Here is a 67,597-nt window from a genome sequence, read left to right on the forward strand (position 1 = left end):
TCTTTTTCTTTCTTTATTTTAATCTCTCTCTTTTAATGGGACAGAGAAAAGTGTATGCACTTCAGCCAGGGGAGGGTGAGAAATGTCTCCTGGTTTTCTCAGACAAACACCAGCAAACAAGGGGCCTGCGGGAAGAGAGCGGATGGCACCATTCTACCCTCTCCCCCCCTGCTGCCGCCCCCAGAAAACCTGCCCCCTCTGCCTAGAAGGACCTGGGAGTGACCCACATTTTCAGGAACCTCCCGGTCCCCCCAGCATCCCTGGGTCTGAGAAGGAGCATGCTTCATGAGGACGGTCCTTTCCAAGACAGGCAGCCAGCTGTCCCCCTCCACCCCCAGGGTGTGGCACAGCTGGTCCCCTGTTTCTCTTTGCCGATATTGGAGACACCCAACATCTGCCATGTGCATCACGTGGGTGCTTCTGCAGCTTCGCGTTCTCTATTGCTACAAACAACTGCTTTTACGAGAAAACTGAAATGTCAGGAAAAGAGAGACAACCTACTTTAAGGTCGCGGCTGCCTCCCAGCAAGGGTGTTCAAAAATAAGCCCCAATCTGCCGTGCGCTGACAACTGTCCTCGGGCCAGCTCCATGGCGGGCCTCGTGCCAGCCAGGAAGGCAGCGCGGAAGGTTCTGGGCTGCACGTGTGTGACTGAGAAGGTGAGGGATGCCGTTCTCAGCAGCCGTGCTGACGCCTGGCCGGGCGTCACCCTGTGGACGTCCTCCTCAGGGCACGTGGTCCGCCCTCCGATTGATGGTTCTAGGATCCGCTGCCAGCCACGGTGAAGTGGCTTCGGGTCCAACTCAGAAGTGCTCCGCGGGAAAGAACACGCCGAGCAGCTGAGGTCACGGGGCCAAGAGGGGTGTGACTGTCAGGATGTGTGCCCTTCGGGGAGCACGGGGACCACCGTTACCTCCAGGATCTGCACCAGCGGCGCCCACAGGCCGAAGCCTGGCTGTCTGCAGTCGAGTCTTAGAGACGGGCGCTTGCAGTAATTTTCAGGGCGGCCCTTCGGCCCTTCGTTTACGCCGATGGCTTGCGTCCGTTTCTCCAGGTGTGGCCTTCCCCAGGGGTGGCCGCATTTTCCTCGAGAGCACATGCTTCTTAAACAGAGGGAGGGCGCTCGGTGTGGGCCCCCTGTAAGCCGACGGCCAGGGGCGGGCCTGAGGGTCACGGGGGCCGGCACCCGTGGACCACCACCTTGGACAGCTGCCCCACACGCCTGTGTCCGAAACTCAGCCTGGGCAGCACTGTCTGCGCTGCACAGACAGTGGACCTGGAGGCCAGCAGCGGGATAAACCAGATCTCTTTCCCGAGAGCTTCACGAAGGACTCCGGGGACGAGGGCTGGAGTCTCGCCAGGCAGGGACAGCGAACGTCACCCTTCTGTCTCTTTCTGAGGGGCCTATCTAAGGGCTAAGAAAGGGACCAGTGTCCCTCCAACCAAGGCCTTCACCCAGGACCCCCTCGTTCTGCTAATGATAGTATAAACAGAACGCGGGGCGCATTGCACCTGGGATCACTGTAAGGTACCCATAGTGACATGTGACAGGAAGAAGAACCTGGGAGGTCTGGAAGCACAGGAGCAAGCGAGTCCCTAAAAGGTGAAGAATCAAATGTTTCCTTCCGCGTACTGAGCACCCAATGCATGCCACAGACCGTGCTGAGCGACTCACGTACCCATGTCACTTAAACGTACCCCCCAGAGGTAGGTGTCCCCATCCCTCCTCCATTTTAGAGAAGTGAACACGAAGGCTCAGAAAGTGTAGGGTCTCGCCCCAGTCTAGGCTTTCGCAGGCCTCCCTGACTTCAAAGTCTGTCCTCTTAATCTTGGAAGTCGCACGGCAGTGGGCAAAACACAAAGCAGGTCACATTTGTCCTTACTGGCCTCCCTATGGGTCTGTTACATGTGACATCCTCCTTCCCCCGGCGGTGACCCCTCCAACACACACGCGTACGCACGCACCCTCCCTCCATTATCCCAATGCCCCGGTCATCAGCCAGCCCACCACAGGTTGTGTAAATGAGGTCACCCTGGACCAGCTCCCCTGCCCCATCCGACCTCCGGCTAACCAAAGAGGCAAGGAGGAGGTCAATCAGGATGGGCAAAGCTTGGTCGGGATTGGCAAAACTGCCCAGCTGACTCGCAGACTCATGAACGATAATGGCTGTTTCTGTTTTTTAAGCCGCTGAGTTTTGGGGTGATTTGCTCTGCAGCCATAGCTAACTGGTACAACCACAAACATAGCTAGCAAGTGTACCCTAGTCCACAAACATCGCAGAAAGCTTATTTCCTTGAACATCAGCCCTGTCGAAAGAAATGTACCATCTTAGCCACATCAAATCAGAACAGGCAGACACTGGATTAGTAAGTGATCTTTTTGCTGCCTACTGAAATGTCACTTGGATTTCGTGACAGCCAGAGTCATATTTCTTGTAATGTAGATCCTTTTACCTTGCATTTGACTTATTAAAGAGAAAGAGAAAAAGAAACAAAAATCGAGAGTCGCTTTGAGGTGGCCGGCTCACTAAAAACTGATTTTACTGTCAATGCAATTATTTTTAAATGTCAGGATCAACTTTTAAAAAGCGGTTCTGTGAAAGTCTTGAAGGAAAGCGTTCGCCCACAATTTCTGGGAAGAGGCTACATCCTGCATCTTAATGAGCCGTGGCGCATCGGGGCTCAGGGGTCACCTGACGAGCCAGAAAGGGAGTCCTCGCCAGAACACAACCACGCTGGTGACCTGATCTTGGACTTCCAGCCTCCAGGAGCTTGAGAAAGAAATTTCGGTTGTTTATAAGCTACCCGGTCTGCGGTCTTCTGTTATGGCAGCCCGTTGCTAGAGATTTTGGTCAACATCTTAAAATCCTGAGATACTGCGGTTGTAGCCATAATGACAGCAAAATAAACATAAAAACTAAACTACTATAATGCTCTAAGGGAACCCAAATTCATTCCTAATTATTCACCTTACCATCTTACAAATTCTATATTCACTGTATTCACAATATGTACTGTATTATAAGTTACATTATAGCGTGTCGTATTGAATATTTACTCTGTGCTGGACACCGAGCAAAGTGCTTCTCACATTTTCGTTTAATTCTCACAAAGATTCCTTGAGCTACATATTTTTATCCCCGGTCTACAGACAAAACTCAGCTTCAAAAATTTTCCCCGGATAGAGAACCGAAAAGATTCACACGCACGCGGTCCGTCTGACCTTTCAAAGCCTGTGCATTCTGTCCTACTCGGCTCTTTTGGTTTTTCCGGATTTTTAAATAAAGCTCAGCATGAGGCTAAGAGGCATCTGGTTTCAACACATGCTCTTTTAAACATCGGAATAATAGTCCCTGATTTTTTAAATTCCTGACTGCTAGCAGGCCTCCACATGCTCATGTATTCAGAGGAAGTGGCTCTTGGACCAATCTAGAAGCTGTAACTCAAACCAGCGAAAAACTTGCTCAGCTTTAAGATTCAGCTTCAACGTCACCTGGTCTGCAGGGGACGCTGAGCCCTTCCTCCCTGCCTGCCCCCTGCACCCCGCAGAGCCCCTCTCTGCTTCTGCCCAGCTGCCTGTCTCCGTACGTGTGTCCCCTGGGCCCTGGGCTCCCCTTGAAGGCAGCGATTGCCTTGTTCCCAGTTCGAGAAGGCGCACAGTACTTTATGTTTTTAAGCCTGACGAATGAGCGAATAAACGAGTGGACGCTGGCTTACCTGAAGCAGACAGCAGCTGAAGAAGCATCCAGCAGCAGGGCATGCTCAAAATAGCATAAAAAAACCCTCTGCCCCGAGCTTTGGGAAACAGGGTTCTGGTCGTCACGCTGCCACTTGAAGTCACTTGGGGGTAAATGCAGCCTCGGTGTCCTCATCTGGGAAAGGACGTGATGAGACATTTTTAAAGATTCCTTCTAGCTTCGGTGCCCTGTGAGCCTTAGGGACAGCACGTTGACGCGTCTCAGAGGCCAGCCTCCTCCTCCTCCGAGGATTCCGAGAGGCTGGGGCAGCAGTTAGAGTCCCGCTCGATGAAGGGGTGACGCAGCGAGTCGGGGAGACCGAGGGTGGCAGCGTGACACGACGTGGTGTCCACGCACCCCGAGCGCCAGGGAAAGCCCCGTCCTGTGTCTGCCGTCCCGGCCACCTCCGAGTCGTGTCCCCGTTCACTCTCCGTGTCCCCGGGCTTGGGCAATAAGCTCAAAGGTCACCCCCGGGTGAGGGTGTGCACGGCTGTGTCAGGCCCCGGCTGCGTTCAGAGAGACAGAAACAGCACCAGGCCACAGCGCATCCTCACGGGCCGGGTACTGAAGCGTCTAGAACTCTTGTCGAAAGCTCTTTGGGCGGGAAGTTTTGTGCGCATGCGACTTTTCTTGTTTTGTGCGCATGCGACTTTTCTTGTTTTGTGCGCATGCGACTTTTCTTGTGCGCATGCGAAAGTCGCAAGGGCCTCTGGGGAGAAGCGCGCATCTAGGCCTGAGGGAGATGTTGGGCGAACTGGAAGTCGCCCGTCCTCGAGGAGCTCGGGCCAAACACAGCGTGATCGTAACAATATCAAAAGCGTGAAGACGACCATGCAGGAGGTGCAGACAAGCCAGAGCTCCTCGTGGAGGGGAGATGAGGGTGGAGAATGCATACGGGTGTCCGAGAGCTCCGGGCAGACTTCCCGGAGGCGGCGGCATCATGCAAGCAGCCCAGCTTAGTGCGGTGCTGGCTTGCACTGCCGGCAGGGAGCAGCAGGTCCCCTGACCTCTAACGGGGTCCAGGTGCTACCTGGGTTCCTGTGTACTCTACATTGCCTCCCCACCCCCTCGCAGCAGGATGCGGGGGCCCCAGGCCCTTGGTAGGGAACGCAGAGAACCCAGGGCAGGAAGGGGCGCATCCGGCCGGCTGGGCGCGGGAGCACAGGCAGCCGGGCGGGAAACGGCATGGAGGGACCCATTTCCCTCCAGTGAACACACACACGGCCCCTCGCTCTGCACAGGGTGCTACGTGAGTGGCGGTGGTTGCCTGCAGCCACGGGCACAGACTGACATCCACCTGCGGGCTGCCCCGGGCACAGGACTCAGCCCCGCTCCGAGCCCCCACCCGATTCCCATCCACATACAGCATTGTAGGAAAAGGTCGCTGAAGATTTTTTAAGGGAGGCAGAGGAGGGAGTTACCTCGAATGTCCTAAAACCACATAAAGCTCCCCCAAAGGCATGTCCCACCCCCGCAGAGGCCCTGCCTGGCTGCACCGGACCAGGCAAGGCAGGAGGACAGGGGAGAGAAGGGAGGTCTCGGGCTCTCTCTCTGCCAGACTCACCCCGAATCCCACTCAAGACCGACACCGCCTGACGCTCCACGAAGCAGCTGGGCTTTCAGGGGACGAGACCCCGCTCCCTTTACAAGGCAGTTTCTTTGGGATTTATTTTTTGGTCTCACGCCAGAGCACAATGTGTTTCTTCCACACAAGTTCAATATGTCCTTTCCGAAAAGAATTTTGCCGAATACGATTTTCTCCATCTCGCCATAGGGGTCACCTGAGGCTCAGAGAGAGTTAATACTTTTCTCCAAGGTTTTACAAATGCAAATCGAATCGGACGTGAGCTCAGGTGCACGCACCTTGGTCTAAGTTTCCTGCATCCCAGGGGGAAACAGGTCCTGCCCGGCCCGCGGAGCGACTGGTCCCTGTGGTCACCCATCACAATAGCAGAATTATCCACGGCCTCCTGCGAAGGCGGTACTAAGGCGATGTGCCAAATCCACATCGGTAAAGCTGTTGATCTTTACTGTGCTCACGAGACCCTCCGAAGCGTCCCAGAGTCCCCAGGGTGGCCACGACTGCTGGGCTGGAGGATGCCAGCCTCCCTCCGCCCACGACCTCCCGTGGGGTGTTGAAAGCGCCTCCTCGCCTTAAAGGCATGCGGATGCGACACGAGGGTGTGGACAGGCTCGCGGCCTCCACACCACACTCTGACTGACTCGGCCTTGGAGACGCAGAGCCCAGGCCGGAAATTGCCATGGGAGGAGCAGTGTTGGCCCCTGGCTTCCTGTTTCCCACGCTTCCCTCCAGGGCCTGCGGGGACTCTGCCAGGCGTCCAGGCTTTACGGCTCTGTCCCAAGCATGTGCCTAGGAGGGGATCCCGAGGCCGCCCTCGTGTGATCCGACTACCCGTGGTAATGATATGATTATCCACTCGACGACCAGACTTCCATTAAGGAGAGCCATTTCATTTCCCGGACTGGAGCCCGGATGCAAAGTTCCTTGACCTGGTTCTAGCCTCCTATCTGTGCCTCCCTATTACCTAGTCTGCAAAGCCTCGGCCTTAAAACGGTCACTCTCTGTGTTTGAGAATCTTCGAGACTTGCCGTGAGAACTCCGCCACCATAGCAGGCATAAGGAAATAAGACAGGAAAAGGGTCTTTCGTGGGTCCGAGCCCCTGGCACGGGCTCTGGGCCTTCCTTCTTCACTCGCTGATTCATTTACAGAAGAACCCACTTCATAGGGCTGTTGAAAGGACATGGGGCCTGGCCTGGCTTCTGGTCCACCTCAAGGCTCATGGTTGGTTTATCCATCAGCAATTTCTTCTTAAGTACCTGCTGGACGACCACTCCGCGTTCCTTGACACCGGGCTTGAGTGTGACCCCGCAGCTGGGGTCCCCATCCCCCACCCCATTGCACATCTCACGGAGGCTGGCGTGTGGTTTCGTTCGTCCCCGATATCGGTGGTCCATGATAACGGGTCCCCTCCCAATTCTTCTCAAGACCTAGACACCCCCTCCACCACCTCCCTGGGGGAGAAACAAATGTCCGATACTTGCCCAGAATTTTCATCTACTCAACTTTCTTGGTTGGCCGCATTGCCGAGGTAGAAGTTCTCACCCTTCTGCTTGTAATCCGAGCCAAGGCTGGGCTGAATCCCTGAACCCCTGCTGGGCCTGCCTGACTCTGAAAGGCTGAGGACACCCTGTCCTCGGGCAGAAGGCACTCAGCCCAGCTCCCCAGACCAGGAAAACAGGACAAGGAAGGGAGAACGCCCCACTGGAGAAACAGCTTGGAGCCTCTGTTTGTCCCTCCTCCCTCATGACCCCCTTGAGATGCAGGCCAGAGAGCCTTTGGGATGATGCAGGCCACAGAGATGGTGGGGTGATGGGGGTGGCTGGCCTCACTCAGTAAATGTTTCGAGTTTGACTGAAATCGTCGTGGAAGGTTCATCGGGCTCAGAGGCGACAAAGCTGAAATTGTCCCAAAGCTTTGTCTTTGCACCCAAAAGGGAAACCCTGTGCCTATCCGCCCTCGCCCAGCTTCCTTCATTTCCATGTGGGTATCGGGCCTTTGTCTTTAAAAGTTTAGCTTCCAGAGGAGGCAGCTGCTGGAGGTTGTGTGGCGGAGGTGCCCACGGCAGGGCAGTAGAAGTTCCCAAGCCTGGGAGTTCAGGGACAGCAGGGGTCAGCATCCCCCTGGCAGGGACTGCCCCGAGGGCATGGGACACTAATTGTGAGCAAGCCCTCCTTCTTGGCACAAAGGTAGCGCAGACCCTGCCTTCGGAAGTACCCAAAGCCAAGGGCAAGAGGCACGGAAGGGGGACACAGACTTCTGCAAAGGACAGCACGTGTCCCACAGCCTCTCGTCTCCCTAGTGCGGGTCACGCTCCAAGGGAGAGGGGTTCGCTTTGCCACCACCCAGGGGAAGACAATGGGGTCATAATGCCCGAGAATAATGAAGGACTCTAACATTTCTCGTACCTCATGTGTCTTGGAAGAAACTTATACCCGTGATATTACTTTATAAACACAAAGTACCGTGAATACCGGAAAGCCAGTGGGCTTCTTGATTGAGATCTCGTTCTTTGGACTCGATTAAAATATTTGCTCGTTTATTTCTTAATTATCGAGACCTAGGCCTGGGCTCCCTTACGTGGTCATAGGCATTAGTCTCAAGGAAAAAAGAAACATGAAATGAAATAAAATGAAAAAGTAGAAAGGCTTCTGCAGGAATGCAACAAGACAGTTTGCCCCAATGGACGAGGGAAGACTCAGAGGTCAAAAGCCCAGGCGTGAGGTCAGGCGTGCCCCCGGCGTGAACGCCCTGGGAACAACCATAGCCACGGCCGCTGAGGCTGGAAGCCAGGATGGAGCCTTTTGCGGGAAGCTGGCTACACGCCGGATTTCACAAAACAGAAACTGAATCAGGCAGCGGGGAACATAGTTAGTAAATCAGCCCCACAGCCCTGAATATTTTTAGACCGAGCTATTTTAAAAGGCTCTATTTTTATAGGAATCAGTGAGACTTCTACCCATCTGCAGCTCCAGCTTCTTCTTCCTCTGACTGTCTTATAATCTCAGAAACCACATTTACACTCCAGCTGCCTCAGGCGACCACTGCTCATGCCGCAGCACGAGCTTATTTCTCAGAGGACAAAGACATTCGTTATGATTATTGTTATTATTTGTTTGAGCATAAGCCTCAGCGATGCTGTCTCCCTTCTCTGGATTTGCATTCATTTGCATACTGCATCTTTCTAAGAAGGATCTCACGTTTCATCCCATGTAAAACCACAGGGAGGGAGGGTCGTCGAAGGCTCCAGGAGCAGGGGCGGGTGAGGTTAGCCAGGGGCACCACTGCCACCCAAGCCCTCCTCCAGGCGGCTGTCATTGGGGAAAGCACCTCTCCGTGATGAGCGGTCACGTTCGCTTGTAGATTGCCTTGCCTGATTGTTTGAATCACATCTGCCTTCTCCAGTAGACTCGAAGCCCCCAGGAGGCTGGGTCCTCATCTTCATCTCAGACCTTTTCAGCGTCTGCCGCAACACTGATGCTCAACATACATTCTTTTAAAGAACAGGCGACTCCTCCTGCCCACGGGAGTGCAAGCTTGTTGATGATTTTCAAGGAAATGGAGAAAGCATTACTCGAGTCTAGTTTTCGCAACAGCCACCGTGTTGGGAACCTTGAGATTATATGTCCTTCCTTGTTCTTGCCTGATTATGCTATTGGCTAACTGACTCTCTGTGAGTCTTGAACTGAAACTTCCCAAGAGAGAGGATCCGAGCCGATGAGTTTGGCCTGGCGGCAAGTCTTATGTTCAGAGCATGGAAATGTACGCCCATGGGCCCCCAGCCCAGGCAGCTGTGCCCGCAGAATCTAAACGGGTCAGGACAGCCCATAACATTTCAGCAGAAACAGAGGCCCATTTGCATCCTCGTTGTTTCGATTAGTGATTAAAGCTTCATATGGTAAGAATATGAAGTTGCAGAGATCTTATTTGACCTATTCAAGTTATCGATTTAATCAGAATAGTTCTTATTTCCATCGTCTTGATTAGTAGATAAATCCTCACTAAATAAAGAGCTGGTTACATCCTGTTTTAAATTTTACGTGGGTCATGCTCACCAGAAGTCTGCTAACTTTCATGGTTTCCAGTTTTTAAAAGTTTAGGCAGATGTGACTGGTCAAGATAGTGTAGAAGGTAGATGCCGTGCACGCCACCTCTAGCAAGCACGCCAAAATGATTATAACAAAACTACAGCGCAACCATCACACAGAGTCTCCTGAGTTCTGGCTGGACGGAAGGAAGCCCTTCAACTAGGGACAAAAATAAAAAGTCACCTCAAACTAGTAGGAGGGGTGGAGATGTGAGATGGCCCAGTCCCAAGACCATGTATGACAATAGAGAATCAGGAAGGCTGTCTCGGCTGCAGAGCCCCTTCCCCCACCGGAGGAGCGAGGGGTCCCGGTCCCACCCTGGGATCCCCAGCCCAGAGTTCCAGCACTGGGAAGAGAAATCTCCACAATCTCTGGCTGTGAAAACCAGCGGAGATTGTGGCCGAGTGAGATGGAGGGCCACAGGAGTCGCAGATGTTCCTTTTACAGAGCCAGTGCCTAGAATCACTCACTTGCTGACGGATTCACTCACTCTAGCTCCAACACTAGGGTGACTGCTCGAGGAGCACCGAGGATACATGGGAAACACTGAGCTGTCAGGCTTCATGGGGAGGTCTGGAGGGGAGGCTTTCTCCCGGACAGAAGTGGTGGCAGTATCCATTGTCCCTTCGCTGAGCCCTCCCCGCTCCCAGTGGATGCAGCTGCCTCCATGTCTGAGTCACCATCAACCTGGATAACACCGGTCGTTCTCCCCTGAAATCCTCTGAGATCCCGCCTCTTCCAATTTGTAGTTTATTCCATATAAATTGCTTGTCTTGGCTCTTGCTGCAAACTTTTCTGAAGTCTCTCAAAGGCTTGCAAAATCCAAAGAAGCAGCATCTGGCCTTGGTGTGCCCCGTACCTCTTGCCGAGCAGCCCCAAGCCCCACACTAGTGGCAGCCAGTTTCGGTTTCTGACTTGGCCTCTTGAGGCACCTATAAGTACAGCACAGATGGCAGGCAGCCATCTGTGAGTTGATTGCTGAACAGGTGGCCCCGGAGGTACACAGGCTGTGGCTGAACTGGGCCTGCAACTGGACCCCTCCCAAGACTGTGCCACTAGCCCCCACAGAATGCCTACTACAAAAAGTCACTCTACTAAAAGCAGAAGACTTAGGAGCCCTACCTAATACATAGAAACAGACACGGGGAGGCAGCCAAAATAGGGAGACAAGAAACAGATCTCACATGAAAGAACACAGCAGAGCTTCAGAAGAAAAAAAACTAAACTAAATGGAGACAAGCACTTTATCGGATGCAGAGTTCAAAACACTGGTTATAAAGGACGCTCAAGGAACTTGGGGGAAGAGGAGATGAACTCAGTGAGAACTTTAACAAAGAGATAGAGAACATAAAAACGGAGGAGAAAAAGATAAAAGGGAACCAGTCAGAAATGGAGAATATGATATCTGAGATGAAGAGTTCAGTAGAGGGACTCTGCGGAGTGCATGCAGTGGAGGATCTACTCAGCGATTTATAGGATGGGGTAGCAGAAGACACTCAATCAGAACAGCAACAAGAAAAAATAATCCAAAAAAAATGAAGATAGTTTAAGGAGCTTCTGGGACACCGTCAAACATAACAACATTTGCGTCACTGAGGTACCGGAAGGAGAAGAGAGAGAGCAAGGAATTGAGAACCTGTTTGAAGAAATAATGACGGGAAACTTCCCTAACCTGGTGAAGGAAATAGACATACAAGCCCAGGAAGTTCAGAGAGTCCCCAACAAGATGAACCCAAAGAAGCCCATGCCAAGACACATAGTAATTAAAATGCCGAAGGTTAAAGACAAAGAGAGAATCTTAAAAGCAGCAAGAGAAAGACAACATGTTACCTAAAAGGGAGCTCCCAGAAGACTGTCAGCCGATTTGTCAGCGGAAACTTTGCAGACCAGAGGGCTTGGCACAAAAATATTCAAAGCGATGAAAAGCCAGGACCTACAGCCAAGATTGCTTTACCCAGCAAAACTTTTATTGAGAATCAAAGGACAGATAAAGAGCTTCCAGACAAGAAAAACCTAAAGGAGTTCATCACCACCAAGCTAGTAGTACAGGACATGTTTCAGGGACTTCTTTAAGAAGAAAACAATACGTATCCAAAATAGGAATGAAGAATGACAATAACTACCCATCCATCAACGAGTGCTTCAAATGAAAAAGAACGAAATGCTCCAATCAAAAGACAGGGTGGCCGAGTAGATAACAAAACGAGACCCTTACACAAGCTGCCTACAAGAGACTCACTTCAGATTAAAAGACACACACGCATGGAAAGCAAAGGGGTGGAAAAAGATATTTCGTGGCAGACCTAGAGAGTATGGTGCTGAGTGGACCGAGTCAGCTAGAGGAAGACAAATGCCGTAGGATTCCATGGACGTGTGGACCCTAAAGAACAAAATAAACAAATATAAAACAGAAACAGACTCATAGACACCTAGGACATTTTGAGGGTTACCAGATGGAGGGGGCTTGGGCAGGTTGGTAAAAAAAGGGTGAAGGGATTATGAAATACAAATCGATAGTTATGTAATAGTCATATAAAGTATAACATAAGGAATATAGTCGATAATACTGTAATAACTGTGTGATGTCGGACGGATTTATTGTGGTGACTGCTCTGTGAGTTATACAGACGTCTATCTAATCACTATGTTGCACACGTGAAATTAATATAATATTATATGCCAACTATAAGTGAAAAATAAAGTCTTATTTAAAAAATTTAAGTAGATTCTTTCTTTGGAGATTTTCTATTTTTTTAATCTTTTTTTTTTTTGAACTCCATTTCAGTATTACCTGTACCTGTCACGATCTCAACTGCTCTCATGCTCAGTGACTCCGAGGACTGAACGTATATATGTAATTGCATCCAAAGTGTATAAGATTTGAATATCTTTTCAAATTTGAGTGTAAACTAAAATTTTCTTGCATTTTCGAAACACTGTTTTCCTCCTGAAATACATTTACGAAATTTTAAAAGCAAACAGGTTGCAATCCATGACCGTCGAAAGGATGTCGGAATTAATTAAATGAAACTGCAGTCATCATTTACATTTTTGAAAAAGTGATTAGATCTTCTTCGATATTTTTGGGAAAAGAAAGCCAGTCACAGCGCTGGCATTCGACGTCCATGTGGTTGACGAGGGTGACGCGCAGTGTCGTTGCCTCGCAGGTCTGAGAGTCCCACAGGGTAAGATTTTCACCAGACTAGCCCCGGCCTGTGCCCCGCAGCCTGATGCAGCATCAGGCAAACGAGCCTTCGCCGTGCAAGGACGAGCGCCTCTCTGCAGAGGGGAACGATTCAACAGCTTAACTGTCTTTCTCGTATCTAGAAGCTTCCAGAGCTCAGACCCTGCCGGCAGGAGCATTGGGTCCTGTGGGACAGAGGTGCCTGCACACGGAAAGGCGCCGATGTTCTGTGTGTTCATGACGTGCAGTGTGGGTCCCGGGACAGGGGCGTCTCTGAGAGCAGCACCGGGCTAGGCTGCCGCCCAGAAGCAGGGAGAGCCGTGGTCCTTAATCCCAAGTGCAAGTACCTGCGGTGCTCGCGGGACTGTAGACCCAAGGCTGGGCCTGTGTGGGGCTGGCAGGCATGTTCTGCTCCGGCCCTGCCCCGCCGGCTTCGGCACCGAGGTATCGGAGGCCCACGGAGGCCGCTCGTCACCTCCGCCGCCGGGAACCCAAGCTGTGCTCCCACCATGGGATCAGCAGGCGGCATCCTGCGTGGGCGATGACAGGTCTGCGGTCCCGGACAGGTGTCTGAGGGATGCAGAGACTGTCCACAAACACGTGGGATCACAAGGAAGGCGGTGGTCAAAGGAAATTACACTTAACTCTGTTTGACTCGCGTGCCCGGTGGCCAGGCGGGCTCATATCATTAAAACCATCTTTAATTAGGCGTGCGGTGTATTTATTTGCTTAGCTGCTGATCGCCTGCCTTGTCCCGTCTCTCCAGACGCTGCTCAGCGGGGACAGGGAGGAGCAGGGGTTTATCTGCGCCTGCCTGTGGGGTTTCTCCAGGGAGGCCCTGGGCTTGGTCACGCTCGCGCTCACACCGCCCCGCCTCCCACCCCAGACACAGCGACGCTCCATAATAAACATCACCGGGACGCACGACCGACCGCGTTTATTCTCCCCGTGTGTGTGTCAGCAAACACTCACGGGGGCCAGAAACTCCACCCCTCCCAGCTCAGGCCTCCTGCGTTAATGATGCCGACTGCTGCCATTTCCTGAGGACCTACTGTGTGCGGGTCCCTTGCATGCATTCCCTTCAGCAAAACCTTGCGAGGTCGGCACGCTTCTGTCCCATCTTACGGAGAAAGACACGGAGGTCCAGGGACGATCGGTGCCCGTCACAGCCGCTCAGCGTAGACTTGGGATTGGCGGCCAGTCTCCAGGACTCCGAAGCCACATTGTCCCCTGTGCTCCTTTCTAGTCCTGCCTTTGGCACCTCTGGCCTCTACAAGAAGCCCCCACCCAGGGGACACACGGTCGGTACGTTTGCCCGGCGCTGGGCGCCTGCTCGGCCCGCAGCACCCTCCGATCTCTTCCGTTCCTGCACCCGCTGCGGACGCTGGGACATTCGTGCCCCGACCTCGTTCTGTGGCTGTGGCGTCTCGCCCCGCTCCAGACCCCACACACAGGGCTGCTTTCTAGCTCTCCATGCCTCTCTGCACCAGCCGCTCGAATGGACTCCTAACTGCTGGCCCGTGAGAGCGCCCAAAAAAAAACCCGTTTCTTTTTCTTTCCCCAGCTCTGCTCCCCAAATTTCTTAGGCGACGTCGTTCTTTCATAAGCCACGTTTTGAATGAAGAGCAAAATGAAAAGGAACGGAAAATCCAAAATGTGTATCTATTGGGGCCAGTTCTCCTGGATAGCGACAGCTTCCTGGAGTCTTAGGGTGACAAACTAGAGGGAACCCGCTTCACGCAAGGACTCCTAGAAAAAACATTCATGTAGTGTCCGCCATGTGCACTCCACATACCCTCAAACGACAGTTTATTTTTCCCAGTTCTGGAAGCTGGGAAGTCCAAGGTCAAGGCACCAGGAGATCCAGGGGCTGGCGAGGGCCCTCTTTCTGGTTTGCAGACGGCCACCTTCTTGCTGTGTCCTCACGCGGTAGAGAGAGAAAGCATCTCCCGCATGTCTCTGTTTTCCAAAGGCGCTCTTCCCTCATGAACTAATCACCCCCAAACGCCCCACCTCCTCACACCATCGCGTTGGTGCTTCCACGTGTGAATTGGGGGAGACACAAACATTCAGTCCGTAACTCCCACGGAAGGGGGATGCGACCAGCCCTAAGCAAACATGACATGGTCTCCTAAAGCAGCCCCGGAACGGAGCAGGGCTGAATGGCCGCTCACAGCCGGTTCCCTAAGGGAGAGGACCTTGAGCTTGGTGGGAGATGTAGGAGGGGGCACATGCAAGTCTTCAGCTGTGGTTCCTTTGACCGTGTGAATGTTAAGTTTGCTCTGGATGACGCGAGGCCTCGGTAGCATCTGGCCCCTGCAGCCTTAACTTGTTAGCACTCGGAGCTAACAAACTAGGCGCCTACGTACAGACAGGCAGATGGTGTCGCGAGCACTGTGTACACACAGGGCGCCTTTGCACGCTGACTGACTTTTGAATTATCCCAGCATGCCGGGGTTCAGCGGACAGGGGGTTATTTGTGGATTCGCAAGTTAGGAAGCCTGCGTCTGTCCCTATCGATACCTTCCAGATGACAATATATTAACCCTGAGATTGTAAGCCATCTCTAGGTCCAACATTTAATTTCCGTGACTGATGGCCAGACAATGGGGAAAGCGTCACCCTGTTCCTGATATGTCCCCTACCTCAGAAAGGGCCGCCTTTCCGTCCGGATGCAAGGCTCCTGCTCAGACCCCAGCCTCTCCAGCAGTGAGCAAACGCGCCTGCAGAGCGGAGGCTGAGTTCTATTGCCGTTCGGGACAAACCTCAAAGCAGATTTTTTAAACTTAAAATGTTAAAGCTAGTTTCATTAAACTGCAGATGAAACACTGAGTCCAAATCAAACTAAGTTTCAACAGAGTCTTAATCTTTTCAATTCAATGAAAATATTTTTTAAATTATTTCTTTGTAACCTCTATTTAATTGGCAGGCCGATATGTTTTGTTCCAAAGAGCGGAAGCATTAACAGGTGGAACCCACGGCCCGTAATGGTTTAAGACTGGTTATCAGAGCAGGTTATTAGAAAGTGAGGAGGTTATTGGAAGAGGTGGATGCTCCGTGTCTTCCCGGTGATCACACCCTGTCTTTCTCCACTCCGCTCGGAGCCCACAGGGATAGGACTTGCTGACAGGGCTCCTCGTCCTCCGGTGGCCCATCGGAGGTGACGGTGACGGATGGAGGCGTGGGGGAGGGGTGTCCCACGGGCAGTGGCTGCATTCCACAGCTCATACCTGGCCGCCCTCCGTCTGGTGACAACTCCGAGGTTCTGTAACCTTCTTGTCTTCTTGTCCTGCAGGCCTAGGAGGTGGTGGCTTCCAGCTGTCCTTAGTCCCAGGGCAGGTGTTTCACCGTCCCTTATTAGAATCCCTTGACCCTTAACGCCTTTGTCAAAAGCTCTTAGATTGTTTCGGTTTACGGAGCCATCTGTTTCCTGCTGGAACCTACACTGGCACAGGCAGGAAAGCCTAGGCGAGAGCTTTGGGGTGAATTATCTGGACCTCACCTGCCAGCTGAGCCTGCAGCTCCTCTGCCAGGTAGGTCTGTTCATTCAGCGAACACTTACTGGATGCCACTGTGTGCCCTCGGCTATGCGAGGCCCCATCGAGCCACTGAGAGATTAGAGTGGACATCACCTCAGTCTTGGGCCGGGCGGGTAGACAAGGAGGGCTTCCTGGAGGAAGTAGGATTAAGAGTCTAAAAGATGAATAAAACACATCAGAAAGGCTAGCAGGCAGGATATGAGGGACCAGATCTAGCAGGTATGGTAAACCATGGGAAGACATGTGACTTTCTGTGAAAGGCAAAGAGCAGTCATGGGAGCTCCCTAACCCCAGTACCTCCGAACGGGACCTTATGTATTTGGAAATAAGGTCGTTACAGCCATAATTGATAAAGATGAGACCATCCTGGAGTCGGGTGGGGCCCTGATCCGGCGTGACTGGTGTCCTTATGAAAAGGGAAATTTGGACACGAACAGACACGTGCACGGGAGAACGCCACGTAGAGACGGAACTGTGCGGCCACCGGGCGCGGAATGACCCGAAGCCGGGAGGGAGGCCTGGGACAGACCCTTCCCCGTCACCTTCAGAGGGAGGGCGGCCTTGCCGACACCTTGATCTTGGACTTCCGGCTTCTAGACTGTGGGACAATGAATTTCCCTTCTTTAAGCCCGTCCGAGGTACCTTGTCACGGCGGCCTAGCAGACTAGCAGGGGCTTGTAACCGACTCTGGGCCTGACTTCCTGGCCTTGGCCTTCGCTTCCTTCCTCACTCATGACCCCGGCCTTGAGTCCGGCTCCTCAGCCGAGGGATCGGCTGCCACGCCTGCTTGTGCTCCTGTCCAGGCCATATTGGCACCTTGAGCAGGAGCCAGACACAGACGTAGGGAGGTCTGAGTCCATGTTTGCATAGCCTCGTCCCCCTCAGCGGTCCCAGTCAGAGGTCACCTAGGCAGGGTGGGAAGGGCTCTTGGGTAGGGACCGAGGGCCCCACTCCCCGGCGCTCCACTGTTTGGGAGCCGCCAGCTTGAATAGTGGGGACAGCGGGGGGCTGAGGGACTTGGAGGAAAGTGACCAGATCTCGGTACAAGCGTCCATCTCTTTCCTTAATGACGCTGGCCAGGGAGGGTGCGGTGCTCACACCTTTCTTTGCTTTTCTCACCTGGATCAGACTGTTCCGCACAGCGCAGGTGCCGGGGGAAACTCGTGGCTTCCCACTGGCCGCTTCGCGGCCGTGACAGGTCCACCCAGGACTGGCGGTGACCCCAGGGCTGTCATGATGGCGTCCACAGTGGTGGAAGGCGGGTGGGATGGAAACATCCATGTGTCCTGGAGCGAGGCCCGGGGCGCTGGGCACACGGAGCGTCTCACCCTCTTGCAGGCTCCACGTCTGTTGTCACTGCTGCTGCTGAATCAGGCAGCACAGAGGGGCGTGTGCGCCGTGGCCCACACTGTACTCTCTGACGACACCTTGAGACCTTGCTGGCGGTGGAGCTGAAGTCCCTGAGCAGGTGTTCCTGAGCCCTTGGTGGAGGACGGGCCGAGGAAGGGGAGGAGGGGCCGACGAAGGTGTGCCCGGCCTCGTGCGGAGGGAATTCATCTCCCACAGCGAGGAATTCTAGAGAAGGAGCCACCAGAGCCAGGTTCACTCACGTCCCCTCGGTCCCTCCAGGTGCTCCTGACGCCACACATCCAGGGTTCCTCCAGGACAGTGCTGCAATCTCGCCCCCCCCCCGCCCAGCTAATGGACGGACGGCGTCTCGTCAGCCTGACTCTCTTTGTGAGCACCTACCCGAGAGCAGCACGCCTCGAGGAAATCTCCAGAAAGAAAGCACAAAACCTCGAGAAGGAGCAAAGCGGCTTTCGAAACGGGGAGGATAAGAAGGTAAGGAAGGATGAAAAGGCACACGCAGGGCGGGCTGCGGTCGGTCATCGGGCAGGGAAGCGTACGCAGGCGCCCGCGTGCCCTGGCCGCCCAGCGTGCGCCCAGAGTTCTCGGGCGCAAAGGGCCTCTGTCCTCTGGAAGCTTCTAAGGCGGCGGAGAAGAAAGGTGGGCACAGTGAGAAGCCAGAAGAGCCACAAGAGGCCAAACAAACCGATCTCCCATTTGGAGTTGGGAGGGGGCAGAGAGAAGGCAACTCACATAGGCACCTGGTCCCTAGACTCATGACCTCCAGGGACAAGGACAAGCAGCCAGGGAACCGCTGAGTATGGAGGTGGAAAGGACTTATACCTGGGAATCGACCAGACTTGCCTGACCCTGGGCGGGTTACATAACCTCGCTACGTCTCAAATGTTTCTTCTGTAAAAATCAAGATAGCAATTACCTTGGAGGGTGGTTGTAATGCTCCAGACAAAATCATAGAACCTAAGAGGCCGTCGATCAAGAGCAGCCGTTAAGAAGAGAAGCGAACTCTGCCATCTGCCAAAGAAACTACGAGGGTGGTCCAGGTCTAGATGTCCTCCCGTGCTTTCTGGAAACGTGACTTCAGGCACTGGACGATGATGAGCTCACAGACTGCACAAGGAGGGGTTTTCTGGGACTGATGGCTCGTATGTATCTCCTACTGCAGAATACAAGTTATAACAGAAGGAGTGAGTGATGGATGACCACGGCCCTGCCTGATGATTATGTAAAGCGAGGTTTAGAGAGGAAAGAGTTTGTAGTAATCAGATAAAGCAGAGGCACCGACAAACAAAGCTGATTAGGTCCTAAAATGTTTAACCCAGCTGACACAGTCCTGGGTCCCTGCAAAGCTCGATGTATCAACGGGGAGGTGGCCGGGCTGAACCACAACGGGACACCTGGATTTGCCCGACCGAGTGACATTATTTTATAAGAAATGGAAACCCCACAGCTTAAAAATCGTCTACATTTTACTCATAAATATATATCCATTCATTAATAGGACACCATCAACAAAAATGCTAGTCTCTTTGAATAGTAAAGTTAATTATCTGTTATCACTCCTGATCTGAAACTGATGACAGCTCTTTTGTTAAAAATGACATTTCATTAGACATTTACCATTTGTGAAAACATAACAGATGGAAAACAGGTTTGCTCCCCGTTCCAACGCATCACTGTTATTAAAAAAATTGTGGAATTTAATACTGTATTTACGTCAAACATTGAAAATTTAATATGTCAGGTGTCTCTCCCATCATTAGTCATTTTTTCCCCTCTCGAAACTATGCTTTTGTGTTTCTTTTTTTTTTTTATTTTGACATTTGTCAGACTTGCAAATAGGCAGGCGGCCTTCCTAGATCCAGAAACACAATGCCGTTTGGGACGTAACCCGCACTGTCAGAGCTGCTGGAGACTCGGAACGCCTTCCCGTCAGCCTGTCGCGGTCGTGGGCCCCGCTGGCTCCATCGAGCACCAGCTTTGGGACTGTGGATGATCGTAGATGACCTTGGAGATGAGTCATAAGCACTTCGACCCTCAGTAAAATCTCACCTGTCAACGGGGGTGAAAGTGGTCACGATCGCCTGTTATAGTAGGTCGTCTATAACGTACGTTAAACCATCTACCATTTGCGGTTAGAAAAACAATATGTCATCCAGGGAGACAGCCCCCTGGGACCTCGCTCAAGGCCCCAACAGGAAAGGCTTTGGCTTTTGCTTCAGCTTCAGTCTCTTAGGGATGATTCCCACCAACCAGCTCAGGGAAAACTGCAAGGAATGTCCCAGGAACTCGGCACCTCTGTGGGCCATATGTCACTGCTCGTGGTGTGCCTGTCGATCAGGATGCAGCTGCAGGAAACAGAAACTGCTCTGCCTAGTTCGAGCATGTTAGGCTTTAATACAAGGATTCGCATCCTGACAACACCTCTGGGAAGTCGGAGCATCACGGCAGTATGTCACCATGGGCTCCCAGTGTCTGTCCTTAGACGGTCAAGGAAAAGGCCTCCGAACACCTTTCTCTTTTGGGTACCCGCTCTTGATGGTTGAGGCCTGGCTGGAAGTCACAGGCCACTCCTCTGTGCCCCCCACGTCCCTGCTAGAGAACTATGCCGCATCGGGATCAAGGGCCACTTAGAGAGATGAAGCTTCCGCAGCACTAGAGGGAACGGTTGGGGTGAAATCTGTCCGTTACTAGTCGCCGTCTTCGGTGGGACTGGGGGACTTTTGAGAGGGGAGGCACCCTCTATTCAGCCCCGCCTGGAACACAGGTGGAGACCCAGTTGGCCAATCAGTCCATTACCGTGGGAAACACAGCTGCGAAAGCGCAGAGCCGCCGAGACCGGGGTGGGGGCCGCCGTGTCCTCCCCTGGACCGACTGGGGACGCACGGCCACATTCTGGCTTTCCCCTCCCCCAAGAGGGGCTCCTTCCCCACTTGTGTGAAGACTTCCTTCGGTCACGGTGCGATGTCACCAAGCACAGTTAGGCCGGCTTCATCACTTGGGGTCCACCGAGATAATCGTTCTTTCCTAAGGCTTTTTCTCCCCGGCCAAAACCATTCCTTATAAAGATCTGGTTCCATCCATGACGTCTTGGTTCTCCGTGGGGGGCGGGGGGAGCCCCGTTCGGATGTTCAGAGGGCGCATCACCACCTCCCGTGAACCCTTTCGGCCTGCGTAGAACTGCCCCCAGCTTTACAATCATTCTGTTCTCCATCCCCGAGGAAGACGCAGGGCTCAAAGCCCGTGCTCCTTGAGAGGCATTCAGAGACTGTCCTTCCTGGGAAAGGCCAGACTGGAGAGCGAAAAGGGAAGGTGACAGGAGCGGATGCACTTTGAGCAGACGGGAGGAACAGCGGGCGGAGGCCGGGGGCCGGGAGAGGGCTGGGGGGCCGGCCCTCCCTTCTGGATGCTCACGAAACTGGAGTTCGGATCGACGTGGGAAAGTGAATCCAACGAAAGGCGGCGGCCGAGGTGGACTATAAAGCTGCCCTTGGCGTTTCTCCTCACGCGTCTGTCCTCGTTGGTGACCTTTGCTGCCCGCCGTGTTCATCGTTCGCGTGAGGTTCCGAAGCGCGTTTTTGCCTTTGAGTTCGGAAACTCACCCCTATATCCTACTTACCTGCATCTTTGAACTGTTTTTCTCGTTCTCGTTTGGTTTTTCTTTGCAAGTGTCCTGTTTCGTTTGGTTTTTCTTTGCAAGTGTCCTGTGTTTTCAGCTTTAACATGGTCTCGAAATGATTTTGCGGGAGAGCAAAGGAACGAGGTATAAACGACACCCCGCTAAATATTCCTTTGGTGGTGTATTTACTCTGCCACAGCTTAGGATTTGGTAAAGAAGCTAGGATGATTTCTCCTAGGGGTGTCAGGAGACGATGTTTTAATCGATCCATCTATTTACTCTACCGAGACGTAGATGAAGCATCTCCCCTGTGCCAGCCCCGCACTAGGTGCGAGAGTCACAAAGACGATACGACATCGTGTCCTGTGACAGCTGTCTTGATTGACGTTTCTCAGGTGTCATCCCTGCACCAGCATCAGCATCACCTGAAAACTGGTGAAAAATGCATATTCTTGGGCCCCGCCCCAGACTCCTTGAATGGCAGGCCCTGGTGGTCTGTGTCTCGCTAAGCTCTTCAGGGGACTCGAATGCATGCTGGGTTTTTATTGGATGCTGCGCACTGGGTTTGATTTGGTTTATACGTTTTTGTGAATTACGTCGATTCCTTTGTGGTTGGGGTTTGGCCCGGGAAGCCATCTAATCCCTTCAAGGATTGAATTGATCCTGGCTTCTGTGTTTGCTCAGGGCGGGCCTAGGGCTAATTTGGCTCCACCACTAAGGCAATATCCTCTCGACTCTCTACCCATGTGTTATGAGGTCTTTTCACCGTGGCTGACGAGAACATAGGTTACTTCCAGCCCTGTGTGGTCACCATTGGTTTTCTGACTCACTTCTTCCGGCCCCTCCCCTTTCTTTAATTCTCTCCACCTCCTTCTACCCCCGACCCATGGATGTTGCTGTTTCCTCTTAAGAACTGGACCTCTGAAGGCGGGGCGTCTCCTCCCACAGGCTGATGCGGCATGCACCTGGAGCCTGAGGTCCCAGGCGCCTGGTGCCCCCAGGGAATGGTCCGTGGCTCCACCTGGGGCATGAACCCAGGACCTTCTGCGTGTAACGCAGACATGCTGACCGCTCCACGATGGAGCCACCCCCTTGACCTACTTCTTTCTTTCTGACGTTTCCTTTTCCTGGCCAGGTAGGTTCCTTGCACACGTACAGGGCAGTCGACAGCCCACAGGACCCCTCTGTGGACTGCTGGTTCTCTCTCTCTCTCTCTCTCTCTCTCTCCTCTTTCACTGGTATTTCCCCCTTGGGAATTCTAGGCAATCTGTCCACCGCAAACGCTGACTCTGTCTATTCAGTCCAGCCAGACCTGCGAGTTCCGTCTGCTCGCCCCGCTCCCTCCACCCCCAGACACCGGTCTGGGATATCTCCACAGGCAGTAAACCGAGGCAGTTGTAGGGCTCATCTCGTTTATTTTCCTCCTCTCGGACACTAGCGTCCTGTGCTGCCTGCTGCCCAATGAATGAGAACTCTAGGGCATGTATTTTTTGCCCAGTTTTCTAGTTATCACGGTTGGGGGAGAGTCTGCGACTCCACGTGGGTGGCTGGCTGACGTGGGCATTTCCCTGTCCTAATTCAGATGGGACTTTCAAGGGCCGTGTATCGCAGGACTGCGAAGAGAAAAACTGGGTATTGATATGAGGTCCCGGAGTACAGACACGGAAGTTTAATGCCCTGGTTCTCTTGCGGGGGGTCCTCCCCGTCTATTACGGGTTGCGGGCTGCCGTCACGACGTAAGGGGACAGGGCGGTGAGGAGATTACGGGCGATCGGCACGGTGCACTGGGCCTGATCATGTCGCATTTGTAAGTATCATTATTACTGCGAGTCAGGCTGGTGCCGTCACATGGTACTGTCTTCCCAGGTGTGTCGGGAAATGCACACAGTGCACTGGGAGTCTGCGGGGTGATTGGGTGTCTGTCCCTACTTGGTTTTTCTTGTGATCCCGGAAAAGCCACAGCCACTGGCACGCTTATCATCGTCCAGGTGGGTACAGGATGAAGTACGTGGGAGGAAATCCTGGAGAAGAGATGATCAGGAAATGCCTGGATCTCAAGCCGAGAATTCCAGCTTCTCCCACGTAGGTTCTGGGGAGCCACCGAAGGGGAATAGGCCTTGAGAGGTCTGTGAGCTGGTGTCCGTTTTAGAAACTATCGATGCCGAGCGTACAGCCAAAATAAATATTAAATGTACACGCCATTCTATAAAGTCAAATGTTCAGTGGTTTCATGAATCTGAACTCTGAGTAAAAGACTATTTGACGTGGACTTGATAAATGGGCTTTAAGTCTGATCGGTTGAAGGAAGGTTGCATAAGAGGACAAAGGAGAAAGAGATGGCTTTACAGACACCCTTCTCTTACCAGGAGTTAAGTCTGCCCCCCAGCCACAAACTGAGAGGCTATGGATTCAGAAGTCAGTCGGCAGGATTAAAATGAGCAGAAAATGAGCCAGAAAGAGCTTTCTGGCTGGTAGAGTAGCAACAACCCCAGAAATAGATTAAAGGGCAGATCAGCCAGGCAGCCAGGCACGAAATAGAATGAGATAGAAAACATTTTTCTTCCCAGAACCTCTCTCAAGTTAAGCATCTACTAGATGTGGTCAAAATGAGCGTTTCTGGCTAAGACCCCCAAAAGGTATGCCCCCAACATCCTCAGATGTTTGGGAGGCATCTTGGTGAGGAGGAAGGTCTGGTTACCTGAAGTTTCTCTTGTGCTCAGCGATGTCTCCTGGTGGTTCTTGGCAAGGCGACACCACTTCCCTAGAGGCCTTAGGGGACATGAGACTAAGGGAGCTCCTAGCAGTTAGGGGACATTGGCCAGAGATGCTGGGACACCTGCACTGGGCAGGAAAGCCAGCACGATGTCGAATCGTTCCGCCCAAACGCCGATGGTAACGGGAGAGGACGTGAGCTCCGGCCAGCAGTCAGTTTCCTGCCCCGGTATATGCTTAATGATGCCCAGGGCATCTGCACGTCTCGGTCTTGCTCTAATTACCCCAGAACGGAGGACGGTGGGGGATTTAATAGCCCCTCGTAGCTTAGTGCTGTGGGGGTTTCTACTCTTGCAGGAGTCGGGGGAGAGAAGAACGTCCCTTCAGCCTGTGGATTTAGACGGCTGTGGCTTATGGGTTCCCCCGGTCTGGGGTCAAAGTCAAGGTCACCGCGAGAGTGTAAACGGCACGCCTGGCTTCTCTCCTCATCCCTGCCGTGGCTGCTGCAGAGGCCTGTGATGCTACGCGTGTTTCAAAAAAGCCAAGGACAGTCCCTCTAGGGTCATGGAAAACCACCTCTCGTCACAGCCGAAGCTGCCGCTCCCTGCTCCCGCCGACACCCAGTCCTCGGCGCCCGCTGCCCACGAAGCGCCCACCGTGAGCCGACACCGTCTGGTGCTGCCGATGCTGCTGCGTAGAACATTCTGGAGTCCCTAGTGCATCGAAGCAGACTGGGATCTTCGCCAGGACTGTGTCAGTACTCCCCGTTCTCCAGGATTCGGGGAAAAGATGGCCTTCTGGTTTTGCCCACGCCCCTCCCCCAAATCGCAGAGTGGAGTGAGGTCATGGGCCAGGGAGGAGGAGGAATGGGGTCGGAGCCCTGCTGTGCTCCACCCGCTGCGTCATCGTCCCTTGGGTTTGCTCCGTCCCAGCAGAACCCACGTCCCGTTGCATAAATACGCACCTGGCAGCCTGCGCTATCAATGGCCACACGAGCTCAGGAGCCTGTGATAAACACAGGCTCCATCAGGCCAGACCTTCCACCCCCAGCCTAAGGAGGGGTTGATGGTGTTCTCCCCGGGACCTATAAATTCCTCTCTGAATTGTTCTCAGATAGAAAAGTGGACATACCTTCCAGGCCCCAGCAGACTTTCTGCGGGCCTCGTCATGGGCATCCGTTCCTTCCTCCTGGCCTGAAGTCATCATTGCCGTGACCTGCCTGGAGCTTTCAGGCACCACAGGAAGATTCCATGTAGGACAGTAAGGGAGGGGCGTAGGGTCCAGTTGAGTAGACACGCTTCTGACCGTGACAGTCTTCAGGTTCTCTCCGGGGTTGGGATAAACAAGAACTAAACTCTGTATTATAATGTTAATAATTTGTACCATTACGTGGGGCAGCAGATGGGAAAAGCTCCCACTGAAATTCGCCAGGCGAGAACCTCGGCTCCTCCCATTCCAGGCCTCCCTCTCCACGCACGGCCCGTGCTGTGACCGTGTGTCAAAGGCCTTGCATGTTGCTTTGCTGACCCAGGGAGGGAAAACATTTCGAAAGTTTACGTCTTATCCAAATATGCTCCAGACTTCAAGCAAGTTGGGTAACCTCTGCCTGCCTCAGTTAAGAATAAAAAAAACGGTACCCACCTCCTAAGTCGTTGCAAGGATTAAGGGAATTTAAATATGAAAAGCACTTTTAGTGCATCGTAAATGCTCAATACATTTCCATTTCTGTCTCTCGGATCCTCAGTCATCTCTGTGGCTGTAGAGACAGGTGTGGTCTACACTGGATTTCTTTTCCTGTGTCCGCAGGTGCTCCATGGCCAGAAAGCTGTCCTTGGATGTCGGCTTTTGGATTCTGAGTCCTGATTACTACACTTCAAGAGTGGCTCATATGCGTGCTTACAGGTTAGTCCCAAACCTCTGGCCCCAAGGGAACAGCCCGGCTGTACCCCACTCTGTGTCTCAGGGAGCCTCATTTCCAGGAGCAGTGAAATGGGAGGAATCCCGGACCTGTTCATCTGACGGTTGATAAATAGTGATTAAGTCCCTCCGCTGTGCCGAGTATTATTTCTGGTCCTGGGAACATGGCAATAGCTAAGACACAGCCCCTGGCCTCGCTCAGCTTTAGATCGAATGCAGGATAGAAATGAATGAATATCATGTGTCGAAGATCATCCCCAGGGGGACCCACATGGCTCTGGGAGTTTGGAGAGGCGGCACCTCGCTCGGGCTCAGGGGGTGCGAGGAGGCACCTGGAGGGCAGTATTGTCTCAACTGAGACGCCCAGGATGAGCTGAGCTCATCTAGGCAAGGAGGCCAAGGGAGAGCGTCCCAGGCAGACGGAACCGCATGAGCAAAGGCCTTGGAGGTACGTATGGCTCATTTAGGAAACCGGAAAGTAACGGCGGAACCCTGACAACTGCCTCTGCCCAACCACATAGCCGCTCGTCGAAGCCGTAGATTCAGACCCTTCGCTCTAGGTCTCTGGGCGACAAGTCGGTTAAATAAACTCGATGGAAACTCTTCTAAAGAACCATCCCGCAAGCAGCGACAGGCATTGCTCAACAAAACGGGTCCAACCAAGTTGAGATCAATCCAGACGGTCGATAAACATGTTTTTACAGAAACAGAGCCGGTAGCTCCCGAAGCGTCTGTGTGTTTGTGTCCTACAGTGGTTGCTGCATCCCCGACTTCAGGGGAGACGGGAGCTGAGCTGAGGGGGAGCACGGGTGACAGGAGCAGGGAGGAGCCGATGCGGCAGAGGGTGCAGGGGAGTCGAGGACCGGGCAGGGACACCAACCGCCCAGGAAAGTGCGAATCCACTGCACCTGCCAAAATCGAGAGCCTGGGCCCATCCTGACCTTGTTGTCCACACCCTTCTGAGCTATCGCATTCGATTCCAGGAAAGAGGCCAGGAGGTTAAACAAACACACGGATTACCGAACGGATAACGAAACCACAAGAGGAGGATTCAGTGATGCCACTGCGTTCACTTCTTTCTAGGTGGTGTGCTGCTCTCTCCACCCGACGAGCATTTATTGAGCACTTGCTGTTTGATGCACGCGAGATGCTGAACACTGGGGATGTAAATGTAAAGAGAAACGATTTCTACCTACCCTCGACCTCCGTGCCGAGAACATGACGTAACGATGTTAATTCCAAACGATGTTTATGATTATCGGTCCAGTCGTCATAATAATTGCTTTCTGGTTCTTTTTGTAAACAGTTCTTTTGCAAGGCACGAGGTTGCTCGGGCTGAGTCCCAAGGTTATTTTGCCCTGTTTCCAACAGTCCAGAGACTGGAGGCGTGAGGCATGCAAGGTGGTTCCTCTGCTCCGTTTTTGCTACTCTTTCCAGAATTTTTTTTTTTATCATCCATTTCTTCCAACGCTTTTGCTCAGAATTCAGTGCCATAGAAAAATAACCCACATCTGAAGCCTTTTCATCCAGAAAGCAAACGCACAAGTGTATCTAATTATCGCTGGGTTGTTTCATTTCCCAAAGAGAGACCCATACAGATGAAACAGCAGGCCCGAGGCGATCGGAACGCCTCCCGTACCAGCCACGTTGGGGTAGCTATTTTTCTCTACCTTCTGGGGATGCCGAACAGACCCACAATCTTTTATTCAAAACCTTTGAGGCCAATGTGTCTCAGATTGCAGAAACTTTCCGATTTCAGGAGGGTAACAGAGTACAAACGTCATATTTTATATAACAGCCTCGGGGGTCTAGGACGGCGCCTCACAATTAAACGCATTAATATTTCGGTAGCTAAGGGTATAAACAGTCACCCCGAGTGTAATGAATTAAGATTCCAGTTTGCCTCACAAACTAGGTCTGGTTTTGCCACCAAATGAGAAAGACAAAGAAACGTCTCAGTTTTTGGACATCGGAATTGTAGATAACAGATTATAGAACCATTTTCCTAATATTTTGACTCGCTCTATAAGAATTAATTATTATACTTTCTTTCTTCCTTCTGCTCAGACCTTCCTTCCTTTGTTCCTGCTGCGGATCCGGTATTGGAGCCTTTTCCTTGTCCTTCCCTTTTTAACTATCCCTTTTTAACTATCTCGAGTATAACTGTCAAACTAGTTTTTACTTCCGAATCCTGTAGCCGCCAGTCCCTTTGTGTGCAGAGAACATTCAGGCACAGAGGGCAGTGGTCTAGATTTGGACTTTAGGCTTCCGAAAATAGGTTTCTGTCTTACACAGCATCGCAGACGGCACAACCTGAGCAACTTACAAAAAACATGTATATGTATGGCCTGCGGCGTTTGATGAGCTAACACGACAAAGGACAGACATGTCAGGCACGGGGCGAGGGTCTCACCCCTCGTTCATTCACTCAGCGAGGATTATCGAATGGTTCCTAGGCAACCAGTCTCACGAGACTTCGTGAGAATCGCCTTCTGGTCGCGAGTGACTTTCTGAAGCATCCCGGAGTTACACGCGGCTGTTCGTGCCAGGGTATGAAATCTTTACAACGCAGTCCAGCAGAACGTAGTCAGGAATGTGACATTGTTTTCCCCTCTGGCAGATGCCAACTTAACATCTCTCAGGCATCCTCCGTTGTGGCTCTGTATCTCATTCGATTCACTCGAGAATTACTAATCTCATTTGTGCCACCAAATAAGCAGCATTGTTCACAGTAGCCAAAAGGCGGAAGTCCAGGTGTCCAGTGACGAATGAATGGATACACAAAATGTGGCCTATTCATAGGATGGAATACTATGCAGCCTTAAAAAAGAAAAAAAAATCCCGACATGCTACAACGTGAACGAACCTCGAGGTCCTTATGCGTCATGAAAGGAACCAGTCATGTAAATACGAATGCGGTACGATTTCACTTAGACAAAATACTCGGAGTAGTCAAATCTACAGACACGAGGGGCTGGGCGGCAGGGGAGGTGGGGTGCTACCATTCAGTGGGTGCAGAGTTTCAGTTTTGCAAGATGAACAGCTTTTGGAGACCTTCTTGAATAACAATGAGAGTGTACTCAGTACCACGGACTTGTACACTCGAGAATGGTCGAGATGGTGAGTTTTATGTTAGGTGTGTTTTACCAAAACTAAGAATAAAAACTAAAAAAAAAAAAAAAAAAAGCTGCTAAAAAAAGGGAAGAAAAATCTGACACGTGTTACCACGTGGATGAACCCCGAGGACATTATGCTCGGCGAAATAAGCCGGTTCAGAAGAACAAATACTGTGTGATTCCACTCACATGAGGTCCCTAGAAGAATCAGATTCATCGGGACAGGAAGTAGAAAGGTGGGTGCCAGGGACGGGCGAGGGGGACGGGAAGTTGGTGTTTAACGGGTGTAGGCTTCTGTTCGGGAAGATGACGGGGTTTTGGAGCTGGATGGTGGTGACGGTTACACAACGGTGTGACCGCATAATGCCACTGACCTGTACACTTAACGACTGTTTAGAGGGGACGTTTTATATTACGTGTTTCACCACAATTAAAAAGAATTGCTACTGCAGAGGTAACTCTCGTTTTGAAGCGATGCTTTGTGCTTCAAGTACTAACGTGAGCCTCAAACGATAGATCAAGGCATCGACATATACCTAAAACTAAAAACCAAGAGAAAAACAATGGAACCGACCAACTCCACAAAGAAAATCTCCCGTACGGTCTTGTACGATTTGTTTTTGCATGTGAGCATTTTGAATTTACAGCAGTTATGACTTTGAAAAAGGGGAACCAAGTGACGCTCAGCTTCAAGAAAACTAGGCCACAGTGTCATTTATAGAAACAGGTGCAACTGGTTTTATTTGGACTTTTTTCCCGACTGTCTTCATGATAAATAAAAGCAGACACCATGTCAAATGAACCAGGGAACTTTGCTCACGGCTGTTGGCAAATCGCTAAATTCTGTGAAGACCAAATTTACCTCAAAGGCCTGTACGCCCTGGCTCCTTGGCTAACGCTACAGCCAACTCGAGCCTCTGAGTCCATTCCGATCAAACCGAACAGCGATAGCTCACAATGCACAGGATGATTTTCCAGATGGATTTCCGCTGAGTCAGATCCCTGTCACCTTTTACAGCACTGGCTCTCAACCTGGATCACAGAGAATCACCTGGCAGATTTTTTAAAATCCCAGTGCCCAACCTATACAGCCGGTCCGACAAAATCAGAACCTTTGGGGCTGGGACCCCCAGTTGAGACACCTGTTTTAAAAAAACTCTATAACCTTTCGGACGATATCTGCAAGAGAAACAAAATCTCTTTGATTTCTCTTCAAAGCGCATTTGAAGAGAAATGCGCTTTGAAGAGAAATCTATTTTCTGTCCTCTCTTGTGCTCCTTCCCTTAAAAATAATCCCACCGATAATTCTGTGAGAAGCTCATATCCCCATTCCATTACGTCTCAAAATAATTGATTGAATTATAATCTAAAAATTGGCTTCCGGTGAACAAATTGTGTATCAGGCACCTCCTGTTCTAGTCCCTGGGGATGCATCGGTGAACAAGACAACTTGGCAGCCCTCCTGGGAGCTCGCCTTCTAGAAGAGGTAGACAGATTCCCTTTGGGGACAAACATTCATCCTTCCAGCTGGAGGGACCGCTGGTCCCCGACGCGTACCTGAGCCCCTCCTGCATGCAAATCCCCGCTTTAGACGGCTTCCCAGGGCGGCAGTCGGTGAGATAATGAGATGCAGAGGTTGAAGATGCGTGTCGGAGGCAGAGCCACAGGACCCGCGGATGATTCATCGTGAGATGTGAGGACAAGCAAGGAGTTGGGGATGCTTTCTAGATGCAGGGCCAGAGAAACTAGGTGGATGACGCTATGCCATCTTCTGAGATTCTCATGGGGAGAAACACTGGCCACAGAGATCTTGGTCTGTTCCAAGGGCTTCTGACTACAGTTTATAAATTATTAAATACTCCTCTAAAAATAGCTCTTTTTTTTGGTATTCTAAGCACTTCGTCTACATTAGATACTTTAACTTGTGTCATTTTCGCAGCAGCCCTGCAGGGCGGGTATTATTTTCCTATTCCCCAGATCCCTCAGGCACCCCGTGTCACACCGTCTCCTTCCTCCGGCTCTGGCCGGGGCCCTTTCTCCCTTCTCTTCTCGCACCAAACACCCTGTCACTCACCCCAGGCCCTTTGCACGTGCGGGAGTGTCCTGCCCTACCACCCCCTTCACCTGCACCTTCTTCAGGTATCACCTCCAAAATCACTTCCTCAAAGCGGCTTTCCTGGTCTTCCCGATGTTAATCAGGTAAGATTCTCCTCCTATGACAGTGCCCTAAAATAGTCCTTCATCAATCAGTTCTATGGTATTTTATCGAATGAATAACTCTACGATGGTTAACATTTCTTTTTCGATGAACCCTATAAAATTCCTTTGATGACTCACTACAATTATAATTAAATGACTATTTAATTGCCTTTGATGGCGTTTTCCCCAGTGGATTTTAAGCTCCGTGAGATGAGGCGCCGCCTGGCGGTAGCCTTGCCCTTAGCACAGTGCCTGGCACACAGGAGGCTCTCAAGAAACGTTTGTCGAATGCGTGATGGAAACTCTAGGGCTTAAATGGGGTTCCAGATCTTTCTGAGACTACTGGTTAGTTTGTGTTAGAGCCGGAAGGTGAACCCAAGTCCGTTTGGCGCCTAGGATCAAAACACATCAGAACGGGCTGACCAAGCGTGGGCGGGCTGCCCTGTCCAACGTTTCAATAATGTCCGGACTAAGCCAATAGGCACCAGAGCTCAAGAAAATTCCCTAAACTGGATTTTTAAAAGGGTTCCCTGGGACCCCTCCCAGAACAGTGGAGAAATAATAATTTTCCCTCCGTCCAGGCAAATCTAAACCAGATTCAAGTGACACGTGTGCTCGACATGATGCTAAACATACAGACGAGACAGGAGACCATGAAAACGTACAGTCAGCCAGAACCGTCAGAGACGGAGATGAGGTCATCCTAACGAATGCCGTCTGTTCTAATTGATGAAGTAGCCACTGGAAAACCTTTTTAAACTTCCCAGTTGATCTTTCTAAAATGGGGTAGTCTGTTCCCTGAAATAATAAACACTGTTTGCTAAACAAAAACAGGTTTTTAGTGGTGATAGACCCTCACGGGGACCCGAGGTGACAGTCCCACCCCACGCTGGGGAGATGGAGACAGCCGGGCATGCGGAAGAAAACGGTTTGGGTCAGTGAGCTTAGGACAAGTCCTGCCTCTTCCTCACACTGTGATCGGGAGCAGGGCGATTAATCCATGGGGACCTGCGTGTCCTCATCTGAATGGAGGGACCATGTCAGCGTTTGTCACGTTATTCTGACCGCACCCCACAGCCGAGCTGGTTACTACTTAGAGAGTTCATACATGTTTATAGAGACTTGAAACAAACGTTTTATGAAAAATACTCTTTTGTGATGCATTCTTCTATTATTCTTTTTTTCTGTTTTATTTTCTAAAAAAACTTTGCACGCCGATTTCCTGTTCCGCTAATGAATCTCAAGGGCGGTTTGAAAATCAGTGCGCCCGCCCCAGACTTGTGAATGTTAACAGAGGACAGGCTGAAGAATGATACCCCTTTCACATGCGCTGGGATTTATTTGTTGTTTTGAAAATTCAGGGTCATACTATCTTTGTCATTTGCCTCATTCTTGTAAAAATTCAGTGAAGAAACAAACAAAAAAAACACTTCCTGCTTAAGAGAATTCTGGAATGGTGGTAAATCTGGATGACTGAGGTTACTTTAAAACTCCCAGTACCCCAGGTCCCACCGGATTTGCATCAAAGGAAATGAGGACTCTGTCTTCGGTGATGCATGATCAAGGCCAAGGTGTGGGCAGTGAAGAGGAGGCAGACGGGGGGCCCTTTCCCCACCCTCTTGTCACGAGTCTGTGACTTAGAGAGGTCGAGGTGGTGGCCTCCATGGTTCCTTGACGACTCTTAGATTTGCAAATCCTTGAGACTGGTGTCGTTAAAGAGTCTGGAACCTCACGAGCGTCGTAAGGCAGGTGAGAATGTTCTACTCATCCAGTAGGGCCTCCGACCCCTTAAAGCCCCCCCGCCCCCGGACAGGGGAGCCTCCCATTAGCACAGGGTGGACAGCCCAGGGGCTGGGCTAAAGCACAGGAAGACGGCACACACCTTGCCTTTGACACCCCCAAGCGACTGCCCGATAGAACAACCTGCTCACTCATTTTCCTTATATCTCGGGGACCTAAACGAGCTTCAGAAATTCAAGGTCCACAGCCTGGCTCACACCACAGCAGGCAGCCCAGCCACGGTGACCATCTGCCAGCCACACACGGAGCTTCTTCCAACCTGGAAAACCGTGGCTGCCTTTGTGGCCGGGAAAATGAAGACTCGGAGAAAAGGAGGAGACTTAGCTCGCCCTCCAGTTAGGGCCAAAGCTGGGACCTGAATCCGGGCCTCTGGGCTCCCAGTCGGCTCCTCTAGGGCTCGTCCCCTGTGCCTGAACAGAAGGAGAGTCTCAGTGCTGACGATAGCATCTTACTTCCGAGTGCTGCGTGAGCACCTACTGTGTGCCAGGCCCTGTTCCTCGTGCTTCGCATGCATTACTTAATTCCATCTCAAAACACAAGCCCTAGGAAACTGGTACCATTTTTAATCCCTGTTTCCCAGCTAAGTAGACCAAGGGCAGCAGACGTCATGTGTTTACTTTCTCCAGGCCCAGGGGTGACTTTCAAAGTCCAAGCCAGGACCGTGAAGCCGAATGCATCTTTTTGAACAAAACCAAGATAGCCTTTGCCCAGACTCGTAGATAAAGACATTAGAGAAAGAAACGAATTCAATTGAGCTAATTCAAATTTCATGCTATTTAATTTTAACAGGAAGACTATTAGCCCATAAATAACACTTGAAAATAGTTGGACTCTGAATATGTGCCATTCGATGTCGAACTGGATATTATTTCAACATCATTTAATCTGATTCGTCTCAGGGGAAATGAAGAAGCGTTTCGGTGGCCATAGAAATAGTCAATTGAAATTCTACGAAATCTGGGAGCGAATGAATAAAACACGGTCCCGCGATCGACGACCAGAGCTGAAGCATCTCTGAAGCATCTGGGGGCCCAGCCCAAAGCTGGTGCGTGTCCCCTTCTCCTTTCCCCGGGAAGGGAAAGGAGCGTCCGTCCCCAGGAGCCAGGTGCGGAGCTAGGATGACGCTGGTCCCAGCTCCGGTGACCGCACTGTAACCGCAGCTCCCTACTCTTTCTCTCTCACTGCCCTGTGAGCCCCAAGAGCCCGGGGGTCATGTCCTTGTGGGCCTTGTATCCATAGCCTCTAGCCCAGTGCCTCTGGGTGAATTGTAAACGCTGACGGTCGGTATTGCCCAGTGCAGACTCCAACCTCCGCCCTCTCCAGACATCAGCAGATCCGCCTGGACTAAACCCTGCTCACTCGGCAGCCACCATCACATAAACAGACCACCTGCCCTTCTGACTTCCACCGACCCTAGAGCGGCACTTGCAAATAATCTCTGGGAAATGTTCATTCCAAGAACATTCCAAGGGGGCTACGACCAGGTTCCCTGGTTAAGACAGTTTGTGACGGGCTGGGTCAGACTGAAATGTTCCTTGATGAAAGGCTTCTTGGAGCCTTTATCTTGCTGCTAGAACAAGACAGATTTCGGCTTTTCTGGTCCTGGTCTGGGCTCCCCCAGGACACGCTGACCCTGAGACAAAGATTGAGCGTAAGTCATTTATTTTGGATGTGATCCCAAGACACCCTGGGAGGGGCGGAGACGGGCGACAGGAAGGAGAAAATAAGCAATGAGCAGGTGTTTTCAAGCGAGCGGCTCGTCACGAGCTGCGTGCCCGTGTCCCCTCACAGTTCGTGTTTTGAGGACCAAACCCCCACGTGGCTCTATTTGGAGGTGGGGCCTTTACTGAAGTAATTAAGGGGGAAATGAGGCCATAAGGGTGGGCGGGTCCCGACCTCCCGGGATTGGCGCTGCCAGAATCTGGATCCTAAACCTCCAGAACTGCGAGAAAAAGACATTTCTATTGTTTGAGCCACCTGGTCCGTGGCGTTTTGTTAAGGTGGCCGGAGGTGACTAAGATATTCCTGCGTCTGCTGAGAGGCGGAGTGAAACCTACACCTGGGACTTGGTCATCCACAAGGAAGCGAGCTGGAGGACCTGAGTCAGAAACCTCCAAACGATCACAGGGTGCGAGGCTGACGGCTGGGCACACCTGTCGCTGAGGGGTGTCCCCTGCAGCTCACACGCCAAGCAGGCGGGGGGCTTCTCCAGCTGAGAGGATTATGCCACTTGGTCTGCAGTCCCGTTAGCTTGACCCAGAGAGGCAAGAGGGAGCCTGGGCGTTTGTACACCAGTGCCCACGACTCATTGGCAGACAGCTGCTCCAAGGGCCTAAGCTTTCTGGCACTCCCAACCTGCAGTGTCGGTGGCAAAGAAGGTTCTAGACTCAAGTCCTCAGGCAAGAGATGCAGGTGCTCATCGCAGGAAGCCGCCTGGTGTGCCCTGAGGGGGGCGGGGGCATGCCCCGGGCATCGATAGCGCCTAGAACAGGGGTCCTCAACCCCAGGGGCCACGTCCTGTTAGGAACAGGGCCGCACAGCGGGAGGTGAGCGGCGGGCCAGAGAGCGAAGCTTCACCTGTATTCACAGCCGCTCCCCAGCGCCAGCATCACCGCCTCAGCTCCGCCTCGGATCCTCAGGCATCAGATTCTCATAGGAGCACCGGTCTCTGGTGCCAAAATGGTTGGGGACCGCTGACCTAGGACACTTTTCAAGCATGTACTCGAATCTTGTGGAACAGGAATGCTCCTTCTAGACCGATTTCAGGCCTCGTGGAAGAGCTTGGCCTCCTGTCAGGATCTGTTCATCTGCTCATACTCGGCTGTATTCGTCTGCAAGGGTCACCATCTCAAAGCACCCCAGGCTGGGTGTCTATTTTTTATTTTACTTTTTTTTAAGAGAGGTAACCCTTGGTTGACCTCACAGATTGCAAGGACCTTGTCAGCTTACAATCCCTTATTTTTTATTTTTTATGCTTATAGCACTCAGTCTTCCCAGGTGGTCTCCCATCCAAGTACTAACCAGGCCCGACCCTGCTTAGCTTCCGAGATCAGACGAGATCGGGCTTGTTCAGGGTGGCATGGCTGTAGACTGGGTGTCTAACACAACAGAAATGTGTGTGTATTTCTCACAACTCTGAGGGCTCTGAGTCTGAGATCAAGGCGTGAGTGAATCGAATCCTTCCGAGGCCACCCTCCTTGGTGTGTCGATGGCTGGGCCACCTTCTCTGCGTCCGCTTGGTCTGCCCGCTTCTGTGTGTCTGTGTCCTGATCACCATTTTTCCTAAGGACACCAGTCATACCGGGTTGAGTCCCACCCTAATGACCTCATTTGAACGCAGTCCCTTCTTTAAAGGCCCCGTCTCCAAGTGCGGCCACATGCAGAGGTGCTGGGGGTTAGGGCTTCAACCGACACCTGAGTTGTGGACAGACACGGTTCGGCCAGTAATACCATCTGTCGTGCCCCCGACAGCAAGGCAGTCCCTTGAAAAAGATGCGCGGGCTCAGAGGTGAGCGAGCTTGGACTCAAATCCGATCCCCTAGACACGCTCTGAGCGGGGGCTTTCAGTGGGGTTGGCCCCCTGCGGAGACCCACCCAGCTCTGCCAGGGGCTGTCCTGGCCATCGGACAAGGCCTGTCCCCGGCTCTCTGGGAAGAGGCAAGCTGCAGGCCACCTCAGCCCAACCTGGAAGCATCCGGCACTCAGTTACCATCCCCAGCCCGTCCCCACTCAGCAGAAATCAGCCTTCCCACGCATGGGGCAGTGCTCCGGGCACCGGAGACACAGCAACGCAGCCACCGACAGGTGCTAGGTCAGTACCGCAGAGCGGGGACAGGTAAACAGCAAGGTAAGGAAATCGAACACCTAGCCAGGCGGCAGCCAAAGAGAGAAACAAAGGAGAAGGGAACTGGAGGGTGCTGGGGGCCCAGAGCGTAGGCAGGGTGGCGAGGCCTCGGTCAGCAGGGGCCTGGCGGAACAGCCTGCTGCCGCAGAGTGGCCCAAGGGCAGGTGGTTGGGGACCGGAGGGGACTTTGGCTGAACTCTGGGCGAGAGGGGACCCCGCTGAGGGCTTCGGGCAGGAGGAGGACGATCTCCCTGCGGAGGGGAGCGAGAGTGGATGGATGGAGACACTCCAGTGGCCGCTCCTGCGGTAACCCCGCCGGGGGCCGCGGCCTCGGACCCAGGCGGTGGCGTTGGAGGACGTGAGAAGCTGTGCTCTTTCTCCTCGTTAAGATTTTTACCTCATTATTTAATAGTTGATTCATCGAATTTCTCTCCTACCATGTTCTGATCTTTTTTATTCCTAATAGACGTTGTTTTTTAGAGCAGGTTCCGCTGACAATCTGGATGAAACTCTGGGTGAACGCTTCCTTCTCATACCCAAGCGATAGCGGCCCAGGCCCCCGCCAGCTCGACTGTTAAACATTAGCTGCCCTTAGAGCTTCCGCTAGTGATTCGGGGAGGCCCCAAAGAGGGGTCTTCAGGCTCGGCCTCCCTGATCACCCCACTTCCGTCTCTTCCTCCCCTGCTCCCACCCAGCTCAGGTGGAGACGCTGGGCCTGCCCACTGGGGGGTGGCCCTGGCCTGGACACAGGGGGCCCGTCTCCAGCTGCTCCCTGCCTCTGATGTTTAGGGCGAGGGAAGCTCTCAGGATTCCAGAGAGGCTTCAGCCCACCCTGTGGCTCGTGCCTGTGCCCGTATGCACCAAGCGAAAGCAGGGAAAGGCTCCGTACTGTAGGAGTCCAACTCTAGGATGTCCTGGAAAAGGCAAACTAGAGAGACAGCAAAAAGGTCGAAAGTCAACCTGGATAATCGAGACAATCTCCCCATTGCAGATTCTTAACACGAACACTTCTGCACAGTCCCTGTGTCACGCAGACCAACAGTCGCAGGTTCTGGGAATTAGGACGTGGACATCTTTGGGGTCTATCATTTAGCTGACCACAGAGACTATGAGGTAGCAGGAGATGCCAAATGAGAGGCCAGGGCAGGGGATGGAGGGGGAAGAGGAAGAGACAGGTGAACATCTAAGGGTGACTACGACTCTGTCATACGACATACGGACCAGACTAGCCAGCAGCTCAGCTCGCAAGAAAAAGAAAAACTATCGCCCCATGCAACGATGAGAACGAAATATTTCTGAAAGTAATTCCTCAAGTTACTCTGCCAAAAAAAAAAAAATATCCAAAATAAATGCATTAAAAAATGTATATTAAAATGTATATGTATACATAAAAAATGTAAAAATGTATGACATTCCCAGGGGCTCCCTCTGAAAGTGAGAGTATAGGTAATTTTACTTTTTACCTTGAGTTGCAGGACCCGAAATTTCTGTAATGAATATGTGTATTACTTTATCATCAGAAAAAGACATTTTTGAAAATTTAGTAGCCCTTTAAAAACACAAAAATGTACTTAGGAACAAGGCAACGTGAGCTCTGACGACAGAGCTCTCGTTTCTCACCCAGAACCTCGGACTAAATATTCGCATCGATGCTTCTTCCCTTTCTTTGATTTTCCCATGAAATACGTTCCTCTTCTATTCGAATGGGAAGTTTCGAGAGACTTAAAAAGGGGAGAGGAGGGATTTGCTACGCTTTTTCATGAGCCCCTGGCTGTTCTGAATAGCAGTCAGGTTTTCTGTAAATTGAGGATCAGCTATTAAAGAGTATTTCGATGCAGGAACCCTTCACTCGTTTGGAATAGGGACAGATGAGCATCACGTGACACAGACAAGCATTTCATCACGGTTTTCTTCGCCACAGCCAAACCTGAACACAAGCCAATGTGGATCCATAAGGCTGGATGAAAACACTGTGGCGTACTCCATAGTGGAATATTACACAGCGAGGAAAAAGGCTGATGCTCCTTAGCCGTGAGACAGCTAAATAAATCTCACAGAAATAATGGTGACTGAAAGTAGCCGTTTGTGGGAAGGTCAAAAACAGGCCAACCTAATCCATGGTGCAGGAATGTACAATGATGGCTTCCTTCTCAAGAGGAAGGCGTTGGGGTGACGGTGACGTTTGATTTCTCAAGGTGGTTAGATTCGCTTGGTATTTCGTCATACCGGACCCTCGGGAAATAGGCACTTTCTGTAAGTAGGTTGGTTATACCGCAACGAAATTTTACTGTGAGATAAAGAAATAAAGTGAAATTTAAACCTGGAGTCGTGCTTTATATTCAGGTGTGATGCCGACCCTTGGCCAGGCAGGAGGAAGCATAGTCAGTCTGGGCCGGGTTAGCGCATCAGTCAATCAAATATAGAGACACTGACCAGTAATCATCAACAAGAGCAGGAGAGAAGCAGATGATGACATTTCAACATGGACAGTTCTGACCTGCTCCAGGCAGTCATCTGGGACAGACGCTTTGGAGATGCAGGTACGGGGTGAAGCTGGTGGCGACCTCGTGCACACATTAAGATGGGCACAGAAATCTACTCACAAAACAGTCACGGTTGGCAGAGGCTGTGAAAACGCCAGGCCATGCTCGAAGGTTTACAATTTCCCAAATATATTAAAGAGGGAATAAATTCCACTCCTGGAAGCTCTGAGCTCAGGGCCTGTCACTGGCTAGTCGAATGTCTGTCTTTGCTCTCCCTAAACTGCTCCGCCTACATGAGGCGCCTAAAATTTTGGCAGCTAGTTTGAACGGCAGCGTGCCGAAACCGCTATTAGATTTTAAACGGTTATTTCTAAAAATGCTTTGATTCGTCACATAGCAATCGAGAGAGAGAGGTACACACCCCTTTATTACGGCGTTTGCTGCCAGGTGTCACTGTGGCTTTATGTGTCTGTCACCACCAGACCGTGCGTGCCTGTAGGGAGACCACGTCTTACTGACTTGGTATGCTCAGCCCTTAGCGTGGTTCTCGGCAGGTACAGGTGTCTGGTGACTCTCCACCAAATAGAAGCAATTTTGAAAACTCTATACAGCCTTGTCTCAAAGCGCGGTCCATGAACCAGCAGCATCATGGTCGCTGTGAGAGCAGGTGGCAAATGCGGAATCTGGGCCCAGAAGTCCTGATCTGTAGTTGAGAACCGGCCTAGGGAGAGCTGGAGAGACCCCGCAGAAGCTGGAGGTGACTGATGGGAAAAGGGGGTAGGGGACGGCCAGGGTGGGTGACCCGGCGAGGCCAGGAGGAGGAAGGCCAGGGAGCACCAGGGGGAAGCAGCATGGCCAGAGTGTGATCTAGGGTCCTGTGTCCTGCGGGCCATCTCTATTCCTACCCGAGCCCCTCAGCGAGTGTGAGGGCAGGTAGCTGGGAACACCTTCTCTGCCGACAGAGAAAGCCCTGGGTATCAGGCCTTTTCTTTCTCCCATCTTTAAACTTAAGATCTACTGGGTGCTCTGGTTTTTGTATCCAGGGCAACACAGGCTCATAAAAAGCAGCCAGAGGCTGTCAGGTTCTCAAGCTTAGACCCTCCTGATGTGTTCAGATGGAAAAAGAAATTAATACGGCCACTCTGGTACCTAAATGAATTGGTTTAGGGCCAGCATCTGTGGGAAGCTTCTGCAGGAACTCGGTAAATGATTTCCACGTGGAAACACCGCCCAAGGAGCACTTAATAAGTGCCATTTGATGCTGCTGAGGACAATTCACGTAGCAGCGCCTTATACCCAGTTAAGGCAATCAATGTTCCTGGGGTCCAGTAACTATGACCCAGGTCCAGGACACACCTAAGGAAGGGGAGCCCCTTTCGGATTGGGATGCAACGTGGTCAAGGGCAATTCTAGAAGAGCTGGCTGAGCCTTTTTCTCCTTTAAGGATCCACCCCGCTAACCTGCTCGCCCCACATCTCTGCTGCGAATCCTGAATACCACCCTAAGCGATTCTTTGGACCGTGAACTTAGCACTTTAGGGAAAGGGGAGAAGCGGCCGCTGGAGACCGAGACTCCCCAGGGAGACCTCAGGAACGAAATAGGTCACGGGGCCCGCAGGCAGCGCACCCCCGCGCCCCGCCCAGGTGCAAAGCATGGGACCGCCAGCTGGGGTGGGATGCGGGGCGGAGCGGCAGGCAGGGAGGGCGACGGTGCGGGTCTCCACGTCCCCTCTCCCTCCTCCCGCCCGGGCTCGCCCCAGCCCCCGCGCAGCCGCCGGGGGCTCCCGTGTGCGCGCGGAGCGGGCGCGGGGTCGGGGGCGCGCGCGTGCGGGGAGCGCGAGCGTCCGGCGGGGCGAGCCGGGCGCGCGAGCCCAGCCCGCCGCTCACCTGGCGCCCGCCGCTCACCTGGCGCCGAGCGCGCCCCCGGCCTCCCGGCCCCTCCCGCGCGGCCGCCGCCCCGCGCCCACCTGCGACGCGAGGAGCCGCGCGCTCCGGATGCAGCGGAGGAGCCCCGCTCGGCCCGCGCGCGCCAAGGTGACCCCCCCTTCCCGACCCCCGCGCCCCCTCCTTCCGCCGCCGGGGGCGCGGCGGCAGCGCCTGAGCATCCGTCCGTCCGTCCGTCCGTCTGTCTGTCCGTGTCCACACCCCTGTCGCACGCACCCGCCTTCCGTGGCTCTGTCCCGATTTCCCGTGCCCAGCGGGCAAGTCCGGACCCCCTCTTTGTTCTGGCCGGGGGTGCGGATGACGAGCGCGTGCACGCGCGCCGGGTGATTGATCGATGATTATGTGTTTTACGTGTTTATTTTTCGGAGGGTGGGCGGTGGACGCAGATGGGCGACTTCGATCTCGCCTCGGGGGTGGCGTTGGAGCGCGCGGCGCGCGGCGCTCGCGGCAGCCAGATGCCAGGCAGCTGTGCCCCCCACCGGGGCGCGCACGATGGGGCGCCGGAGGGGGTCTCCGCGGCTGCCCCGCGCCCGCCTGTGTCGCCGCCGCTTGCAAGTCCTCGCCTGTGCCTTCTCCAGCGCCACACGGCACTTTTATTTTTTCTTTTATTATTATTTTTTTTATTTATTTCTTTTTTCTGCGGTGGGTTTTTTTTTTTTAGCCACGGAGACGTTGGCTTTGGTTTCATCTCGTGGCGGGTCCTGATTCACGAAGCCCGTGGCCGTCGATCGCTGCGTCGCGTCGGGGGGCTGGCTTTTCCGGCTGTGTGGTTGGTTGTGCGTGATCTCGGATTTGGGTCTAACCGTTAAAAAGCCTGTCTTTTCGTTGACGAGGACAGGGATTAAAATGAACGAAGACCCGAAGGTCAATCTAAGCGGCTCGCCTCGGGATTATTTGGACGCCGCTGCCGCCGTGGAGAACGTCTCGGGCTCCGTCTCCTCCCAGGTTCCTGTCGCGGAGCCAGACCCAGAGCTTGTCGTCAACCCCTGGGACATCGTCCTGTGCGCCTCGGGAACCCTCATCTCCTGCGAAAACGCCATCGTGGTCCTCATCATCCTCCACAGCCCCAGCCTGCGGGCCCCGATGTTCTTGCTCATAGGGAGCCTGGCTCTCGCGGACCTGCTGGCCGGCGTTGGGCTCATCGTCCACTTCGTCTTTGCCTACCTGCTCCAGTCGGAAGCCACCAAGCTGGTCAGCATCGGACTCATCGTCGCCTCTTTCTCCGCCTCCGTCTGCAGCCTGCTGGCCATCACCGTTGACCGCTACCTCTCCCTGTATTACGCTCTGACGTACCATTCGGAGAGGACGGTCACGTTGACCTATGTCATGCTGGTCCTGCTCTGGGGGACCTGCATCTGCCTGGGGCTGCTGCCCGTGCTGGGCTGGAACTGCCTGCGTGACGAGTCCACCTGCAGCGTGGTCAGACCCCTCACCAAGAACAACGCGGCCATCCTGTCCGTCTCCTTCCTCTTCACGTTCGCGCTCATGCTGCAGCTCTACGTCCAGATCTGCAAGATCGTGATGAGGCACGCCCACCAGATCGCCCTGCAGCGCCACTTCCTGGCCACCTCGCACTACGTGACCACCCGCAAGGGGGTCTCCACCCTGGCCATCATCCTGGGGACGTTCGCCGCCTGCTGGATGCCTTTCACGCTCTATTCCTTGATCGCCGATTCCACCTATCCCTCCATCTACACCTACGCCACCCTCCTGCCCGCCACCTACAACTCCATCATCAACCCTGTCATATACGCGTTCAGAAACCAGGAGATCCAGAAAGCCCTCTGCCTCATTTGCTGCGGCTGCGTCCCAGCCAGCCTCTCCCAGAGGGCGCGGTCCCCCAGCGACGTGTAGCCCCCGCATCCCCCTCCCGGGGTCCTACGCACTCAATGCTGCATCTGCCAAGCCCTCCCACCGCCTGGCCCGAGGGCTGAGATGCTCTCTTTAAATTCTTTCCGCTGGATTCCCTCTCAAGCCCCCCCGGGAGCACCTGGCGTTTGTTTAGATGAGTTAAGTGATCCAAGTGAAAAAATAACGTTACTACCCTTAAAAAAAAAAAAATGGTCGAGTCCTTTGCTCAATATTATTTTGTTTTGTTTAGGGGTGGGGAGATTCGTTTTGCCTCTTATCCGGAGGCAGAGTTTTTTGTTGCATATTTTGTTTGGAGAATTGGTGGCGGATGGGAAAGGGAGGGATGTGACAGGCCGTGATGTTATTTATAAAAAGTGAACTGGCCCCAGAGTTTTTTTTCCCCTGGGCTTTAAAATACAACTGAGTGATGGAGGGAAATGGAGAAGTTACTTTTTTTCCAGATTTTTTTAATGTCGAAGCAGATTTTTCAATGCTGCATGTGTCTGACAGGATACAGTCTCTTTCAAGCCAACGAAAATGTTTTACATGATCGTGTTTGAGAGGGACCTGGTTTTGTGAACTTGAACTCAGTAATAAGTTACCGACACTGAAACCGTGAACCCGTTCTTACTGATTCTTTACTTTCAGCAATTACTGTTCACAAGAATGACTCTGGGATTTCTATGAATGTTGTCTTTCTGCATGGTTGCCCGTGTTAGCTAGACCACTAGTTTCAAATGTAACTATGTAAATCCGATTCAAATGAGTCATTTTGCAACATAGGTTTTCAATATGTCCTTGTAGAGAAAATTCTGAAATTTGTTTTGATTTACATATGAATTCATGTAGGATTGAGCAGATCCGCCATGGTCATCTCTTAAGCTACAATCAGACAGCTTTCAGGAAAAAAAAAACCAGTGACATCTCTTGAAAGATTAAATTTGCTTTAGTATATTCTGAAAAATCAATCCGTGTAAAACAATCACAAAATATTTTTAAAAAATCACTTTTCCTGTCTCCTTATATCTAAGAAGGTATTAATAGTTATTCTTGATTGAGATTTAAATATTGTAGAACAAATATTTCTGGTTCATATTGCCTGCGGCGTAAAATGCATTTGAAACAGGTGGTCTCCTCATTGAACCGTTACGTTTGTTTGTGAGTGCGTAACGGACATATCTGACCGTGACGTATCAGGAAAACTCACAGATGGAGTAATTACGTGGCCGTTCCTAAAAAGTTAAGTTCGAACTCCTTTCCTTTCACCAAAAAACAACTTAAATGCAATAAAAACTGTATTGCTTGTTTTTGGAGAGCAAGGATTTAGTGAGGCGATCGCACGGAAGAGTTAATCTTAAACATGTTCTAATATCACTGTGTCTGAACGTCATTTCTGTCAGTGCAGACGGATGTTTTGGATACAGACATCTTCCTTCCACGGGCGGTGGATTTATAGCTGCGTCTGTACAACCAGAATTTTCTGTACAGCACACCAGCTTAACCCTTCAGACAATGGCAAGACCAGTTATTTCCGGGGCCCTGGGGAATCATTTGTGATAAATGAACCTCACCGGTTTGTCCCTCGTTTATGCCCATGGTGGTCTCAGGAACATTCTGGCACCTGCATGCTGATGCCATCTCTCCAGAGCCCCTTCTAAAGACCCTCTTTTTGAATAGACCCTCTTTTTGAATCTCCCTAAGATTGCTTGTTGAGGCAGGAGAGGGGTTAAAACATTTCGGAAGCGAGAAAGGATTTTCAGAGCATATTACCTGATGATCGATGTAACTGAGCCGATGCCTTTAAAAAAAATGTCTTCAACGTGTGATTGAGTTGGTAGATAGCATACGATGAATCTGTTTGTTTTTAATCACTTAAAGTCAATAGCAGTCCATGCGAGAAATGACTGAGGTAAGTCGGTTTTGTCATGGCTACAAAGTGAGGTTTGAAAGCAATAAATGATGTTTTTATAGAAACGGTGGTTCCACTCGTGTATCTCTCGCAGTAAGAATGAGCGTGATAATATGTGCTGTGTTTCACCATGTTTCGGACGTCGCGTCCCCATGCTAATTGCTTTCCCCGCTCTGCTGCTTCTTCGCAAAAACACACTTTTACAGATAAGACCACTAAGGCTAAAGGAAGTCGAGAAATATGTCTGAGGCCACAGAGCTTCAAGGGTCAAGCGGGATGTGAACCCAGATTTCGCAAAGTCGATTCCTGTCTCTTCATGCACCAGCTGCCTCGATGTCTCTCTGTCAGCGACGGGGTAGACATTGCGCTTCTACAATTAAGACAGAAAGCTTCCCGTTTAAAATTACATGCGCTGTGACTATCTATGAGGTCCCACGTGAAAGGGGTCTGTTTTTAGCATCTTCTTCTTCACTAAGCGCTTCTTCCCTTTGCGACAAGGCCAGTCCCCAGAGCACAGTGCGATATTTTGGTGCACAGAGGTGAGGGCACTCTGACCCTCACTGATTATTTTAAACTTCATAGTTATACACTTCCATCAGTTTGCAGTGGGCTTATAAATACTTGTGAGATGGTTGCTTTGGACCCCAGTTTTTAAAACATCTGATTTCAGCAACGATTTTTCACTTTGGCTGTTAACACGTCCTTATTGTTTGCTTTAAATTGTGAAGATGTTTGGATGCTTATATGGTTTCCTACAAAGCTTCTTTGTTTCTGCGGGGTTAATGATTAAGAAATGCGCACATGGCTTGATATGTATGTGTGTGTTTGTATATGTGTGTGTTTGTATATGCGTATGTATGTATACGCATATATGGATTCAACCTTAACTCGGCAACAGGACTCAATACATCACAGAAAACAGTCACATTTCCAATAGTCCTGAGGTCGCAGCTGAACTTGGACTCCATGGGATTACAGATTTTAGCTAGAAAGCGATTTGTATTATTTCTAGTAGAAATCAGTCGGTGATTACACTTACCCTGTAACTAAGACAATCAGTTGCCACAACCTGGATCCAGTAAGCATCCAGGTTGTGACTACCCAGGGTTTGGTTTTCTTTTAGGCTTACGTGTCTGTTTCTTTGTATCAGTCAAGTTTGTTTCTTGATGGTAAAGGCAGCCATCTTCCTTCTTGGTGCCTAGAGGCAGATTAGCAGGGAGGGAGGAGGCGGAGCCCGTCCTTCCCTGAAAGCCTAAACCCAAAAGCCAAGTTCAGGGCTGGAGAAGTCCTTGAGGTGCCATGCAGGAATGTTCTTAGTGTCGCCCCGAATGTAAAGCAGCATTTAAACAAGTTGCAATGAGAAGAGGAGAAATAAAGATGTTTAGTGCCAATAAAAGTATCTTGGAGACTTCTTAAACTTGTTTTAAAAGAAATGTTTAATTCGTTGTTAGAATAATGAGATATATATATATATATATAATTTATATATGTATGTAAAATGAGAGATATATATCTCATAGGAAATTAGGATGACTTACCATTTCAAATTTAAAATACCTATTAAATGAGTGACTACTATGCTGTTATATTGCACAAGACTTAGGTTTTCAGTTTGATTATATGCCTGGTGTAATAAAGGAACAGATTGCCTTCTCGTCCCCTTTAAAAATTTTAATGATTATTGGATGGTTTTGATGCCCGATTGGAATCTTAAAATCTGATGAAAATTTTTCGGAATCATCAAATGTAGTTTGTACATATTAAGGAAGTAAAAACATGATCTGAATTAGCAAACAGATCTACTGTCCTGTAGCGAACAGTGCAGGAAAAAATACTGGTGATTTTGAGCAGGGATCCTCGAATTTTAAATATTTAAAGGGCATACAGATCACCTAAGAATCTTGTTAAAATGCAGAGTCTACTTCAATATGTCTGTGGCTTTGCTGCATTTCTAACAAGCAGCCAGTGGCAAGCATAACTGTCATGCTTTAAGCATTCTTAAAATATATATATGTGTATATATATGATATATTAACCTCTGACAAGGATAAGCACTTTAAAAATATACGTGCATAAAATACATCATATATAAATAGAATACATATTTTACATATATAAATATCTATTTTAAAGATGTTTATTCTTGTCAGAAGTTAATAGATAACTAGTCTGCGTTCAATGGAAATGAACTTTGAACTTATCCAGTATCTAGTAAAGACCTATAAATATATTTTTTTCATGTTAGTGTTCTCACTTTAAAATTCTAATTACCACTATCTCAAGGTAATTCTTTCGGAAACTATATATGTGTGTATGTGTGTGTGTGTATATATCGGATATATAGCACATATACTATGTGCATATGAGTATACGTAGCAACAAAAGTTTCACCCTCATCTTTTTCAGAAGGACAACTTTCTCTATGACACATGTGGCTTGTGTTTTGGGGGCTGCGTGTGCTTGCATGAATTCATCTTGTGATAATCGAGATGAAAACTTTTGTTCTCTGTGTTCTAAAATTCAGCTGAACTCCTCCTAAAGCCACCTTCTTCTAGCCAGCTACATCAGAGAAATTTAAAAGTATCTCACCTTGATTTTGACATTTATCTGTAATCGTTTGTGATATTTTTAGCATCAAAAATACTATTAATATTAATAGTTACAATGGTAATTACACCCACTGTATTTCTTTTCTGCCCAAGGAGGTGAGAACATTTCTTTTTATTCAATAGAAGTATGTTAAAATACTTAGTAGTGGTGGATTTTAATATATCATTTAAATAGCTTTATAGTATAGAATATATAGAAAAAAATCACAGAAGAAATCTAGGACATTTTTAATTATGGAAATTCAAATAATAGCACCAAGCACCAATGAACAAACTTTCAACTGAAAAATAGGTTTGGAGCAGAAATGAAAACATTTACTAGGAAACCAATTTCTTTGGTAGTTGACTATGTGAATATTTTAAAAGGTAAAAGAACATCTTACTGGCGTTCTCCGAAAGGCTTGGAGTTATGTTTCTCACCAGATGGCATGCTTTGAATCTACGAGATTTTTATTGAAGTTGGTGAAAACATAAACCTTTCCGACGAGGAGGGAAGATGGTCTGTGTGTCACGTCTGCCGTGGTTATGGGGCTAAAACCTAAGGGAACATTGGTTCTGATCCCATTACGCCCTCGTTGCTTCCAAGATCTTTTGGAACTCTGAGCAAATGTATTCTTCAACATCACAGAATCTAACAATTGGAAGAAAATATATGGAGTGGAATTTTCCGTGTCGAATTTAAAGCCTCTGAGTCAAGAGATCTTTGAAACGCACGCTCTACACTTTCCCTCGATGCTGGGCAATGTGTTCATATCTCTAATCTCGGTCCTTCTTATTATACGCTAATTCTATTTATCTTGGCCCAGCCCCTGGGAGATACAGAGAACGCCCTAGTCACAGTCAACATTTATGTATTTCAGATGTTAATTAAACAATATCGTTCTCCTTTTTTTCAAATAAAATTACCCCAATTACCTAAATTATATTTTTCTGATTTATTTTATATCCTCGTGATCCTTTCCCTGATCCTTTTTCCCATGTCATCTATCGTTTCTCTGCAACCTCTTCAAATCTGGTCATAAAACCTGGGATACGGTAACGTGCTAAACGCAGCCCTGGCCAGGGCAGGGTGATCGATCGTCCCCTGCCTCTGCTTGCTGTGTCGCCGTGCGCCTTGCACTTGTTGCTGTTTTTTGAGGTTATTTCCTAGTTCGTCAAGCTCGATTGAACTTCTGCCCCTTCCATTAGGACCGGACCGCCATCATCCACCATCTGTCATGCTGGATGACATAGGACGTGGTGGGTGACGGTTTAATCGGTACAAAGACAATTCACTCAGTGAGAGGGAAAAAGTCCAATTAGATTTCTCATCGTGGAGAGATGATGTTCCATTTCCTAGCCTGTTCCTTTTCCTGTTTGTGACCTACCTGTGACCTTGCCAGAATATTCTACGTTCGGATCAGCCATCCAGCCGTGCGTCGTCAATCTGGCCACATCCACCACCTCCAGGCATGGGATTGGTGCACACGCGCACGTGCGTGCATGTGATACAGTCACACTCTGCTATCCTTCTCACTGGATGGACTTGCGCCTCCTTCCCCAATACCCAGATCTGGAGTCTTCGGTGAGGACATCCGGAGATCTAGGCCCTCGCTGGCAGAGGACCGCGTGCGTGTCTGACCTTCAGGCTAGTTCTGCGGTGTCCCCTAGGCGAGGCTGCGTGAGCCCAAGTCAGGACAAAAACAAGCCTGTGATTCCCTGTTGAGCGTGTGTCTCAGGCTGTAGATGGGTTGGTGCCTCGTTCACCTCAGAAGCCTGTGATTTAGTCAAAAGATCGGGAAGTAAGAGCAATCGTCAGGTTTTCAGCAGGGCTGCTGTGAATTCAAGCGACCGACTTGATATTAGAACCGAGGCGCACATGTTGACACTTGGCAGAGAAGGATGTCATTTTCATGGGTGCTCGTTAGTCTTGTAAGTCACTAAATGGATCTGATCACTTCGCTTTAGGAATGTTTGAAGCGATGAGAATGCGACCTGTTTTAAATACGCAAAAGTGTTTATTATTAAAGACACAGGATCCAGTGTAAGAAGCGGCGAATCCCTCTGAACAGGCTTTGGGATAGAGGCGCCTGGTCTCCCAGCCCAGTCACCAAATATTTCCAGATGTGGATGCATTTTCACTTGATAACTGGGGATGTCTTCAAGGGACAATCTGGATAGTTCTGAAACATCCGACCCCAGAGGTTGTGGCCACAGTAACCAAGAAGGCTGGTCTTTCTGCCCTGACCCCAAACCCAGGAACCCTAGTTGAAAGCAGCCGGCAGTGCCCAGCGGACCCCACTCCCTCGGAACGTGTTTGTCCCGTATGACGTTCGTCACAGAGACAAGGGCTTCCTCTCCCGCCAACCAACCATGCACAGAGGGGACAGCCGAGCCGGCTGGGCTTTGGGGCCATGTTGGGCTGTTCTCAAGTCACCTGTTTTAATCCTGGAACATGGCGATGCTGGCGAATCTTTTTCTGTGCCATGTTTCCAAGCTCGTTGCTGGCTCGCCAGGCTTTCTGATAGTATTTCGTCTGCTTTTCGGACTTCGTTCTTCATCTGTTATGAGCTGGCTCTCGCTGACTTATTTCAGGAGGCGCCCCGGGGTTGAAGAGGCTTGGGGAAAAAAAAATAGCAATTGGCTTCAGGGTGCCCCCCTCTGCCTGCAGACCTGACACAGTGACCCGGCTTGAGTAAACAAGAGCCACCATAACCATAAATGCCGTCTCTGTGGGAGGACAAACAGGTTTATAATTTTAAGAGGGAAAGATAGAAACCCATAGTTGCATATTCTTCCTTAATAAAATGATTAGGAACACAGGCCGTGGGCACAGACTACCTGGGCCATGTCCCCTCTCGGTCACTTCCTATTGGTGGGCTTTGGGCACATGACTTAACGCTCTCTGAACCTGCACGCCCTGATTCTAGAAAGTGAACACAATATGAGAACCTGCCTCGCCGTGCTGGGTGACATCCGACGCATGAAGCGTGGAAGGCAGCTACTTTGCATTAGTATTATTGTTACTACTATTCCTAATATTGCTCCCACCAGCTAGGGCGCCAGCTCCCTAGGTTAAAGCTTTCCATACATTATCCCCTGTAATCTGTTCAGCAGTACTATGAGGCATGTACATTGCGATACTCTCCCTCACAAAGGAAGGAAACTGGTCCCCACGGAGGTCAAGTGACTTGCCTGAAATCACACAGCCTGTGTGCAGGTCACTTCGCCAGGCACTGTGAATACCTACAAACAAGGCAGTGTCTGCTAAGACGGGTCCAGTCGAGTTGGCACACCAGCCTCTGTGTGAGAAGTCCAGATGACTCTGGAGGGAGTCTGGGTGGACCTAAGTAGTGTGGGACAGTCAAGTTTCTCTCCGCCTGGGGACCAAGGACACTGCAGGTCAGAAAATGGCCATCCTCACGAACACAGTGATTTTCGGGCTGCTGGCCAGGTCACCGGCAACAAGGAACACATTTTCTTGATTTTAATAAAATATTTTTACCTTTGAAATTGTGTGTTTCCTACACCCCTAACCCAACTGATTTTTGAGGGATAGAAGAGGAAAATGCAAAATAATCAATAGTCTTCTCTTATATAATTTTTCAGCTATAGCTCTCCCGAGGGAATTGAATTCGCTTTGATCCAAGCCGGTGGCTTCAGCGTGAGGCTCACACAAGTACGAACCAAGCTCACAGCCTAACCTCCTCCCTGCGACGGCCACCTTGTCACAGTAATGCTAACTGCTGGCCGATTAGGTGAAGATTCTGTGATTAACTTTCATACTGCCTCTTAGAAAATCGTGGCGACATTTCGAAACCTAATCTTTAAAATGTCGAGTACGGAAAATGCATTAAATTCTTTCTACCCTGGCCTCAAGGTTTCAACGGTGGGTTCGAATCAGCTTCATGTGATTCACATGATAATTAATGCACTTTAATTTTTTAAATGGCACGAGGCATTCTTTGTCAGATATCACGATGGCGCTCTGCTGTAAGTCTCTTGCTAGATTGAAAATGAACAGTTTTCTAGCTCGCTTTGTAATAGCTGAAACACTTGTCTGTGAGGTTCGTGTTATTTGATATGAGGTACATAGACAAATAAATTTTGCTGTGTAAAAAGTCGTACGTCTCATACTGTTGAATATGTACATTTTCGATTGTTTTCAGTTCACCGAGTGTCCCCTCTTAGAAACAGGAGTCGCCCGTGCTTGGAATGCAGAGATTGACTCTAGAAACTGAGGTTTCAGAAAAACAGAACCTTGAAAAGGGAACGAAACTTCATTCAATTACATTTCTACAGAATCCCGATTAGATGTTTGCATAAATTACAACAACTTTAGAAGCGACGAGACCCAAAACTGACATGGACTGTGGGGATGGGGCCAGAGATTAAGCGGCAAATAAATAAAATTTACCTGTGTCCCGGAAAACGAATTCTGATTTCACCTTTGCAGAGTTAGCCTGTTCTAGGAATATTTTGATGGCAGCAATGTATTGCACGCTTTCCTTCTGGGCCGACGAGAGCCTCTGGCCTGCCTGCCAGCCCTGGGAGGGAGGTTCCAGCCAGCAGCCTTCATCTATCTCTGCAGCCTGTAGGGATGCTTCTGAATTTTAGCAGGAACGTAGCCCCGGGAGGGTGGGTGTGGAGAAAGACCAACCCCAGGCAACACAGCTGTCTCCTGGGCTGGAATATGCTACCCCTCGCCCACCTCTCAGGAGTCACGTGGGCCAGCCAGCTCCCGCGTTCAGGGCAGGGCGCCAAGTCGGGTGGGCAGAGGCGTGTGTGTGGGCCAGCACGCTGCCTGATCACACATCACTGAGCTTTCTGTGACCTGCACAATTTAGTCAGATTTTAGAGCAGGCGGTCTGACCTCCTTCGTCTTCCAGGGGAAGGAAAGATTGTGGGGGGATGGGGGATGGAGCAGCAGCCCCCCTCCCGAGGCTGGTGAATTTGGAGGAGACACAAAGGTGTGCCCCGGAAGAGGTTCTCTCTCCCAGAGGTCAGCGTGCCCTTTTCTGCCTGGGACTCAGGGCCTCTCGCCCTTCCTGGCAGGTGCTTCTGGGGTGTCCACTGGGGCCCAGGCCCAGACACAGATGCCATTGACTGTCTCTCACCAAAGGGACAGGGGAAGACAAACAGTAGAGAAAGCTACTTATGTCCGTGCTGAAACACATTTAGGGTAGAATCATTAGGTAAAGCTGTGCGCAACCTGCAGGCGGCCTTGGCCGCGTGGTGGGCCTCCCTCCAGCTCCCTCCATCGGCCAGAGACAGAGGAGAGGGGCCTTCCCCGAGACAGACCGTGTGCCTGAGTGAGCCCCTCACCCCCGGGGCTGTGGCCTTTTGGGGGCTTTTGATAGAGGATTAAGCTGCTTAGGTCATATCTTAGCTACCGGGGTGGATTTAGAGAACAGGCACCCAGAAAACTTCCCGGAGCAAGGCGCATGGGGTCAGGTCAACTGAGCAAGAGTCCCCATGGTCAGTCCCCTGGGGCTCAAAGCAGCTCAGGGGCCACGGAAGGGGTGGAGACAGACACACCACATCCTCCCCACACAGCCCAGGCAGCTCACGCAACGCCCCAGCCCTCCCTACCTCGCTGCCACCTGGAGTGTGGACCCCGCCCTGGGGAGCTGGGGAATGCCGACTCCCCCCACAGGACCAGCGCCCCAGCTCCCCTCCATCTCCCTGAGTGTCCGGGTCAGCTTGGTGCCGTGCCATCGCAGGCCCTCGTCTTGCAATTGGTCACAGCCCATCCCCAGCTTCTCCTTGGAGGCCATCCTGGGTAGAAGCCGTGACCTCGAGTAGGTTGTAAGATCCATCACCTGGGCCAGCTGTCCTGTGCTCAGGAAGTTGGTTGGCTCCTGAGAGATCTGTCTGAATCCTAGAACTCTCACTTTCTGTCTCTGTCACCTCAGGTAAGCCACGTCAAGTCTTAAATGTCCTCATCTGGAAAACGCTACCGAGATCACGGGCACACAGCCGCATTCAGTACGAGCTGAAGACGAAGAGCTATTTTTGTTATTGTGAGTAAAGATCTCTTGAGTGTCAGCATAAGCAAGTATCCCCTAACCTAAAAAAGTCAGATATTATTCCCCAAACGGCTAAGCAAAGCCTAGAAAAGTGAAGGAAAATATCTAGATTCATCGCTTGAGGCGATGCAGCGTGGTTGGCCGGCCTCCCGCCTCCCAGTTCAGGATTCTTTGTCCAAAACAGTTTCTAAAGGGACAGTCGAGCAGATTTCAGCAAGACGCCTTTCGCACTAAAGTGAAAGAACTCATTTATCACTGACACTTGGAGAACTTCAGAAAGCGCAAAGGAAGACACATTCATCTTGGATTCTCCTACACATTGAAGTCGTCATGCATTTTTCTTCTGTTATTTGTGCATGCTTCTCTAAAGCCTCCGGTCGGACTGTGAGAAGAGCTAATAGTTACCACTGACAGGGCCAGGTAAAGTGCGAAGCGTCTGAAACACAAGTTTTTCCAACAGGCACTCAATGTCCAGTGAACGCGTGTCGGTGGCCTGGATGGCATAATCTTTAACCTCGTACTTTGTGACAACGCTACAGAATTCTATCAAATGGCAACACTGTTGTTTATGCAACTGATCCCCTTTCTAGTGATTATCCAGGCCACTCTCAATCTTATTATCGGAAACCCGCTTCAAGCAAGATCCCCACACACACGTTTGCCCACGCCCCTGATTTTTCTTTAAAAATCCTAGAAAAGGAGTGATCGCAGCAAAGCTCCAAACTGCCTCCCAGATAACCATGTACGATCCTACCAGCAATGCGTGCGAATCTTCTCAATGGACTTTTGATCCTATTCCAGATGCGTGGGCACAGACAAGAGAAAGCAGCGTGACTCTGAGGATTCTGTTGAGTGAATGGCTTGCCTTGCAGGTCACATGCTACGGGTGGCTCCGTCTCAACCTAGAGCACAGAAGGGGAGATGGTGGTGAGGTTTGGGCCTCCGGGTGGGCTCGGAAGGGAGGCTGAGAGCTGCCTCATCTGTCTCCTCCGCACCAGTCAGTCACATTTGGATAGTCCATTGTGTCCACTGGGGACATCGCGTTTGAAAATTGGTCGTAGACGAATTGGAATAAAGTCGGTGTTAAAGATGATTGAAGGTCAGGAGTTAGTCAGCGAGGGAAGATGAAAGGAATTGGGTTATTTGTCCTGAAGAAAAGGAGGTCAGTTAGCGACCTAATTACTATCTTAGAATTATGAAGAACTCGAAAGAGTGTTTTTTTTCTCACAAGGGTAGATATTAAAATGGGACTTTTCCGATCGAAGACGATGACAGTGCCTTAAATACATCATCTCACTTAATCCTGATGACAGCCTTTCGACGTGGGTGTCATCTTCGGTTTACACTGAAGAGGCATTGAAAGAAATGACTCAATTTGCCGAGGGCCCCACAGCCAACGTTCCCACCGCCATTGCATGGCCGACGGCCCGGCACCACGCCTGGAAGAGTTTGTGTCGTAAACACATGTTTGTCGACGGTTGATTAAAAGTGGCAGAATCACGACTTGAACCCAGATCTGCTGGGCTCTGAAGCTCGTGCTCTTGACCACCGGGACCCACTGTCCCCAAGGCAGAGTCGACATCCGATGAGTTTTGAAGCTCTAATGCAACCCGGGTATCCGCGGTTTCCTCGCCAACGTGGCATTCGTCTGGGTCTTGGCGCCAGCTTCATTCCAAGCACGTGGTGATAAATACTGGTTTCCCCACCATTTGTGGGGTCAAGGGAAGGGTCCATGGTACGATGTGTGCGAGTAAATATTGGACTCATTCCCCTTTCTCATATCCAAATTTTAGCTGGGCCTGTGACTACCCAGAATAAAAACCCCACTCACTCACCTTCCTTGCTTACAATGGGATATGAACAAGACTGGTGTCTCTGACCACCTAGACATGTCCTGAAAAGGAGGAAACACACGCTTTTCCCCTCCTGCCTTCTAGCTAGCTGGAATGTTTATGTGATGGCTGGAGCTACAGCAGCTATCTTAGCCATAACACGAAATTCGTGTTCTGAGCATTAAGGGAGAAGGACCTAGGTCCCCGACGATGTGGAAGCAGTCCGTGCCGATGAGACTCATCATACTGACTCCTCTGATTATTGACAAATTGCCTTGCAGATACCAATCTACCAGTCACGTACACACTGCACTCAAATGACTCGATTCTGATTAGTCTTTAAATAAATAATAGAGGGGTTTTTCCCCCCCTCTGTTTGAACTGCTGTTACTTGGGATTATCTATCCCTCAAATATGACCTTAATCTTAGTATTGGCTCCGTCCAATGTGCGAGAAAGAATCTGGCCCATGGCTAAGGCCACATACTGTATGATCCCAGGTACATGACGTTCTGGCAAAGGCGGAACTCTGGAGACAGTGAAAGGATCCACGGGTGCCAGGGCTTAGGGTGGAGGATGAAAAGCAGAGCACTGAGGATTTTTAGGGCAGTCCAAGGACTCTGTGTGACACGATAATGGTGAATAAGGTGACTTAATGTATTTATCGAAACCCATAGAATGTACGATACCAGCAGTGAACCCTGACGTAAACCACGAACTTCAGTTACTTCGAATACATCGTACTGGTTCCGTGGTAACAGGTGCACCACGCTAACGCAAGATGCCGATGGGGAAGGTGTGTGTGAGTGGAGAGGGGGCACATGGGAATTCTCTGTGCTTCCTGGGCAATTTTTCTAGAAATCTACAGATGTTCGAAAGGAAAAGTCTATTTAAAATTTTTAATTTTTTTTTTTTTTTTTAGAAGACAAAAGTTGGTGGGAAGATTTGGAACCTGGCCAAGCTGTCACTACCCAAAACATGGCGGGACAAGGGGACCGAGCGTATCTTGTGCCCAGAGCTCAACCAAATGTGTCCTTCACTAGAGCAGGGACGTCCCTGCGCTGCACCTTGGCTTGAAAAGAAAACAAGTCTCACTTGATAGTTCAGGTTCTCCCCTAACTCACAAGGGAACCCAGTCTTTTGCATAATGCCTTTTAATTAAATTTGCTGGCTAATAAGTTTACTCAGCTTGGGTGAAGAACACTGCTGTCAGCCCTCCAGAGGGTTCCACCCGGCCCTAAAGAACTTGGGTCCCGGGTCAATCTTTCGGTCTGCGAGAGCTGTCATATAAATGACCACAAAGTGGGTGGGCTAAATGACAGACGTCTATTCCCTCACAGTGCCGGAAGCTCATAGTCCACAACCAAGGTGTCGGCAGGCCCTCGCTGTCTCGGAAGGCTCTGGGAGTGGGGGGGAGTCTGTCATTTAGAAGCTTCCAGCTTCTGGTGGGTTCTGGCGTTCTTGGCTGTGGCAGCCTCGCTCCGACCTCTGCCTCTGTCTCTGCACGGCCATCCCCGCTCTGGGTCTGTGAACCCTCTCCTCTAGGTGGTGGTGCGTCTCCCCGAGGGGTCTGCCCAAGAAGATAGGTTTTCATTGGCCCTAAACGCACATAGCCAGCAAGGGAAGGCTGGGGCTTCCTGATTTTCTGCCTCACCTGATCTCCAGTGCTGGCTGCCATCCTGCCCCAGCCCCAGCCGTGGGCCACTTTCATCGCTGCTCTCAGCCCGAGTTCTCATCTTAGTCGGGGTTCATCATATTTGCAAAAGAGAAGCCTGACCGGTTTCAGCAGAAAGGAGTTTTTTTGTTTTTTGTGTTTTTTTAAAAGCTATTAGGATGCTTCTGGGGTGAGAACCAGGGCTGGATGCAACATGCTAGGAACAGTATCTAGAGATTTTCAAAATCTCCCCAGGGTATCCTTATGTGTGGCCGACATTGGTGACCGTGACCTCAGGGCACCCGGAATGCCTCTCTCTGATTAACCAAGGTCCGATGAACAGGGGAAGGAACCACAGGCAGCTCTAAATGATCATACTATCAAGTTTGCATTATGCTAAACAAATTCAGCGATCTCGCTATTTGGCCTACCCTAATCACCATAAAATCGCGCTGCATGGCATAATTTGGCATCTTAATGCGAGCTGTTTTCTTCGTTTTAATGGGATTCCAAGTTACAGGAATCCTTTATTAAAAAAAAAAAATCTCTCAATATATTATGCTTACTATGCCAAAAATATTGTGTTAGCACTGCATTTTAAACAGGGAGGGAGAAGGCGGAAGAAAAGAACAGAGTAGATAGCTCATTTTAAAATACGCTAAAAGGCAAAAAAGCACACGCCAGCACCGCAGACGTGGATGTCGTCCAAGGTGGATTTGTAGAAACAAGATTTCTGCTTGCAGGAAGCAGAAAACGCAGGCCCAGGAAGCAGCATGACTCGGGTGTGACGCTGCTTGTCTGTGGTGTGCGCCCTGCCCGGGCCACCGAACCCCCAGAAGCCTCCATCACCTCGGGGCGAAGACGAGGAGGAACCTCGCTAGCCCTCCCTACCTCATGGGTGTCAGGCACCGGGCCAAGCGCCTATGTCTGCTGCCCCACGGTCCTCCCAGCGACACCACGACATGAATAAGTCTGACTTAATTCTGGGGAAACTGAGGCCCAGGTGTATGAAGTAAATCGTTTGAAATCATACAGCCGGGAAAGGCAGAGACGCCACTCAAAGCTGGGTCCCTCTGAGCCCAAAGCCAACGCTCCAACACCACCCTATATAACAATTCTGCGATCGAAACCCAGTTCAGACTTGAAGACATTCTACTAAGTAAGCCAGACCCTAGAGGACAAATACTGTATGATTCCACGGGTGTGAGGGGCGAGAGGGGTCAAGTCCACAGAGACAGAAAGCGGGATGGGGGTGGCCAGGGTCTGGAGGAGGGGAACCAGGGACAGACAGGGTTTCAGTTTGGGAAGGTGGAGACGCTCCGTGGATGATGGTGGTGATGTTTGCGTAGCGACGTGATGAATGCCCCGAGCCGCACACCTTATATGGTGAACACGGTGAATCTAAAATCGGAGTTGATGGTTTGAATGCTCCTTTAGAAGAACTGACGACATGATCATCGTCTGGCTAGCTGCCACTGCAGAACATGCTGGTGACACTTAGGCAAAAAAAAAGTTTTAGCAGGTTTTAAATTTAGAACAATTCGCACCTCAGAAAAGTCCCTTAAGAAGATGGAAAAGTACGCAGTATTTGCAAAATTTTAGTTCATCAATAGCTACTGTCCATAATATATAAAAGAGTTACTGTAAATCAGTCAGACAAAAAAAAAAGCCCCAAACATACCAATAAGAAATGGGCAAAAGGTATAGACAATTTAAGAAAGAAGGAATATGGTCAATTCCCGAAAAAAAAAAATGTTAATTGCACCAAGACTGCAAATGAAAATATTCAATACCATTTTTTTATTTGTCATATTGACATATATTAAGCAGAATCATAATGTACAATACTGTTCATAGTTTTGAGAATGACACTCTTAAACGTTGCTGGGCAGAAAGTTAGTCGACGTGATCTATATGAACGATACTTTGTCAGTGTACATCAACACCCTGGAAAGCGTGTGTTGTCATTCACCCAGCAATGCAGTTTCTAAAACTAATCCTAAGAGAATCATCTGCGTGTGGTCTAAACGGAATAGATGTTTCCAAGGACATACATCAAAGTATATTGTTTGTAACGATGAAAAATTAGAAACGACATAAATATCCTGCAATATAGCCACATGGTACAATGTAGCAATTTAAAATAACTTTTAGAACAATCTGACAAAAATATGCACAAAAAATTTAAGATGAGAAAAGAAAGGTATGAAATGGCATGTAATATACAATTTTAATTATTTTAAAATGCATAATCGGGCACGAAATATTATGGAACCAACATACATATATATTAAAATATTAAAGGATATAGATTTTTTTTTTGTTTTGAATTATGGCATTTGACAACTCTTTTAAAATAAATAAATGTTAGTTTTGTGTCCGGGAACAAAATAATTACTTAATTCTCTGATCCCAAAGGGAGTAGGCACGGATCTGACAGAAACCGCGTTTGGGAAGACGTGAAGTGGGCAGGGGAGGGAGGGCACCAGGACACCTCAGTCCCCTCTGCGTTCACTCCGACGTCACCTCTGACCTGGTTGTGTTCTGTGTCAGAAAGCTGTGTCCACTACAATGCGCTGCGGCTCAGTGTTCATTTGCGAGCAACCAGAACTCACTCTGGCTGATTTAAGCAGAAGGGGTTCCTTCAAGGTATTGTTGGCTGTCATAGAAAGTCACTCAAGGGCCTGGAGAAGCAGACGGGAGGCTGTGTTTCCAAGATGCTTCCAGAACAGCGGTGCCGAGCGGCACCACTGAAGAAGCTATCGCCTCTGCCCCTAATGGGAAGCCGGGGGGTCTGGTAAGATGCCACCAGCACTGCCGACTCCGTGAGCCTCTGCGGTGACCCATGACTCCGATGCATGCAGCCAGAGAGCTGGGGACCTCTGCTGCCAGCTCTGCACAGACTCTAAAGGCCTCCACCACGTCTGGGACACGGAGAAGCAGAAGAACAGCCTCCATCTGAGAACGTTCGCTGCCTCCTGCAAAACCCTGCGGTTCTGGACGGCGCACGCCGAATCCTCACGTGAAACCTCACCTGCGACGGAGTTGGCAGAAGGCGGCCTTTGGCGGTCCGGCGTTTGGCCACCATGAGGCTCTCTGCCGGGGAGAGGAACTGGAGGTGACTGGGCCAGTCTGCTCTCTGTCCCTCAGACGCGCTTGGTGGCATTAAAGAGGTCACCCAAACGAAAGTGGCTTCCATCGCAAGGGCATCTGTCGTGATGCCCGGTGAGGCGGTGGCGGGGTCGATGTATTCGGCGGCTCAGTGGATACGAGACTCTTGTCAAGAACGGAGGAAGGTCTGATATTTCATCCGCCTTGCGAGCTCCTCGGTTAGCCTGTCAGGGTTCACGGCCCCTGGCCGCCATAGCTCCTGCCTTCACACAATGACATGTAAGGATGACAAGGAACACAACCACGGTCCCTTTGGGCTAAATTACGACACAGCGGTGGGGACTCCATGTAGTCCTGCGTGCAGAAAATGTAGGTGAATTATTAAGAACCTCCTCTCAAGTAGCAAGCAGTCCGTTGTCAGAAAGCCAAGCTATTCCCGTGAGCTCCAAGCTGGCTTCTCCCGGGCCTCAAGGCTAAACCATTTCTCCACCAATAAACCTGGCCTCGATGCTAAGCCACGGCTCCAGCGCTAAACCGTTTGTTTCTCCGAGGCCGTGTTTGTTCTGTTTGTGTTTGTTCTGGTGAATCCTGACAAGAAGAGACCAGCCAGGATTCTGCGCCTGGGCAGGCTCACGCCGTGTTACGTGCCTGCCTCTCTGGGGGGTGGGGAGAAGGTCGCTCATGTCCCGCAGCAGCCACCAAAGTCCAAGTAGACACAGGACTCGGGGGACCTGGCCGCAGAGAGCTCTAGGGGGCCTTTCTTGCAGACCACCGGCCCTCAGCTTCAGCTCTGTCCCCTGGGTCGGTGCTGGGTGGCAGGAGGGAGCAGGTCTGGCTGCAGCCGGACTCCACGGAGACCTGGAGCTCCCAGAACCCCCACTCTCAATCCTGCGTCCCCTGGGCCACGAGGGACCACGACACAGAACGGGCCCGGGCCGCCCTGCTGCCCGCTCCTGCCTTTACTGGCCTGAGCTTCCTTCCTGAGCACAGACCGAAGCATACTCCTTCTCACGACACCAGACGGCCCCAGAAGCTCCAGCCCCACAGGCCTTAGGAGGACGAAAGGGCCACCCCTGCCTTCTCTAACACTCAGAATTAAGGAGACCAGGCTCTCAGGGCACGGGGCATCGGGAGCGTGCCCAGCCAGAGAGAAGGCCGGCCGCATGGATGATATGTGTGGCAAGGTCAAGTTCAAGAGCAAAACTGAAAGGCTAGCTTCCCAGAAGCAAGCCGAGAGGAAGCCTCAGAGCTCCCAGTGCCTGGCAAACCGCAGTGGGTGCGGCTGAGTTCCACAGGGAGTTAGCTTCAAAGGAATCGAGAACTTGGAGACAATTATACGCTAATTTCAGTGGCCCTTGGCTTGAGACAGAGCCTTGCTGTTACTGAAGCAGCTCAGCTGAGGTTTTCACACTGCGACATACTGAGAATTCAAACCGCTGATTCAGAAAAAAGTCCTCCAAAACCTTACCTAGGAGAACCTCACAAATATAGCTTACCTCCGACATCAGATTGCCTGCGATGATTATATCTGCGCTTAATTCTCTTTCTGGGAGAAAAAGATAAAATCCCCAAATCTTTAACAAGCCGAAGCACAAAACTAGGGAACCCTAATGGAACAGCTGACAGGAAGGTCATGCTGTACACAGGTTTCTCAGACCCAAACCGCTAACTCACCAAGGTGGGAGCTGGTTTATTCTTTTACTTAAACTGCGTTTGGCCGTTTCCCTAGGTGGAGGGAGCACGTGATGTGCCATGCTCAGAATCTCCTCCGCTGCTGCATAACTGGTCACCCTCCGTCTCCTGTGAGCCCAGGAGCACAGATGGGCTGCTGGGCTGCACGGCCGAGGGGACAGTGACGCATGCCGCCGAAGCCACAGCTGCCGCCTGCGAAGGTCCTGTCAGGAAGAATGAAGCCACCCCTGCCTTCTTCCCTCCTCCTGGTCCCCAAGCTTAGACACGGGGACGTCCCCGCTCCCCCATCCCCATCCAGCTGCGGGCAGCTGTGGCTCGCCTGCTGCTCTGGCTTGCTCATTTTTAGGTTTCTGTCTTTTTTTTTCTTTTTACTGGCTTTTATTTTTTAGACATTGGTTAATGAAATCCAGTAAGTTTCAGCCGCCACACTTAACAGTAAGGCATATTTGCCACCGTGTGCTCACCCCCATAGTTGGGATTTCTTCAGTCACCCCATATTTTCTGACCCCTTTTACCCTGTCTACCTCCTCCCCCACTCCCTACCCTCTGGTAACCACTAGTCTATAGTCCACGTCCATGAGTCTCTGCTTGTTTGTTCATTTTAGGTTTCTACCCCACGTATAAGTGGTATCATGTGATTTTCAACTTTTTCTGTCCGGCTTCTTCCGCTCAGCACGATCATCTCGAGGTCCGTCCAGGTTGTCGCAAACGGCCCTGTTCCATCTCCTCATATGGCTGAGTCATTGTGTATAATCGGTTTCTTTTGCAACAGCTCCGAGCCCTGGCCTTCCTTACTGGCTTCCTGTGACTCCTTTTTTGGAGTCGGTGCCTCGTCCCCAGCTTCACGGAAGGGACAGAGAGGGTGCCATGGAGAGCAGCTCGCAGGCGCGGAGGCTGCTCCGTAAAACTGGCCGCCTCGTCCCAAGTGACAGCCGCCTCGCGTGCAACACGCAGCTCCTGTCCGTACGGTCCTTCGCTCCGGGTCTCGCTGACATGTCACTCACGCCTCACCGGCCAGCCTTCGGGGAGCACACGAGGGGCCGAGGGGCACCCCACGGAGACGCAGCACCCTGCTCTGCCCGGAACGATCCACTCCCGTGGGCCAGGTGCGAATCTACGCGGTCGAGAGGCGTTAGGTCCTGTGACCCTCGCAACGACCCTATTAAACACGAACTAAGTTCATGCCCGTTTTGCAGAACTGGTTGTCTGTCATTTGCTCCAGGTCCCCTGGCCGGTGGGTGGCAGAGCTGGGGTCCAATCCAGGAGGTCCTGGCTCCAGAGCAATCCCAGCACCGCCCTGCTCTGACTCTGGGGAGGGATCACCCCGCAGACAGATCCCCTAGGACAGGAGGAGGTGCCTACAGGGCGAGAAGGAGGCGCTGCGTGCTTACGGAGTCTGCAGGCCGGGAGACCCAGCCAGGGGCGGGGGCCGAGGCAGCGACAGCCAGTGTCCTTCAGCACTCGGTAAACGCCAGGCCGAGCCCAGGCGCGTTGCGTGAGTTAAGTCTTCCGACCCTCACGCTCGCCCTGACCGGTAGGTCCTTCCCGTTTCACTTATGAAGAGACCGAGGCAGCCAGGCTCCGCCCCGAGGTAGGTGACACCCGTCGGTGACATGAAACCGCCAAGGTAGGACTCGACACATGAAAATGGGCAAAAGCTGAGAATCAGGACGTTTTGTAATTCTCCGTCCTGATGGAAAACCTGGTCATCAGAGGGCCAGCTTGCCCCGAGTCACCGCAGTGGGACCTCGTCCGTCTGAGCCCGGTACTGACGACTTTCAGAGATAGAGGGACAGCTGTTAGACACCTGCTCCTCTCAGGGAGCGATGAGGACCCAGGTGGATGAGGTGGAGAACACCACGAAGCTCCGCCCCCTCCGCCCCCACCTGACCCCCTGTCCCTCCCACGTCCTGGCAGGTGGATATTCCATCGGGTGGGAGGAGCCTGTGTTCAAACAGAAACAGCCTCAGGAAGCAGAAATGTGAGGTCGCATCACCCTAACTTTGTGCCCCTCATTTCAAAGGCCGAAAGGCGGGTGGTCTGGCCCAGAGGGGGCGCCCACCTGGGAACTTGGAGGGCAGGTGGGGGGCTCCAGGCACCACTCCTGGGGCTGCAGGGGGTGCCGAGGGACCCTGGGCTCTGGGGACACCACCTCCCAGTGCTTTCAAAACGGACACAAGGAAGCTCTGAAGCACCGCAGACGCCCGGTGGGAAGCCTCTGGATTTCTCGCAAATCAGCTTTCCAGCAATGGCTGGCACCGCGACCTAAGCTCACCACCCCGAGCAGAGCGACTAGCTGCGCACACACTCCACCCGGCATGGCAGGGCCCTGCGCTGTCTGTCGCTGAATTTAGGTTCCTGGGTGCCCACGGGGTAGGCATCATCCTCACCACTTTGCAGATGAGACAACCTAGGCTCAGAAATGGCTCGTGACCTGCCCGGGGCCGAGCCGTCAGTGACCGGCAGATGGGTGGCTAGCTCCATCCAAGGGCAGGGCCCTTCGCGCGCCATCGAGCCAGCCGGCCGTCCCTGCACCCCGAGTGCAAGCAGAGCACTGTGATCTCCTGCCTCGTGCGCCCCCACAGTACACGCTCAGCTGGCTGTCGCGGTAGAGGGAGCCTCGAGGCTGGGTAGCGTCAGCCCTCCAGCTGGCTCCTCTTCGGTGCTGTGCCGGTGGCTCTGGACGGTTTGCCCCTCCGCCTCTGCAGCCCAGCGCTGGCCCATCCACACCCTCTGCCACTGGTGGGCCCTGCCCGGGGCCAGCCCCGCCTCATGCGCACAGGCCAGCTAGGTCCCGCCGCCTCTGCGTCCGCTCAGGCCTGCCCACGTCCTGCAGGGAGGGAGGGATGTGTCTGCAGGCCAGCGCCAGCCTGCACTCCGACGAGGCTTCGATTCATTTTTATTCTTTTTGCCACCAGCAGCCTGCATGATTCTGTGGCGGCCATGCCCCCGGGACGAGGCCTCGGCCTCGTGGGAGGGCTGCCTGGTCTCCCTGAGCCCTTGTCCGCTCTTGCTCGGCCCTTCACGCCTCCTACCTCTGGACCTCCTGAAGTCCTCCTGAACCCCTGTTAGTAACCAGCCACCTTGTCTTGTTGTGCTTAATAATTCTTCACATTAAAATATCCCTGTTCGAATCACAGTCTCTGTCTCCCGATTGGCCCCTGACTGACAGAGTCTTCCAGCACAGCCGGACAAGGAGCAGGCGGGAATGTCACTGGCAGAGCCTGGGCTCCAGGGCACAGAGCACCACAGTGTGTGTGGGGGTGGGGAGGTGGAGGAGGGGGAGTTACACTGAGATAAGAGACAGTCACTCCATGACTGGAATCAAACGGTGAAATAAAAATGTTTCCGGATGAACATAATAAGAGTTTTTCCATCCATAAAGTTTCACTACAGAAAATTCTAAAATAATACACTTTAGGAAAAACCTAAATGTTTCCAGGGGAAGACCTGAAATGCACACACACAAAAATGACGAGCAACAATAATGATAAATATTGGGATAAATCTAAAAGAGCATGGACTACACGAAATAATGCTGTTATGAGGTTTAAAAAAAAAAAAAGAAAAACATGTAAGTCAGACAGGGTTGCCGAGGACCAACCCGTGTTCCCCCCAAACTCGTATGTTGAAGTCCTAACGCCCCATGCGATGGTGTTTGGAGCTGGGGCCTTTGGGAGGTGATTAGGTTTAGGAGAGGTTACGAGGGTGGGGAACCCATGATGGGATTAGCATCTTTACAAGAAGAGACACCAGAGTTTTCTCCCTTCCCCGTCTCCCCGCTTCTCCCCACCCCAGCCCCCCACCTTGCCATGTGACGACAGAGAGAGGAGACAGCCAGCCAGGAACCGGGGCCTCATCGGAATCCAACCAACTGGCCCCCTGATCTTGAACTTCCAGCCTTTAGAAGTGTGAGAAAATAAATTTCTGTGGTCTACGCCCCCCAGGCTAGGGTACTCTGTGACGGTGGCCTGAGCTAAGACAGGATCAATGGAGCGAAGCCCTTTTACTGTCCCAGAGGAGTACATGGACCGGACGGATAGCCAGCGAGTGTGTATTGTACATCACTCCATGCGAACTGGCCACGGTGGGTTCCGATTGGTCCATGTGTGTGTCATAAAGCAAATACTTTTATTACCTCTGGGGAGAATTACTGATTAACTCGAGACTTTGATAAATTAAATTTCCCTATTACAATCCTCAGGGAAATGACTCGGAGAACAGAAACAGCGTATAAGTTTCTAATTTTTTGAAAGAAGGATTAGAATGGTTTTTTTTTTTTAAAAATCAATCCGAAAGAAAGCAAGGAAGGAAGGACCAAGACAGAGGCGACGAAAAGGAAGCACAAGTTAATCTGTTAGTTCTAAACAGCATGTGTAAGAAGCTACGTTAAATTAAAATTTTTCCAATTAAAACGCAAAAATCATCCGAATGAGTGGGGGGGAAAATCCAAACGTTTGCTAACAAGAGACACATCTAACACAGAGAAATACAGAAAGGTGACTGTAAAAGGATAGAAAGATATACCAAGAAAGCATTAATCAAAAGAAAGCCGGAGGAGATTTACTAATTCTCAGCGAAGTCAATTTAGGGCAAAGAGCATCAGTAGAAAGAAGCTCGTGCCATAATGACGGGCGCTCACTCACCAGAAAGAGAGAAATGATGGTTAAAAGAACAGAGTCCAGCGTCAGCCTGTTGACATCCCAGTCCTGTTACTCACTGTATGTGTAACCTTCAGCAAATTCCTGAGTCTGTCCTTTCTAGTTCCCACATGGAGATGGGATAACCGAGTTCACATATATTTAAGGCAATTGGAACAATGCCCGGTCTGTATGCGCATAGTGTATATGATATAGATAGGGCATACAGTTACAAACCTAATAACACGCATCAAAATATGTGAAGGAAAGGTTGATAGCACCACAGAAATAAATAGATGCCAGTCCAGATTCTTCCTGGGCTGTTTGAAATGCATCCTCTCAGTGATTAAAAAGAAACTCAGTAACAATATAGCAGAGCTGACAGCTCAAAATCTTAAATCAGTAAACAGACAGAAAACACTGCATCCGATCATCTCATGACATTATTTTCCGAAATGTGCCGTTTACTGGGTCAGAAAGTAGATCTCGTCAAATTTCAAAGCAAATATGTGTGAAATTATGTAAAGCATGTCCTAGAATTGCATGTAATAAAGCTAGATATCAAAAACGATGACCCTAGAAAATCCTACGTGCTTGGGAGTTAAGAAACAGGCTTCTGAATAATTCATATATGCATATTGGAAAAACATCTTGAACTGAATGTTAATTAAAAGACTGCCTTTCTCAACAAAGTAATTCAATTAAGTAGAACTGAAGGGCAAACTATAGCCCTTCGATGCGTATATTGGGAAAAAAAGAGGCTGAAAAATGATGAACTCTAAGGTGCTATCTCATGAAGCAAGGCAAAGGCAAGATAAACCCCAAAGAGGCAAATAAACCCTAAGAAAGGCAAAATAAACCCCAAAGAGGGAGAAATAAAGAAACGATACAGTTTAGAGTGAAAATCAAGGAAATTGAGAGCAAACATATAATAAAGACGATCAAAAAAGTTGTTTTTTTTTTTGAAGACTAATAAAATTGACAAACCTTCGGTGTATCACAAACGACTTTTCCCCTAAAATTAGAAGAAACAGTCACATTTCTAGAACGAGATAATTGATCAGAAACGACTCAAGAAGAACTAAGAAATGACATTGCCCTGTAAACATGAAAGAAATCGAATCAGCAATCAAAAACCTTCCATGAAGAAAAGCTCAGACTCAGATGG

General features: G+C 50.9%; 1 protein-coding gene and 1 pseudogene across 1 annotated transcript; one reads left to right on the plus strand and one right to left on the minus strand.

Annotated features, from left to right (window-relative positions):
- Positions 1–35,826: 35,826 nt before the first annotated feature.
- On the minus strand, positions 35,827–35,945 carry LOC120603126 (uncharacterized; annotated as a pseudogene).
- Positions 35,946–41,911: 5,966 nt separating this feature from the next.
- Positions 41,912–43,042, plus strand: GPR12 (G protein-coupled receptor 12). The gene has a single exon (XM_039860398.1). The coding sequence runs from the start codon at positions 41,971–41,973 to the stop codon at positions 42,976–42,978; it is 1,008 nt and encodes a 335-aa protein (XP_039716332.1). The 5' UTR covers positions 41,912–41,970; the 3' UTR covers positions 42,979–43,042.
- The last annotated feature ends 24,555 nt before the right edge of the window (positions 43,043–67,597 follow it).

The sequence above is a fragment of the Pteropus medius genome, unplaced genomic scaffold, assembly GCF_902729225.1.
Source record: "Pteropus medius unplaced genomic scaffold, Ma_sr-lr_union100, whole genome shotgun sequence".
Lineage (NCBI taxonomy): Eukaryota > Metazoa > Chordata > Mammalia > Chiroptera > Pteropodidae > Pteropus > Pteropus medius.

Coding starts and splice junctions, on each gene's coding strand:
- GPR12 (XM_039860398.1), top strand. CDS start 41,971: ATGAACGAAGACCCGAAGGTCAATCTAAGCGGCTCGCCTCGGGATTAT.